Source organism: Hypanus sabinus, chromosome 5 (assembly GCF_030144855.1).
Source record: "Hypanus sabinus isolate sHypSab1 chromosome 5, sHypSab1.hap1, whole genome shotgun sequence".
NCBI lineage: Eukaryota > Metazoa > Chordata > Chondrichthyes > Myliobatiformes > Dasyatidae > Hypanus > Hypanus sabinus.
In genome coordinates, this window is record NC_082710.1 from 152,133,611 (window position 1) to 152,205,699 (window position 72,089).

Genomic DNA, 72,089 nt, shown 5'->3' on the forward strand with positions numbered 1-72,089 from the left:
GTATCCAGTACAATGAACTTTATCACTAGGGTGAAAAGTGAGAACCAATTCCTTGCCAATTTTGATTCTTATAAATTTCAATCCTGCAAATAACAAAATGCTTATAGGCATGAAATCATTGATAGATTTTACTATTTTATCAGCATTAAGTCTCTAACAATCTGGCATACTCAAGACTTTGGCTACACTGGAGCAACTGATTTTCAAGACTACTGGATGCAACTTCAAACCCACATTTAATTCACATTTTTTAACATTGCGTGTGTTGGTCAACGAACCCAGCAGTTCAAAAGGGAGTAGGAAATATCAGAAAATTCCTAACTCCTGACTAGTGTGAAAAATTTATGAGTGAGCCAAATTACGGGCTAGCAAGATTTCTGAACAACCATATGCCAAACTTTCAGAGCTTTAATACAAAACTTTTCAGAGCCAACATACGACTTGGCTCTCAGTCCAAGCTGCCATGAGTACAAATCATAGTAGAACTGTATCATAGATTACACTAAATTAATTTCAGTCAGTAATAAAATTGCTGGTGGATTAAGGTCTTTGTAGTTTTAAATTCCATTGTCTTCTTGTACGTGTTATAATCCTGTTTGTTGTAAACCTCTAGTAAATTGTAGTATATTCTTCTGTAGCACCTGTCTCCAATCAACACCTGCAAAAGCAGTTTTCTTATCTAAACTGGCCCAAAGCAGTCGCAGAATTAAAAAAAAGTTCATGTGCTCATGCCCCTTTATTGCAGTTGGATGGAATTACAGTGAAATGAGTTTTAAACCAGGCAGCTACAGCTAAATTCACCTTATTACAATTACAATTCCTTTGTAATTTAGCTACCTTGTTTAATACAGTTTGACTCTATCTGACCTGCACCATAATGAACATTTAATAAGCCAGTTACAACCATATGATTTACATCTCACTCCTGATTTGAAGGAACTTTCCAGATTCAACAATGCCAAATTGCATCTCTCAAATAAATTAGGAGACACAAAGGTTATAATTCTGCAACTAAGGAGACTGATCTTTGATTAAGATTTAATACTCCTACAATCTGCATAGCATCCTCTTCGCATATCCCAACTTTTTATTCTGAAGCCTCCCCCTTCTTTCAAGTCCAGGAGATAGGTCTCTGCCCAAAATATTGACTATTTATTCACTTCCATAGACGCTACCTGACTTGCTGAGTTTCTGCAGAATTTTGTGTGTTGTCTTCGTTTTCCAGCAGCTGCAGAATTCTTGTGCTTATGATTTGCTGATTCAGTGCAAAGTCTCAATGGATGCCTATCCTGACAACGTTTAAATCTACCATTCAATAGGAGTTCAGAGAGACCCTCTCTTGCTACTTCCATGCTGTGATGTCTGCTCTCTGATTCTTTGACCATGTCATCATCCAAACTTGCTAGCAGAGTCACAGATCCTTCCTAACCAGATTCCTTAATCTCCAGCCCTTATCTTTCCCACCCATCTGACTTCACCTATCAAGTTATAGCTAGCCTACTTTCACTCCCCCAACCTTTTTATTCTGGCATTTTCCCCTTTCCTTTCCAGTCACATCTGATCTCCAAGCTGGGCTCAGCAAAGCCTATTACATATAGTAAGCTGTTCATGTTACCACATACAACCCTGTTCAGTATTTCTCTGTGGACATACTGAACAAATCCATGAAACAGTAACTGTAAACATGCTGGCCTGTAAACTGTTGAAGGACCCTAATGGCAGTTGTATACAGGCCTCCAAACAGCAGCCAGGATGTGGATTACAAATTACAACAAGATATAGAAAAGGCATGTCAAGAGAGAGAATTTGTAGATGTCTAAATGATGGCTTTTTAAGAACAGCTTGTAGTTGAGCCCACTAGGGCTGTGCTGTGCTGGATTGGGTGTTGTGCAATGGTCTGGAGGTGATAAAAGAGCTTTAAGGTTAAGGAACCCTTAGGGAACAGTGATCACTTTGAAACTTAAGGAGAAACAAAATTCCAATGTGTCAGTATTTCAGTGGAATAAAAGAAATTACAATATCATGAGAGGGGACTAGGCAAAAGTTGACTGGAAAGGGACACTAGAAGGAAGGACAGCAGAGCAGCAATGGCTGGAGTTTCTGTGAGAAATGAAGGGAATGCAAGACAGATATATTCAAAATAATAAGAAATTTTAAAAATGGAACAAGGACACTGCCGTAGCTGACAAGTGACATCAGAGCCAAAGTAAAAGCAAAAGAGAAGGCATACAATGAAGCCAAAGCTAGTGGGAAGATAGAGGATTGGGAATCTTTTAAAAACTTGCAGAAAGAAACTAAGGAAGTCATTAGGAAGGAAAAGATGAATTATGAAAGGAAGCTAATAACTAATATCAAAGAAGATACTAAAAGCTTTTTTTAAGTATATAAAGGGTAAAAGAGAGTTGAGGGTAAATTTAGGACCAATAACAAATGACACTAGAGTTATTGTAATAAGAGACACAGAGATGGCAGAAGAAATGATTGGGTATTTTGCAATAGTGTGAAGTCTGCAATATACCGAACATACACTAGCCTGACATCAGTGGTTGGGAAGTTGTTGGAATCGATTGTTTAGGGATGAGTTTATGGAGTAGCTGGAGGCGCATGACAAGATAGGCCCAAACCAGTATGGTTTCCTGAAAAGAAAATCCTGACTTACTAATCTACAGCAATTTTTTGAGGAAATTACAAGCAGGGTAGACAAAGGAAATATATTTGATTTGGTGTACTTGGATTTTCAAATGGCCTTTGAAAAGGTGCTGCACATGAGGCTGCTTAGCAAGATAAGCTCACATAGAATTACAAGGCATTGGTGGAGTATTGGCCGATTGGTAGAAAACAGAGTGGGAATTAAAGGATGCTATTTTGGCTGGCTGCCGGCTACCAGTGGAGTTCCAAGGGTGTCAGTTTTGGGACCATTGCTTTTTATGATGCATGTCGATGATTTCGACCATGAGATTAATGGATTTGTGGCTAAATTTTTGAATTTCACAGACAGGTGGAGAAGCTGGTAGCATTGAGGAAACAGAGCCTGCAGGGAGACTTTGATAGTTTAGCGAAATGGACAGAAGTGGCAAATGAAGTACAATGTATGGTCCTGCAATTTGGTGGAAGAAATAAACGGGCTGACCATTATTTAGATGGGGAAAGAATTCAAAATGCAGAGACTTTGCTGGTGAAAGCAAATGCAATATTTGATGTTGAGGCTCTATGGGGCACTCATGAGACCACACTTGGAGTATCATGTGCCGATTTGGGCACCTTATTTTAGAAAGGAAGTACTGACATTGGAGAAGTTTCAGAGATGATTCACAAGAATGATTCCAGGAATGAAAGGGTTACCATATGAGGAACATATGGCAGCTCATGGGCTGTACTCCCTGGAGTTCAGGGGAATGGGCATGGGAATCTCATAGGGGAATCTAGGGCAAGCAGGCATGACTTTAGGATTGAAGGGCAGCCATTTCAAATACAGATGCAGAGAAATCACTTTAGTCAGAAGGTAGTAAATCTGTGGAATTTGTTGCCATGACCATCTGTAAAGGCACTATTGGGTGCACTTAAGGCAGAGATAGAGAGGTTCATGATTAGCCAGGGCATCAAAGGGTATGAAAAGGCAGGGGAGTGGGGGTGACTGGAAGAATTGGGTCAGCCCATGATTCAGTGGTGTAGCAGACTCAATGGGCTGAATGGCCAACTGCTGCTCCTATATCTTATGGTCTAAACTGTGCAAATGCAGATATGAATGAATAGCAATATATAACAAAACATGAAATAACAATATAACCTCCATCAATATAACAAAGTAACAGTGTCCTTAAATGAGTGTAGTTATCCACTTTTGTTCAAGAGCCTGGTGGTTGAGGTAAGTAACTGTTCTTGAACCTGGGTGGTACGTGTGCTGAGGCACCTGTATCTTCTACCTGATGGGAGCAACAAGAAAAGAGCATGACTTGCAAGGCGAGAATCATTGACAATGGATGCTGTTTTTCCATGGTAATGTTTCATGCAGTTATGCTGAATGGTAGGGAGGTATATATCCATGATGTACTGGGCCAAATCCATTACCTTTTGTAGGATATTCTGCTCAAGAGCATTTGTGCTCCCAGACAGGGTCATAACACAGCCAATCAGCACACTTTCCACCACACATCTATACAAGTTTACCAATGACATTCCAAACCTCCACAGACTCCTATGGATGTACAAGTGCTGTTGTCCTTTCTTGACAATAATAGTTATATGATAGGTCCAGGGCAGATCATCTGAGATAGTAACAACCCGGAATTTAAAGTTACTGATCTTCCAATGATTACTGGTTCATGGACCTCTTGTTTCCCTCTCCTGGAGTCCACAATCAGTGCCTTGGTCTTAGTGACATTGAATGTGAGGTTGTTGTTATTACATCACTCAGCCAAGTTTTCAATCTCTCTATCCTGTATGCTGATTCTCAACACCCTTTGATACTATGGTAAGACTGTAAGATATAGGAACAGAATTAGGCATTTGGCCCATTGAGTCTGCTCCACCGATTCATCATGGCCAATCCATTTTTCTCTCAGCCCCAATCTCCAGCCTTCTCCCATAACCCTTCATGCCCTGACCACTCAGCATCTGTCTCAAATATACATAATGCCTTGGTCTCAACAGCACCTGTGGCAACAAATTCAACACATTCAGCAGTCTGGCGAAAGAATTCCCTCCTCATCTCCATTCTAAAAGGACACCTCTCCACTTTGAGGCAGTTTCATCTGGTCTTAATCACTCCCACCACAGGAAACAGTCTTTCCATATCCATGCTATCAAGGCTTTTCCTCATTCAGTTTTTGATTAGGTCACCCCTCATTATTCTAAATTCCAGTGAATAGAGGTCCCAATCCATCAATGCTCTTCATATGACAAACCATTTATTCCTTGAATCATTTTCATTTAATCCAGTTTCAGCACATCCTTTCCAAGATAATAGGGTCCGAAACTGCAAACAGTGCTGCAGCTGAGGCCTCACCAGTGTTTTATAGTCTCAAGATTACATCCTTGCTTTTATATTCTAAAATAAATGATAAAATTAAAGAGACTATCTTGCACTTTGGAACACGAAAATACTTCAGAGTGGTGTGATAAATTTCAAAGGAATTCAGGCATATCAGACTATGCTCTATGTACAAGTAATTAATAAACTTAAATCTGAAATCTGCTCTATAGATCCTTGTGCTGAGAAAGAATGATTTGGCTCAACACTGCAGATCTTTCTATGAAAGTTACTTCCTGACAATATAATCAGACATAGATAATATGCAATTACTGGTCATGGCACTATTGTGGAGAATCTCAGTTAGAAACAAGGAGACAGAGGAGTGAGATGGATTGTCTAGTTGAGTGGTTTTGCAACATCCTCTCAATCAGCAACAGAAAGACCAAAGAACTGATTGCAGACTTCAGAAAGTGAAAGTCAGGTACATATACTCTAGCCCTTACATCACCCTTTCATTGATGGAAAGGGTGAGCAACAGCTCCTCAGTGTCAATATCTTAGTGGATCTATCCTTCACTGAATATATTGATGCCGTCTTGAAGAAAGCATGCAGCAGCTCCAGCTCATTGGCAATCTGAAGAGTTTTGCCATGCTGCTAAAACCTTGTGTAACTTACTGCACATTTATAATGGATAGCACACCGGGTGATCCTCCTCACTGGCGATCAACACTGGCACACCACAGGGGTGTGTGCTTAGCCCACTGCTCTACTCTCAGTATACACATGACTGTGTCTAGGCATAGCTCAAATACCATCTATAAATTTGCTAATTATAGAACCATTTTTGGTAGGATCTCAGGTGGTAACAAGAGGGTGTACAGGAGTGAGATATGCCAACTAGTAGAATGGTGCCACAGCAACAACCTGACATTCAAAGTCAGTAAGACGAAAGAGCACATACCAGTCCTCAAAGGGATCAGAAGTGAAGAGAGTGAGCAGCTTCAAGTTCTTGGGTGTCAAGATCTGAGGGTTTAACCTGGTCCCAACATAGTGATGTAGTTATAAAGAAGCCGACAGCAGCTATACTTTATTAGGAGTTTGAACAAATTTGACATGTCCACAAGTACACTCAAAAACTTCTATAGTTGCACCATGGAGAGCATTCTGACAGGCTGCATCACTAACTGGTATGGAAGGGTTACTGCACAGGACCAGAAGAAGGTGCAGAAGGTTGTAAATCTAGTCAGCTCCATCTTGGACACTAGTCTACAAAGTACCCAGGACATCTTTAGGGAGTGGTGTCTGAGAAAGGCAGTTTCCATTATTAAGGACCTGCAGCACCCAGGACATGCCCTTTATGCATTTTACTATCAGGTAGAGACACAGAAGCCTGATGGCACACACTCAGCGATAGCTTCTTCCCCTCTGCCATCCAATTCCTATATGGACATTGAGGCTATGGACACTACACTTCTTTTTAAATACACAGCATTTCTGCTTTTGCAGATACTTTAAAATTTATTCTCTATATATATATATATATATATATTTATGATTTACTTGTTTATTTATGTTTTATTTTATTAATTATTTTTTCTCTCTCTACTAGAATATGTATTGCATTGAGCTGCTGCTGCTAAGTTAACAAATTTCACATTGTATGCTGGTGATAAAATTGTTATTCTGATTATGATCTATCATTAAGGAAACTCACCACCCAGACTTGCTCTATTCATATTATTATCACTGAAAGGAGGTGCAATAGCCTGAAGACTCACACTCAAAATTTAAGGAAAAGCTTCTACATCCCACCAGATGTATGAATGGTCCACAAAGCTATGAATGCTGCCTCATTGTTTGTCTCTTGTAGTACTTGCTTTTGCATTTAAAGGCTCATGTCTTACACAGCACCGTACCTGCAAAATGACAAATTTCACAATATGTGCAAGTGATAATAAACATTCAGATTCTGCAAGGCTTTTTTGAATCCTCTGACAAACTGGTATCATTCATAAGTAAAAACACTTTTATTTGACTTTCACTGTGATTGGCAACATCCTTATCAGCACAGAATTCAGATTTATGTCAAATGGAATTCCTACTGAAAACAAAACCCTAAACTTACTTATGTATTCATAAAATCAGTTGGTATCTTTATGGTAATACTTTACTGTAATTTTCCTTCTTAAATTATAACATTGGGCCCTCTCTATTTGTACAGTAAGCATCCTCTAAACAAAACCACAAACTTCTGAAAAGTATGCAAGTCTCCAGCACTTATTCTGTTATGTTAACCAGCGACTATTTTAAGCTAATCGTCCTGCTGTGAAACCTTTTGGTAAGAGCATGCAAGAGGCAGTCTGGTGGAGCACCTTGTCAGTCCAGATGTAGAGTACAAGTCCAAATTCCCTGTTCTAATGGTGTCATAGACCTTCAGCAGAGAAACATGTGTCCTCTATCCATCTACCATGTAGATATCATTTGTGGTCTTGGATACCTCTGATGGTAATGGGCTCATAATATTTGCTTTGTCTTTGAGCCTTATAAGTTTGTACATCCATCCATCCATCCATCCATCCATCCCCTATCCTCCAAGCAAAATGAAGTTCAGTCTGTCCTCATAACTGAGACAGTCCATGTCCAACAACTTCCTTTGGAATCTCCTCAGCACAATCTAGAATACCAGTAACCAATAGGGTAAACCTTTACTGTACATTCCCTAACAAGCACACCTTTCCAGCATAGATAGTTCAGTAGTAAACCTCAATATTCCATCTTTACACTCTTAGCACTGAATTAGTGTCTTGACTGTAAATGTGAACTAAATTATACTAAATGTGAACCACCACTTTGCCTCCACAGATGCCACCTAACTCAGCATTCCCACAGCAATTTGTTTCATGCACCTTTCTTTACAGAATTATGTAGTTTCAAAAATACTTTTGGGATATCATGCAAATTAATTCATTATGTCTCTAGAATTGTGCAGAACAGTATGGGTCCTAGAACACAATATAAATATGAAAATCTACTCTACATCAATACAGCTCATTCCTCCTACAAAACCTCCAGACATCCATTTTATATCATTTTCATATCCAACGATCCTTTAAATATATTAATATTCTGCATTATTTTCTAAAACTCTACCTCTACATAAATAGCTTTCAAATATCTGATTACGGGAAAAATATACAAACAGTACAAAGGCTGCATGATAGCAGTGTGCAGATTGGGCATTTCACTAACAGGGTCTCACCATCTACTCCCTTATTCTACTCAGGATTGTTCATTTTATTCAAAGGCAATATATTAATTAGCAATTTCATCTTACCTCTTCTTTTTCCAGCAATAAATTCCTACAATGGTAGCAATCAGCAATATAATTACAACTGCAGTAATCAGCCCGATGTGTCTGCCTTTCTTCCCACTGTCTTCTGAAAAATAATACAGTTTTGCAATTATACTAATATACTGATAAGCTTTGCAGATATGGCATTGTTCCAAATATGTAGGTTATATGTTGTTTTACAAGCCTGGCATTCCCTTGAGCTATGTATACAGTGCATTATTTTATAAATTGAATTGAATTGATTTTTATTGTCATTATAGATATATATATATATAATGAAACTCTGTTTGGCTTCCTTTCAGGCAATCAAACAAAGCGGTGGATAAAAACAAGACTGTAATAGAAAAATAGTATTACATAGATAAGTAGAAGAAAATAAGTTGCAGCAGCACCAGAGGGTAACTTCTATACTCCATAGACTTTGCAGAACAGGTCTTTGTGAACATTTCATTGCAGAACAAAGCATGAAGCAGACAGCAAAGGGTTAGGTGTTTATAATCTGAGAGGATCCATTAACTGCTCGATATGGAAGTATCATTTGAAGAACAATTATCAGAAACTCAATTTCGTGAACAGTTTGAAAGGAATCTGGGTCTGAAACAATGTGTTAAAGTAATACAGTAGATATGGTGCATTTTGGCAAGTTGAAGTAAAATAAAATCAACTTCATAATAAAATGCAAAAATTAAGATGTAAAATTAGAATGAATTTTCAGCATGTTGTGCTGACATGGACTTCGTTTTTATTTGTTTTATTGCATTTCTCCTTACAAATATGTATAAATTATGATCAATGTATTTTTGTGCAGGAGGTTTTTAATGAATTTTTTGCTTTGCATTCACCAGTGAGAGGCAACTTGATTGTCAGAGCAGTGCAAGGACATGATGATATATCTGACCATATTCATATTAAGAGAAATCACTGGAACGTCTGAAGAACATTGGGATAGATCAGTCCCTGGGGCTGGATGGCATTATACACTACTGTGGGAAATGAAGGAGGAGATGAATGCTTTTGTGATGTTCTTTGCATCCTCACTGGATGCCATAATATTACTAGATGACTGAAGCTTGACAAACATTATTTTGTTCAAGAACGCGAGTACAGATAACCCTGGAAATTATAGACTAGTGAGTTTGATATCTGTTGTGGACAGATCTTTGGAAAATATTCTGAGATATCGGATGAGTATTTAGGGACACACTGGTTTACGTGGAGCAGGTCTTGCCTCACAAAATTGATTGAACTTTTTTGAAAATGTGACAAAGCACATTGAGAAGGCAGGGCAGTAGACAGGATACATATGGATTTTAGTAAGGCATTTGATAAGGTTCCAAATTGTAGGTTTGTTCAGAAAATCAGGAGTCATGGGATACAGGGAAGCTTGTCTGCTTGGATAAAAAATTGGCTTGCCATTAGAAGGCAATAGATCACTATAGATGAAGCATATTCTGTTCAGAGTTTGGTGACCAATGATTTCCTGCAAGAATCTGTTTTAGGGTCCGTGCTCTTTGTGATATTTATAAAAGAACTGTTGATTACATGGAATATGCTGTCATGAGTGGTGCTAGACGTAGATACATTTAGGATAATAGTAGATCTCCTAGATAGGTACATGTGATAGGAAAATAAGGGGTTATGTTGGACGGAAGGGCAAGGTTGATCATGGAGTAGGTTAAAAATGGGCACAGCATCATGTGCTGTAGGGCCTGTACTCTACTGTAACATGCTACATTCTATGCCTTCTTTATTCTTGGTTGTACTACTCATATATTTGCTAGTGTAGCCTAGGCACATAACAACAGTGTATTTTACAGACAATGCACACTACATATGTGGAAGCAACAAGTTTGTGGCTTCACACACACAGTAAAATTCAGGCCTCCTGATTTGTGCTGCTTGAACCGTGGAGACAGTAGAGAAGCTTTTGCACATCAGGTGTAAGTTATTGGTCACTGACTGGGTAAGATAACCACAGCTTTAAACATTTAATCTAATTGAGGTTTTGCACCATGATTAATGCAAGAGTCTGACTGTGGGCAATGTTTAATGGCCATGGCATTTTATATGAAAAGGCAGGCAGATTACCAATTTTTGGGCATGGTCATACCCAGCATTTGTGATAAAAATATTATTAGCCACTTAACAATCCAGTTGAACATTTTATTCAGGGCTTCATACATACACAAGTCAATTACCCTTCAGTGGCTAAATTAGTTGATTAAAGACTGTTTATTTTCTAACATTTAATTAAAACCCCAATACAAAATATAACAGGGCTTCTCTCTCCATTCTCACAGCATACTTGGTTCAATACATTTTATAATATTTTTTTCAATTTCAAGTTAGTAACAACTGGAACAAGTTGCATTTGTGGTATCAATGTTGGATGTATAAATATAAATGTAAATTATGTGTAAAGCAATGGACAGAAATTTACACAGAAATGAATATTAGAAGATGGGATTTATAAATTGCTACAGTTTTTGCTTTCATTCATCAGCAACATGGAAGACTACACAATATATTATTATAAACAAGGTTCAAAGGAATTAGAATACAGGATGCAATCTGAGGGATTAAAAGGAAACAGGAAATGATAATGACAATCTGTTATTAATAGTTCCAAAACTTACTCCATCTGCACAAATTTGAATGTCCTTACCCCAGATGACTGTCTTCCCATCCGGCATGCTGCTATGATTAATATGGCAGGAATACTCTTTGCCATCAGATGGTTCAAAATCAAGGACAGACCGCAGTTGATATGTTCCATCTTCATTTGGTAATACTCCAGTAGATTTTGTCTCAGAGACATGTTGCCGATTCTAGAACCAGCTCACACTGATGGCCATCGGATAAAATCCAAACATGCTGCATTTCAGAAACCAGTAATTGCCCTTGTGGGCATCAAGAAAAACCTCAGGAACAATTACATGATAGAACATAGAACACAGAAAAATAGTATACAGTATATGCCCCTTTGTCCATAATGTTACTTTAATATTTTAATCTACCCAAGATCAATCTAATTGTTCTCACCAATATAGCCCTCGATTTGTCTTTTTGTGCCTATAAGCATCTTAAATGACCCAAATGCATCTGTATCTACTGCAGTTTCTGGCAACACATACAATGCACCCACTGCTCCCAGTGTAAAAAAAAACTACCTCTGACCTCCTCACTATACTTTCCTCCAATCATCTTAAAATTATAAGCACCCATATTAACAATTACCCCCTAGGAAAAAGGGGCTGGTTTCCCACTCTGTCATTCCATCAAGACACCTTTCATTCTCCCTTGCTCCAAAGTGAAAAGATCAAACAACATTTTTCATGAGACATTATCTGTAATCCAGGCAGCATCCTAGTAAATATCCTGTTTGAAATCAGTTCCTCAACCAATTAAGACCAGCAAACTACATGTCTTCATATACACCCCATCAAATTCCATGGTGAATTTGGGTGATCTATGGTTGTAGATTCCAAGATTCCTCTGTTGCTTCAACAAGTGAAAAGTCCTGCCATTAACCCTGTAGTCTGCATTCAAGTCTGTCCTTTCAAAGTGCATCGCCTCATACTTTTCCATGTTGAATTCCATCTACCACTTCTCAGCACAGTCTGCATCTTATCAATGTACAGCTGCAAAATGTTGGTTATTTTTAACTTCAGTAGGATTTGTACTGCGACCATCAAGCATCCATTCCCATTAATCCCATTTCTCCTCTTTCATTTCCATCATCCAATCAGTCCTTAATTCTTCTCCCATATTCATATACATTATTAACAACATGCAACAACCAGCATGGTAGCAGTGCTTAACAGTGCAAACAACCTGGGCTCAATTCCCGTTGCTGCCTGTAAAGAATTTGCACATTCTCCCTGTGACCACATGGGTTTCTTCCCACAGTCCAAAGACCTACTGGTTAGGTATAGATTAATTGGTCATTGTAAATAGTCCCATGATTAGCCTAGGATTAAATGGGGGGGGGGGTAATTGCTGGGTGGTGTGGCTTGAAGGGCTGGCAGGGCCTGTTCTGCACTATAGGTGAGGATAGTGCAGTGGATGTGATCTACATGGATTTTAGTAAGGCATTTGACAAGGTTCCACATGGTAGGCTTATTCAGAAGGTCAGAAGGCATGGGATCCAAGGAAGTTTGGCCAGGTGTATTCAGAATTGGCTTGCCTGCAGAAGGCAGAGGGTCATGGTGGAGGGAGTACATTCAGATTGGAGGGTTGTGACTAGTGGTGTCCCACAAGGATCTGTTCTGGGACCTCTACTTTTTCTGATTTTTATTAACAACCTGGATGTGGGGGTAGAAGGGTAGGTTGGCAAGTTTGCAAATAACACAACGGTTGGTGGTATTGTAGATAGTGTAGAGGATTGTCGAAGATTGCAGGGAGACATTGATAGGATGCAGAAGTGGACTGAGAAATGGCAGGTGGAGTTCAACCTGGAGAAGTGTGAGGTGGTACACTTTGGAAGGACAAACTCCAAGGCAGAGTACAAAGTAAATGGCAGGATACTTGGCAGTGTGGAGGGGCAGAGGGATCTGGGGGTACATGTCCACAGATCCCTGAAAGTTGCCTCACAGGTAGATAGGGTATTTAGGAAAGCTTATGGAGTGTTAGCTTACGTAAGTCCAGGGATGGAGTTTAAGAGACGTGATGTAATGATGCAGCTCTACAAAACTCTAGTTAGGCCACACTTGAAGTATTGTGTCCAGTTCTGGTCGCCTCACTATGGGAAGGATGTCGAAGCATTGGAATAGGTACAGAAGAGATTTACCAGGATGCTGCCTGGTTTAGAGAGTATGGATTATGATCAGAGATTAAGGAAGCTCGGGCTTTACTCTTTGGAGAGAAGGAGGATGTTAGTAGACATGATAAATGTGTACAAGATATTAAAAGGAATAGACAGAGTGGATAGCCAGCACCTCCTCCCCAGGGCACCACTGCTCAGTACAAGAGGACATGGCTTTAAAGTAAGGGGAGGGAAGTTCAAGGGGAATATTAGAGGAAGGTATTTTTTTTTAACTCAGGGAGTGGTTGGTGCGTGGAATGCACTGCCTGAGTCAGTGGTGGAGGCAGATACACTAGTGGAGTTTAAGAGTCTACTAGCCAGGTACATGGAGGAATTTAAGGTGGGGGGTTTATATGGGAGACAGGGTTTGAGGGTCAGCACAACATTGTGGGCTGAAGGGCCTGTAATGTGCTGTTCTTTTCAAATGTTCTATGTTCTATATCTCAATAAGTAAAACATAAATCAACAAGTAAATAACATCTCAATCAACTCAAAGGCAACACAAGTGAATCTGCAGATGCTGGAAATAAATAAAAACACAAAATGCTGGCAGAACTCAGCAGGCCAGACAGCATCTATGGGACGAGGTAGTGATGACACCTCTATCATGTCTCCTCAGCCTGAAACGTCATCACTACCTCCTCCCATAGATGCTGTCTGGCCTGCTGAGCTCTGCCAGCATTTTGTTTTTATCTCAATCAACTCATCTTTGTCATATACAGGAAGTGATAGCACACCATCAAAACAGACATGATTTCAGGCAGAAAATAAAATCTCCAAACAGTCAGCACATAAAATGCTTTCACTAGGCGCATGTAATTGACTATAGTAAATAAATGACAAGTTGTTAAATGAAGTGCATGATTGGAAAATAGAAACATTTTGGAGAGTATTTGCATTGGTTGGGGGGGAAGGGATGGAACAACTTTACAAGCAAAGGGGAAGATTATTTACAAGCAAAGTGTATAAGTATTTCTATTCACAGAAGGTGATCAATCTCAGGCACTCTCTGTGCCTGACATTTGTGGAAGCTAGGCCTCTTAATACATGAAAAACAAATGAGGTTGCATTGCTGAAATATGGAGTAATTGAGATTCTTAGGAAACTGGCAAAGAAGCCTAGTTAAGGATTTGGGCAGATCAGCCATAATGACACTAAATGGTTTGATGACCAAATGGATGACACCTGCTCCTATATTTTTGCATCCTTAAATCCAGGCCTCTGGAACTGAGACATGATTACCTGTTCTATTTCTATGTTGGATGTTTCATGCAAAGAAAAAATATCAAAGGAATTAAAAAATAAACAATTCCACCATGTCATACTTAGAAAAAAGTACAGTGTCTGATACACAGTGGAGTGACACTGTAGCACAGCAGGTAGAGCCAGTCTCATTTCCTGTAACCAAGATTCAATCTTCCACAAGAAATCTGAAAATACTTGAGAACTTAATGAATCATGCAGAATTGATGAAAATGGAAACAATTTTAACTTTTCAGACTGCAAAGCTTTTACCAAAACAGAGAAGAAGAAAATAGTTTTCAGTTGTAAGAGAGGAAGAGGAGAGATTACAGGATAGAGTGAAAACAGCTTCCTCTTTGGAAAAAGATATCAAAGTCTTCCATTAATCTACTCCAATCTCTTTAACTTCCTGCATTAATCCATTGATTGGGCAAAGTTATAGAGGAGGTCACTCATTCACGGGGTTTGAGAGAGTGAGAGCAAGAGAAATAAAGGAACCAGAATTGTAAAGCCCATAAGATAGAGGATCAGAGGTAGGTCATTTGGCACATCGAGTCTGCTCCACCATTCAGTCATGGACAGATCCAATTCTTCCAGTCATCCCCACTCCCCTGCCTTCACTCCATTCCCTTTGATGCCCTGGCTAATCAAGAATCTATTTATCTCTGCCTTAAATACACCCAATGACTTGACCTCCAAAGCCGCACATGGAAACAAATCCCACAGATTTACCACCCTTTGACTGCAGTAATTTCTCTGCATCTCAGTTCTAAAAGGACATCCTCCAATCCTGAAGTCATGCCCTCTTGTCCTAGCATCTCCTACCATAGGAAATAACTTTGCTATGTTTAATCTGTTCAGGCCTTTTAACATTTGGAATGTTTCTATGAGATCCCCCCTCATTCTCCTGAACTCCAGGGAATACAGCCCAAGAGCTGCCAGATGTTCCTCATACAGTAACCCTTTCACTCCTGGAATCATTCCTGTGAATCTTCTCTGAACCCTCTCCAGTGTCAGTATATCCTCCAGGTACTCCATAATCTCAGCCCTAACAATCGATTCCAACACTTCCCAACCACTGATGTCAGGCTAGCAGGTATATAGTTTCATTTCTGCTGCCTGCCACCCTTGTTAAACAGCAAATGTTAAAATTTGCAATTTTCCAGTCATCTTGTACAATGCCAGAATCCATCACATCTTGAAAGATCTTCATTAAATGCCTCCACATTCTCTTCAGCTACTTCCTTTGGAACCCAAGGGAACATTCTACCAGATCTAAGAGGTTCAACCACCCTCCCATTAAGTTCCCTGAGCACATTCTTAGCCATAATTTTCACTGCACAGACTTCAGTTCCCTGACACTCTTGAATGTCCAGTATACTACGGGATGTCTTCCATTGTGAAGACTGATGTAAAATATGCATTCAGTTCCTCTGCCATCTTTGTATCTCTCATTACAATAGCTCCAGTGTCATTTTGTATTGGGCTTAAATCTTCCCTCAATTCTCTTTTACCCTTTATATAGTTAAAAAAGTTCTTAACATCTTTGTTGACTATCAGTCTTGCTTTTACTTCGGCTCTGACTTCACCTGTCAGCGATAGGGTTGTCCTTCTTCCCCTTTGAAATTTCTTCTTTTATTTGGAATATATCTGTCTTGCACTTCCATCATTTTTCCACAGAAATTCCAGTCATTGCTGCTCTGCTGTCTTTCCTGCAAATGTCCCTTTCCAGTCAACTTCGGTCAGTTCCCCTCTCATGCCATTGTAATTTCCTTTATTCCACTGGGATACTGACACATTGAAATTTGAGAGAGAAAAAAAATAAAATCCAGAATGAACTCGATCATATTGTGATCACTATTCCCCAAGTGTTCCATGCTGCTGTATAGGACTTGTACAGGTCAATAACTTTCAGTAGGAATGGCCAATTTGGATACAGGCAGAGAAAGTAAACTATCTAAAAATTGAGAATCTAATATTGAGTTTGAAAGTCTGCAACATGCACAGAAGAAAAATTAGCAGCTGCTCCACAGTTTACATTGTCCTTGCAGTCACAGTGCAAGAGGTCATATATCGGAACATTATAGAATGGAGAGTCTCAATGTAGGTGCAAAGCAGAAACAGGAAAGTAGCAATAACCCTAATAGGAGTAGTCTATAATTACCCAATAAAAACATCAGAATCAGAATTTATGTTGTGAAATTTGATAACTATATGACAGCAGTACAAAATATATGATAAACAGAAAAACCTGAGATACATAAATTATATATATATATATACATGCATATACATATATACACACACATATACATATAGTGCCTATAAAGGGTATTCACACCCCTTGGAAGTTTTCTTGTTTTATAGAATTGAATCACAGTGGATTTAATTTGGCTTTTTTACCCGCCCCCCCCCCCCACACTGAACAACAGAAAAGACTTTCCTGTGAAAGTGAAACAAATTTCTACAAGTTGGTCTAAATGTATTGCAATTATTAAACATTAAATAATTGATTCTATAATTATTTACACTCTTTAAGTCAGTATTTAGCAGATGCACCTTTGGCACCAATTACTGCTTTGATTCTGTGTGGATCGGTGTATCAGCTTTATACATATGGACACTGCAATTTTTCCCCATCCTTAACAAAATACTCAAGCTCTGTCAGATTACATGGGGATCATGAGTGAACAGCCACCAAGTTCAGCCACAAATTTTCCAATTGGATTGAGATCTGGACAGGTTTGGCCACTGCAGTTCATGGTTTCTGAGCTACTCCTGTGTAGCTTTGGCTTTATGTTTTGGGTTATTGTTTTGCTGGGAAAAAAATCTTTTCCCAAGTCACAGTTCTGTTACAGCATTTGCTATGTTAAACATAGTATTTAATCTGATGGCCAAAAAGCTCAATTTTGCTTTCATCAAAGCATAGAAACTGTTTTTCTGGCTGACTTCAGAGTCTTACATATGCCTTCTGGCAAACTGTAGCCAAGATTTCATGTGAGTTTCTTCCCCTCATTGTGGCTTTCCCTTGGGCCACTCTCCTATAAAGCTGTGACTGGTGAAGTACAGTTGAGGGCAACTGTTGATGTATGTGCAGGCTCTCCCATCTCAGGCACTGAATCTTGCAACAACTCCAGAGCTTGGATGTCTTCCTCACTTTTCCCCCTTTTGCACGAGCGCTGATTTTTTGAGGATGTCCTGCTCTAGACAGATTTACTGCTGTGCCAAATTCTTGATGATGACTTAACTGTACTCCAACAGATTTGGGAAATTTTCTTGAATCAATCTCCTGGCTTGTGCTTTTCAGTATCCTTTTTGTGGAGTTGCTTGGAGCGTTAATCTGTCTTCATGGTGCAGAGTTTGCCAGGATACTGACTCTCTAGTAGCTGAACATAGAACATAGAAATTTACAGCACATAACAGGCCCTTCAGCCCACAATGTTGTGCTGACTATGTAACCTAATTTAGAGATTGCCTAGAATTACCCTAGCACATAGCCTTCTATTTTACTAAGCTCAATGTACCTATCTAAGGGGCTCTTAATAGACCCTATTGTATCCACCTCCACTACCGCTGCTGACAGTGCTTTCCACATATGACTACTGTCTGTGTGGAAAAACTTACCCTGACATTCCCCGGTACCCATTTCCAAACACCTTAAAACTATGCCCCCTCTTGTTAGCTATTTCAGTCCTAGGGGAAAAAAAAACCTCTGGCTATCCATACAAACAATGTCCCTCTACATCTTGTACACCTTTATCAAGTCACCTCTCATCCTCCATAACTCCAAGGAGAAAGGGCCAACTACATTCAACCTATTCTCATAAGGTACGCCCTCCAATCCAGTCAACATCCTTGTAAATCTCCTCTTCACTCTTTCTATAATATCCACATGCTTTCTGTAGTGAGGTGACCAGAATGGAACACAGAGCTCCAAGTGGAGTCCTTCCAGATACAGGCATATTTTTACTGCAATCAATTTAAACTCTTTGACTACACACAAGTTTATATATAGCTAGGACAGCAAATTAATGATGTGACTTCTAAAACCAATTGGCTGCAGAAGTGATGCATTGCATTAAGTGCACAAAAACAATGCAGGCATTACAATAAATAACAAACAGGACAATAGGGCAAGGTGTCAGTCCAGGCTTCAGGTATTGAGGAGTCTGATAGCTTGGGGGAAGAAACTGTTACATAGTCTGGTCGTGAGAACGAAATGCTTCGGAGCCTTTTCCCAGATGGCAGGAGGGAGATGAGATAGTATGAGGGGTGCATGGGGTCCTTAATAATGCTGTTTCCTTTGCGGATGCAGCGTGTAATGTAAATGTCCATGATGGCAGGAAGAGAGACCCCAATGATCTTCTCAGCTGACCTCACTATCCACTGCAGGGTCTTGCAATCCGAGATGGTACAATTTCCGAACCAGGCAGTGATGCAGCTGCTCAGGATGTTCACAATACAACACCTGTAGAATGTATTGAGGATGGGGGTGTGAGATGGACTTTCCTCAGCCTTTGCAAGAAGTAGAGACACTGCTTGACTTTCTTTGTGATGGAACTCGTGTTGAGGGACCAGGTGAGATTCTCCGTCAGCTGAACACCAAGAAATTTGGTGCTCTTTACGATCTCTACTGAGGAGCCGTCAATGGTCAGTGGGTAGTGATTGCTCTGTGCCCTCCTGAAGTCAACAACCATCTCTTTTGTTTTGGTTACATTAAGAGACAGGTTGTTTGCTCTACACCAGATTTTACTATAGATGTCCAGACCCTATACACCTCCATACTGCACCAGGAATGCCTGAAAACTCTGTTTCTATCTTGACATCAGACCCAACCATTTCCCCTCCACAATCACTGTCCTCCCATCTAAAATATTCTGATTAGGGATAGTCAGTACAGCTATCCAGAAGTCAGTTAGTTGCCAGAAGTCATGGTACAAACAGATACCAATTACATAGGCAGAAAAAAGGGAGGGAATCCTGATAAAAGAACAGAGTGAGATAGGGATAAAACTGAGAAGCAGGAACTCAAGAGTAGTAATCTTGGCATTGTTGCCTGTACCATGCATCAATGATGATAGGAGTAGAATGAGGTGGTAGGTAAATGTGTGGCTGAAGAATTGGAGTGGAGGCAGGGATTCAGATTTCTGGAAAACTGGGACTACTTCTGTTCAATGTCTATGAAATGGTTTGTTAAAGCAGCTTGGGCTTGCACCTACTCAGGGAAGACCATTGTAGATTGGCTGTTGTGCAATAACCCAGATTTATTAGGGAGCTTAAAGTAAAGGAACACGTAGGAGGCACTGATCACTTGTTCTGCTTGCAATGATAAGTGCCAGGAGGGAGATCAGTGGGGAGAAATGAATGTTTGTTGTCCCCTATAATCTCATTTTTACTATGGAGGTCCAGTCCCTATACACATCCATACTGCACCAGGAATGCCTCAAAACTGTTTCTATCTGGACATCAGACCCAACCATTTCCCCTCCACCATCACTGTCCTCCCATCTAGAATCTCTCCTAGTACTTATCCTTGTAAGCTGAACAAGTGCTACACCTGCCCCAACAACTCCTCCCTCACTACCATTCAGGGCCCCAAACAGTCCTTTCAGGTGAGTTAACTCTTCATCTGCGAGCCTGTTGAGGTCATATAGTGTAATTCAGTGTTCCTGGGGTGGCCTCCTGTATATCAATGCAACCCAATGAAGATAGAAAGCACCTGTACTCCATGCAACAGAAGAAGCAGGACTTCTCAGTGATCATCTTTTTTCATTTCACTTCCCATTCCAGTATGTCAATCCATGGCTACCTGCACTGTCACGATGAGCACACACTCAGGTTGGAGGAGCAACACATCATATACCATCTGGGTAGCCCCCAAACTAATGGTATGAACATCTATTTCTTGAACTTCTGGTGATGCACTCCTCTCTCCATTCCCCAAGCTCGTTTCCCTCTCACCTCATCTTCTTGCTTGCCCATGACCCCCTCTGATGCTCCTTCCTACTTTATTTTCTTCCATGGTCTTCTGTTCTCCCCATCCGGCTCCTCCTTCTGCAGACCTCTATCTTGTTCACCAATCAACTTCGCAGCTCTTTACTTCATCACTTCACCTCCCAGTTTCACCTTGTTTCTTTCTTCCCCTCCCCCACCTATTACATCTACTCCTCATCTATTTTTCTCTAGTACTGCTGAAGAGTCTCAACCCAAGGTGTCAACTGCACTTTTTTTTTTAAAATATATATTCCATAGATGCTGGCTGCCTGCCTGCTGAGTTCCTCCTGCATTGTGTGTGTTCTTTGGATTTCCAGCATTTGCAGATTTTTGTTAATGATGCTGGTGAGGTAGTAATTGGTGATAAAGAAATGACAGACAAACTTAATGAATACTTTGCATGTGTCTTCACTGTGGAAGACACTAGCAGTTTGCCCATGGTCCAGGGTGCAGAAGTGAGTGCCATTGCTGTTACAAAGAAAAAAGCGCGAGCAAACTCAAAGCTCTTAAGTGGATAAGTCACTTGGACCTGATGGACTACATCCCAGAGATCTGCGAGAAGTTGATGAAGAGGTAACAGATGCATTGATCATGATCTTTTAAGAATCACTTCATTCTGGTTTGGCCCTGGAGGGCAGGAAGATTGCAAATGTCATTCCATTCTAAGAACGGAGGAAGGCAAAAGAAAGATAATTATAGGCCAGTTAGCCTAACCTCAGTGGATGGAAAAGTGTTGGAGTCTGTTACCAAGGGTGAGGTTTCAGAGAACTTGGAGAGTGACGCTAAAATAAGTTGAAGTCAGTATCATTTCTGTGAAGGGAAACCTTGCCTGACAAATCTGTTAGACTCTGAGGAAGCAACAAGCAGGTGGTCAAATGAGAGGCAGTGGGTGTCACTTAGATTTTCAGAAGGAACTTGATGAGATATCATAAGATAAAATCCTATGGCATTGCAGGGAAGTTACTGGCATGGACACACGAATGGTTAATAGGCAGGGGGTGTTGAGCGGGAGTAAAAGGGAATTTTTCTGGTTGGCTGCTAGTGTTAGTAGGGTTTCTCAGGGACCCATATCAGGACTTACTTATCACATTGTCATTGATTTGGATAATGGAATTGATGGCTTTTTGGCAAAGTTTGCACATGATACAAAGGAAGGTGGAAGTATAGGTAGTGCTGAGGAAGCAATGCGACTGTAGCAGGACTCAGACAAGTTGGAAGAACGGGTTAAAAAGTTGCAGATGGTATACAGTGTTGGGAGATGTATGATACTGTATTTTAGTAAAAGGAGCAATAGTGCAGGCTATTATCTAAATGGGGAGAATGTTCGAACATCAGAGGTGCAGAAGAACTTGGGAGTCCTCATCCAAGACTCCCAGAAGGTTAACTTACAGGTTGAGTCTTCAGTAAAGAAGGCAAATGCAATGTTGACATTTATTTCCAAGGGGAATAGAATATGAAAGCAAGGAGATAAATCTGAACCTTAATAAGACACTAGTCAGGCTGCACTTGGATTATTGTCAACAGTTTTGGTCCCCATCTCTCAGAAAGGATGTGTTGTCATTGGAGAAAGTCCAGAGGAGGTCACAAAGATGGTTCAATGAATGAATTGGTTAACATTTGTCTATAGCAGCTTTAGGTCTATACTTACTGGAATTTAGAAGAATGCATAGATAACTCATTGTAACCTATCGAAAGTTGAAAGGTTTACATAGGATGGATAAAGAGGATGTTTACAATGGTGGGGGCATCCAGAACTAGAGAACACAGCCTCAAATTAATGGGCAATGCTTTGAACAGAGTTAAGGAGGAAGGTTTTTTTTTAAGCCAGAGTAGTGAATCTGTAGAATGCTCTGTCTCCACAGTCATGGAGGCCAAACCCATGGGTATATTTAAAGCTGAAGCTGATTATTTCTTGATTGGTCAGGGCATCAAAGAATATGGTGAGAAGGCAGGTGTCTGGGTTTGAGTGGGATCTGGGATCAGCCACCAGCCACGATGGAATAGTGGAGCAAACATGATAAGCTGAATGACTTTATTCTGCTCCTGTATCTTATGGCCTTATAGCTTTGTGAGCGCAAGCCTCATCTCATATGCCTTATTGAATTGATTAAGGATATGACAAAGCATTGATAAAAGTAATGTAGCGGAAGTGGTGTATATAGAATGTATTAATGTATTTGATAAGGCTTCAGAAAGGTCACTCAGAAATTCGGGAGGCCTTGGATGTTGTAAAACTTGTCGTGGATTCAGAAATGGCTTGCCACACCCCTGTTCTTTGTGATTGTTATAAATGAATTGGATGAAGAGAAAAGCTTGGTTAGTAGATTTGCAGATAACACAGAAGTCGGAGTTGTGGATAGTACATAAAATTGACGTAATGCATGTTACAATGGGACATTAACAGGATGCACAGCTGTGTTCAGAAGTGCAGATGGAGTTCAACCCAAAATAGTGCAAAGTGATTCATTTTGGAAATTCGAATTGGAGGCAAATACAGTTGCAACGTGTTTACCAGTATGGAGAAGTGAAGGAATCTTGGTGTCCATGCCTATTGATCCCTCAAAGATCTCACAAAATTTGATAGGGTAAAAAGGTGTACAAGTGCATTGGAGTTTATCAGTGAGGGAAATAGGTTCAAGAGACATGAAGCAACTTTGCAGTTCTATAAAACCCTGATTATTAGACAACAGTTGGATTTTTCTTTTTAATTCTGGCCAACTCATTACAGGAAGGATATGTAAGTGTTAGGGAGATTCACCAAGATGCTGCCAGAATTAGAGCACTTGTCTTATAGTGATAGTTTGAGTGAACCAGGGTTTTTCTCTTGGAACAAAGCTGGATGAGAGGCAACTTGTTAGAGGTATACATGAGGAAGAGGGAGGTACAGATCAAAGGAATATGCAGAGATTTTTCCCTTAGGGTGGAAATGGCTATAAGGGGCCATAACTTTAAGGCAATTGGAGGAATGTACAGGATGGATGTCAGTGGAAAGAAATGAGAGAGTGGTGAGTGCATGAAACATGGTGGTAGAGGCAGACATATTAGATATAATTTCTTAGGTAGCTACATCGATGATAGAAAATGGAGAGCTGTGTGGGGGGGGGACAAGTTAGATTCATCTTAGAGTTGTTTAAAAGGTCAGCACAACATTGTGTGTCAAAGGGTTGGTACTTTGGTGTAGGTTTCTTGGCTTTATGTCCTATATCCATTACATGATTGGAAGTGCATTAATCCTTCTAGCCTCTGTCCATTGGCAGTGAGAAGGAAAGATTTAAGATATGTGCTGCATGTGCCCTGATGAGTTGAGTGATTGTGGGGTCAATGCAGCAGACCACAGACTTGCACGTGGAATAAACACTGTAAAAGACTGAATGGGGAATGGAAGGAGAAAGGATAGTGGTAGAATCCTGTTGAATATGACAGAAAGTGTTGAAAGACTAGAGGAGTTGTAGGCAAGTTCCAGGGCAAGCTATGCCAAAGAGGAGATGTGGTTAGAATGGAAGAGCATGATGTAGATATAATATCATCAGCTGTTCTTTCAGCTACCATCAACGGAAGCCACAGTTCATGAAGGACAACAGCCTTTGCTATTCATATGGAGTTTCCACACACTTTCTGTCACTGAGTGGGTTTCCTCCAGATGATCCAATTTCAGCCCACATTGCAAAGGTATGCCAGATCTCCTTCTCACTCATAAGGAAATAGTTAATGGGTGTGTGCAGGTTATAAGTAATAAAGAAACATGACTCGATGCATACTATGACAAAACAATGCATTCTGCCCTGAACTCACCTTTTCGGGTCAGGTATGCTTTTCCAACTGCATAATAGTTCTTGCATAGTTGCACACAGTCCTTTTCTAAAAAGCTCTTGAAATATTGGTTCATTTTCACATTTTTATCCCATTTCTTTTTGAAGGACTGAAATACTGGATCATGTACAATCCACTCCAGTTTCTCTTTATCAAAGCTAAGTATGTATCTTCCATCATAAGCCAACTTCAGTATCCCTATATTGGGACTGTTTTCGTTCAGCTGACAACCAAACTGCCCTTGTAAGTAGTGATAACCTGAAAGAAAATTAAGTATTCATTTACTATTACATCTGGACAATATATGAGCACCCAAGTCAAAACACTATCATCCCCCTTCCAGCCCCATGGAGAATGCTCAACTCCAGAGGTAATCCTTTCATATTAAGACTGGGAACAGACTCAAGTACATGAAATAAACTTTGTTACATGGGAGATAGTGAAAAGCAGGCACCAAGGTCAGTCAGGAATAAATGCTGCAATCCTATATCAATGCCAATACAATTTTCTTTAATGACTGAAATATCATTTGTCACTGTTCCCTCCATAATCAACAAAGATGATGCAATATGGATTGTTAATTCACTGAGCTTAACCAGTGTGAAAACTGTGCCAATAAGACACATAATTTAACAGTGTCACAGTAAGTTTTATTGATTCCCTCATGTGCATAATTTACAGAATAGAGCAGACAACTTAAAAGTCTTTCTTCTGAATGGCATCTTCTTAAAGAAAGCAAAGCTCATGCATTTCCTCAAGCAGAGGGAGTCAATGCAATCATAGGTTCATCAGGTCATAAAGCACTTAAAAAGACTTTCCTGCAAAAAACAATGATACAAGAAAGCAAAGATGTTCATCTAGGATGTTCATCTCATGCTTCAAAGATGTTCATCTAAGATGTTCATCTCATGCTTCAAGTTGAAGCTGGCTCAAAGCAATGATATTATCCCACCTATTTCACTCATATGCCTGCCAACTCTGTACATCAACAGTGCTCATTTAACCTGGTAAAATGGACATCAGAATCAGAAGGCAGAGTTAGCCTCAGGTTTTTGGAATATGAAGCAGCATCATCATTAATAACTGCTACTCCACATCTGTGGTTTATTTTCAGAATAATTCATACATGGGAATGTGTTTTGCTACCCAAAGCATAAATTACCTGACTTTCACACTTAAAACAAAGTGATTGGGTAATGAAATTAATTTTGTACTGCTGCCCAAACTAAAAAAAAATCCTCAAGGATAACAGTCTGTCCATGTTTTATATGATATAGTCTGAGGCCATTCAACCCACTGGATCCAAGCTATCTGATTGAACAATTCCATTCCTCCAATAATATGTCCTTTAGCCTGTCAGACTACACTAGAGGAAATTTAGTCATTAATTAACCTACTGACCTGCAGCAAAATAAAGAAAATGCTGGAGTAATTCAGATGGTCAGGCAGCATCTATGAAAATGAATCAACAGTCAGCCTATCCAGCCAAGATCCTTCATTCAGACTGGAAACGAAGGGGGGAAAATGCCAGAATAAGGTTTGGGAAAGGGAAGGAGAATAAGCTAGATAGTGAAGCCGGGAGGATTAGGGAGAGGGATGAAGAAAGAAGTTGGGAAGGTGATGGGTGGAAAAGGTAAAGGACTAGAGAAGACCGAATTTGATAGGAGAGGAGAGTGGACCATGAGAGAAAGGGAAGAAGGAAACCAGAGGGAGGTGATAGGCAGGTGTGGAGAATAGATAAGAGGCCAGTGTGTGGAAAAGAAGAGGGAAGGGGAGGGGGGGGAATTAACTACCAGGTTAATGAAATCAATGTTCATGACATCAGGTTTGCAGCTACTCAGAAGGAATATGAGGTGCTGCTCCTCCTACCTGAGAGTGGCCACCTCACTCAAGCCTCCACATTAATCTGTTTACTGGCACATATCCCTACAAGGGCAGAAGTGCTAAACATGCCTATTGACATACTCACTCTCCTCCATTCAGGGCAGCAAACAGTCCGTCCAGATGAGACCGCACATCACCTGAACCTTTTGGGATTATCTACTGTATCAGATGCTCCCAATGTGTCCTCCTCTACACTAGCGAGACTCCAAATAGCTGGGGACTGCTTTCTCAAGCACCTCTGCTCCATCTGCAAAATGCATGATTTCCTGGTAAATAACTATTTTCATTTCTATATCCATTCTCATATGTCAGTCCATGCCTTCCGTTTCTGCCATGATGAGGCTACTCAGGTTGAGGAGCAACACCTCATTTTCCCTATATATGCTTGCAGTTTTAAGTGGCGCTGTAGGGTAATGTATTCAGTGAAACATGCATAATTAACCACCAACATTGAGCTGGCATTCTATCTAAAAGGATGGTCTGACATGATAACCCAATTACATCAAGTTTTTTGCTGCGCAGTATGTTCAGTGCTTGGAGGACAATAATGAGTTGATTCAGTTTTCCTTCAAATTTAAACCCCTCTGCTGTTTTATTTCTGAAAACCTAAACTGGTGACCCCAATGCTGTTGGACTATTCCAGAGTTATTGAACACACATCAGCACATGCATCACATCAGCTAATGTTTTGGGAGTGAAATGCTGCTGCCTAGTTTGTGCAAGCTGAAGCCTGACCTCTGTGTTGACACCAGACGTTGCTAACATACTGTAATAGCATCACTTAGTAGTTCCACAGCTGTGAGAATAGTGAGCTTAATTGAATACCAGCCTGAAAGCTCACCCTTTACAAACTTGGGACTTATTGGACTCGAGCATACCAAACAGATGCCTGGGGGATGCTCAGCCTTCAGAACTAATGGACCACCTGCAATCTCTTCTGGGAAATCACCATCCTTGTTTAATATTTAAAGAGCCCTTCATGCCGTAAATGTTTGATCAAGTTCACATTACCCCCACTAATGCATGTATGAAGGACTATAGCGAGCTGGCTAAAATGTCTGATAGTCCAAATTCATCCAGGCAGAGGTGCACAATTCCTCCTCGTTTCCCTGCCTCACTAAGCCTGGTCAGCAGGACCTCCAACACATGCACACCCCTGGCCATGAATCAGAAAACTCCAGGTCTGTGCTTTTGGCATGCTTACTCTGGTATGATCTCTAGGATGTGTCAACTGCCTTGCAGCTTCAACAGTGCCAGTGCATTGGGATATCAGAGGTCTGTGAACACTGCATTCCAGCTGCCAGTGTCATTTACTGTTTAGTACAGAAAACCTTTCAGGGCAATGCTTCAATATGACACAGGTGCTCAAGTGAGCATGCTGCCACAATTGATCAGAAGGCAAAAATGATAAAACATCAGTGGAGGTCACCAAACACAGCTGGATTCAGTCTTTCAGTTTAGACATTTACTCTGTGACATTTGCTTTACTGTCCTCAGCACTGAGGCAGTGCCCTTCTCCGGACTTCATGTCTGAGCTTTGTGACAATTTGCCCCACTGTGTGATGATTTGAGAATAAGTCTATGAACCTACTCCAGGCATCAAACCTATGGGCTAATTTTAATACTGAATGCTGTTGAGAGTTTTATTGTTTGCCTGATTTGTGTGTTTTCTTTCTTCCTCTGCATATTGGGTGTTGGTTTTTTTAAAATTGGGTTCTTTCTGGTTTTGTGTTCTGTGGCTGCCTGTAAACAGACAAACAACAAGGTTATGTAATTTATAATTTTTTTATCATAAATATGCTTTCAATTTTGATATCATGGTCTTCTTCCCCCAAGGACCACTCTTCTGTCTTTTCAGATTCCTTCTTCTCCAGCCCTGTACCTCTTCCATCTATCATCTCCCAGTTTCTTACTGTACTTCACTTCCACTCTCCAACCCACCTGTCTTCATCTACAACTTTCTAAGCTTGTACTCCTTGCCCCCACCTTCTTATTCTGGCATCTTTCCTCTCTAGCCCTGATGATGGGCCTCAGCCCTTAAGGTTAACTGCTATATATTTCCATAAAAGCTTCCGGGCCTGCAGAGTTTCTCCAGAATGTCCTGTGTGCTGCTCTAGATTTCCAGCATCTGGAAAATCTTGTACTTATAACCTACTCTCCTGCATGCTTTTGGGGACCTGTAGGAAAGCAAGGCAGCGACATGGTCACATGAAGAAAATGCAAACTCCAGAGGTAGCATTAGAGGGCAGCATTGAGCTTTTGTAACTGGAGCTATAAACTAATAGCTCTACAAGCCATCAGATGTAATTTTGCTGTAGATTAAATGTCTACCGTGAATAGAACATAAAAATGGTACATTTGATAAAGGAAACATGATTGATATTGTTCCTGATAATAATTCAATGAATATCTTATTGACATTAAAATTATATTAATATAGATCTGAAGGTTGACAGAACTTGTGACCATGCAATAATAATTTGCTGCAGATATGAATCTTTTTCAATATGTCCAGAGTTAATTACTATTTCAGTAAAAATTTACTAAATACACAAATATCATACGATAAAAGCAACATTATGAAAAATAATCAGTTAGACAACACCACTGTCAATGCCAGCTGTGGCAGAATGAATTTCACAACTTACAGTCGGAGTTATTGGTAAACCAATTGCCCAAGCTATGTTATGTCTGACCTTCAAAATCCTAGTGCACCATAGCGCAGCCATACAACTATTATTTCATGACATTTCATATTTCCAGCATCTGTATTTTTCTTAATATTCATTTGCATTGACCTACACCACCTTCCAAGTTCATTCAATTGACTGAACTAACCTGTAGTTGTGTTATGCTGTTGCAGCCATTCTGTAGCCTGCCCCTTTAAGATTCCATGGAAACCCTGTTCAGTCATGGTATCGTTTGCCCAATAAGACTTGTCAAATGCAGCTGCCATCCATCTTTGTCTTGGGACTGTCATTTCCATAGTTTTGTCATAGTACTGGATCTCACAGCCATCCAGGACACCAACAATGCTATACTCAGGTAGATCAGCATTCCCATGATTCAGAGTGTAGTAATAGATCAGTGAGTGAGACTCTAGAGAGAACAAAACAATAGAAATATGTTAGTGAACAGTGACTGGAAATAGCTTAAAATAATATATTCAGAGAATAAGACATCCCAAATTCAGATGGGTTGGTTAAATGGCCATGGTATCCTGCCCATAGTGTGGAACTGAGTGGTGAAATCTGGGTGTAGTACTTGGGAATATCAAGAGAAAAATGAGTTATTGCAGGATATGTGCAAATGGTCAGCACAGATTTCCATATCAACCTCCGCTGATTAAGTTAGATCACATTATGCTTAAGTGAGACCTACCATTTTTATTATACATTATTTATTCAATTACAGTATTTTATTTTATTTAGCAATACAGCATGGAGTAGGCCCTTAAAGCCATGCTGCCCCAGCAACACCTGACAAATATGATCAACTCTAAACGAATCACAGGACAATTTGCAACAACAAATTAACATACCCAATATATCATTAGACTGTGGGAAGAAATCAGAACACCCAGGAAAACCCACACATTCCATAAGGAGGACATACAGACTTCTTATAGGTGGTGCTAGAATTGAACTCCAAAACACCAGGTTGTAATAGCATTGAGCTAACAGCCACATTATGTGAGAGTGTTATCTGCCACTGACACTCTCCTCCACCCAGCAGAACATGTTTTTAAAAATTAAGACAAACTTTTTTTTAAACATTCTTCTCACTTTATACAAAAATAACTGAAGCCATGAGCACCAGCTATGTATCCCTTTTTGATAGCAACTTGGTAGAGTGCTTATTGCTAGCTCCACTCCCTTTTTTTCCGGTAGAGCATTAATAACTGCATTGGTACTATCTTGGTATGGAGCACACCTGTTTTGTCAATTTTCCTACTAACCCTCTCAGTACTCAAATTCACAAAGAACATTTCTGATACATTTCCCCTCCATCCAGATCATCTCAGAAGATGAACATAAAGCTAACATTTACTATAAACACAAAGGATCCATCATCTACCTAGACTACACCCTCTCCCACCATCTTGTGTAGTGATACCATGGCTTTCTTGGTTTCTCAGTCTCTAACACATCTATTCTAAGAGATGGTTTTCTATTCCAGAAGTGTGGCTTCCAATGGTCTGACATTAGTGACTCCTCAGTGACATCTCCTTCCACCCACCCCCCCACACTTCCCTGCACAGCCTCGTCACAGACAAGCAAAGTTCTTCTGTTCCTCATCTTTCATATCGGCCCATGCATCTAGAATATCATTCATCATATCCATCCATCACAACCACACAACCTATCACATTTCCCTGATCTCACATCACTCTGCTTTTAATAGAGATCACTTTCTGCATGGCCACCTACTTTATCCAATTCCTCCATATTCCAGAAATACAACTCTTGCTCCTACAACACTTCCATCATCCACTGACCTAAACTGGCCTTCCTGATGAGGCAGAGATCCTCTGTCAATGTGGCCCACTCTATATTGGAGAAACCAGGCACAGATTGGGCAACTACCTCACTGACCATCTGTGCTCCATCCACAATGGCCATCTCAAACTTCCATTCACAAGTCAATTCATATCTCCTTGCATTCCCACTGGGATGCATTTGCCCTTGGTCTTCTGCACTGCCAGCATGCGGCTAAGTTCAAGCTACAAGATTGGAAGCTCATAAACTACCATCAGACATAGGAGCAGACTAAGACCATTTGTCCCATTGGGTTTGCATCACCATTTCATCCTAACTGATACATGTCCCTCCCAGCCCCAATCTCCTGTCTTCTCACCATACCCACACATGCCCTGACTAAACAAAATCCTATCAACCTCTGCCATAAATATGTCCAATAACTTGGCTGGCACAATCACCTATGGCAATGAATTCCATGAGATTCATCAGTCCCAGAAGAATGTAATTGATCTTCCTTTGCTCCTGCTCTAATATCAGCACATCCTTTCTTAGATAAAAGGGCCAAAACTGTTCACAATACTCCACCTGAGGCCTCACCAGTGGGTTATAAAGCTTCAATTGTTGCAAGGACGTGGCAGTGGAATGAACCCAAATGCAGAAAACAGCGTGTAGGCAGAGTCAGGAGGCATTATTAACGTACCAAGCATGGAGTCAGTATCCAGGAGCAATGCTTGACCTAGAACTGGTAGTCCTAAGAACCATGAGACAAGGTTACTCACATTGGAGTCAACCAACAAACTGGCAGCTCCTTGTTGTGCTCACAGGGTTTTTATACTGCATTTGCTGATGGAAAGCAGCTGCTTGTAGTTAGTGGAACCTGGGAATAATTGAAACTAGCCGAGGTTGTTGAGGCCCAATTCCTGAGGTAAATAGCTAGGTGGGCGATTGCCAGAAGGGACCATGACAATACCCCTCCCTCAACAGGAGCCTCCAGGTCTGTCTGGATGGTCCCAATGAAAATCTTGGATGAGGAAGGGTCTAGGACAGGGGTCAGCAACCTTTACCACTGAAAGAGCCATTTGGACCTGTTTCCCACAGAAAAGAAATCACTGGGAACCACAAAACCCGTTTGACATTTAAAATGAAATAACACTGCATACAACGCTTTTTTGCCATTATGCTATGTATAAACAAACTAATGTGTTGCATTTATGAAATCGATTAACTCCTGCAGAGAAAACTAAATTGCATTTCTACATGCAACAAAAACATTTTGAACTCCGAAAAAAAGACGTTGGGTTGAAGGATACTTTTAAGTAAAATACTGAATGCCTATTTGAGTCCTTCTTGTATTTATCAAAAATGCCGAACTTAAATTGACCGCCAGCAGCAAACCAAACATAACGTCAGCCAGCTGTCAACCTGAAAAATAAAAGGACTATTTAACTGAACAATGAAAAAAATATGAATATACGTAAAATAATAGGCAATTAAAATATTTATCATACTTTGTTAATGGGTTTTCTGCTCCTGGATCTCAGCGCACAGCATCTGCACATCAGGGCTGTATGACGTCACCTTCATCTTTACACAGGATCGCAAGCTGTCATCTGTGAGGCATGCACGATGTTTGTTTTTAATAAAGTTCATGTTGGAGAAAACCTGCTCACAGACATATGTGGATCCAAAGATTGACAGGACTCCAAGTGCATACTTTTTAATGTTTACATAAATGTCGGGGATAGTATTCCATGTTTCGAACACGTTTGTCCGATTTGGGGAGGTTTTCAATATCACTCTATTTGTGATTCTGAGCAAGAACGGCCTTCTGACAGGCAACATCTTCAAGGTCTGCGTCAAGCGTCTAAACTTGGACACCCATATGTCTTTGTCAGCTATGTCGGCCAGTTCCACCTCAAGATCAGGTTGACTCACACCTGCCAATGCAGTCGTATTCAGTAGGGATGGATCAATGCTGAGGGGAGTGACCGGGAAACAGTAATGTGTTTTTTTTTTCCTCTCTGAACTCACCGAAGCGTTTCCCAAACGATGTTTGCATTGCGATGATTGCAGAATGTAAATACTCCGAAGTTATCATGTCATGAGCTTGTTTGAACTCTCTCAAATTAGGGAAGTGAGACAATGTGCCTTTCGGTAAATCTCTGGCAAGCATGGTCATCTTGCGCTCGAATGCCAAAACATCCTCCAACATGTGCAGGGCTGGGTGTCCTTTCCCCTGAGGAGCTGTGTTCAGCGTGTTTCAGGTGCGCTGTCATGTCTACCATGAAGTGTAGCTTTTCCAGCCACTCTGGCTGTTCTAGCTCAGGAAAGGTGAGCCTTTGCTGCCCAGGAAAGTTTTCACTTCTTCCAGACACGCGACAAAGCGTTTCAGCACCTCCCCTCTGGACAGCCACCGGACTTTGTTGTGCAGCAAGAGATCAGAATCTGCGCTTTCCAGCACATCATCAACGGAATTGATGGTGATTTAAACTTTTTGCCATTATTTTATTGAAATTCTGAATGACAACATCGATTACTTCTGTGCATTCCGGAGGAAATGTTTGAGCGCACAGTGCCTCTTGGTGCAAGATGCTGTGAAAAGTCAGCAGCTTTCTGTCCAGCGATTTCTGCAGTAAAGCCACAAATCCCCTGTGCACTCCTGTCATACTTGGTGCCCCATCAGTAGCTACTGACACCAGGTGCGTTGTCTTTGTTTCGTTGGCTCTTAAACAATTCAGGACAGCCTCACAGATGTCCTACCCATGTGTTTGGCCTATTAGAGGTATCAACTCAATCATTTCTTCCTGTGGCCCGGCAGAGTTTACATACCGGCAGAACAGCACTATTTGTTCAATATCACCTTTGTCTTTAGACTCAGCACAGGCAATCGAGTAGGCCACTGCTGAATTTATGTCTTTAATTTACTGTCTTATGATGTCTTCTGCCATTTTTATGGTTTTGTCTTTGACAGTCTTTGCAGAGAGGGGCATATCCCTGATTTTCTGCACAATTTCACTCTTGTTTTTAAAGTCCGTGAATAGATGTTCTGAAATCTTAATGAAAGATTCTTTTATATATTCACCATCTGTAAACTGCTTCCCGTGCCTGACTATTTCCTGAGCGGCAACAAAACTAGCATATGTAGTTGATTTTCCAGACTTCATTAACTTCTTGAAATGATTTTTGCTCAGATCAACCTTCCGCATCAGTTCCGAAACAGTTTTTTTTCTCTCATCTCCATCCAGATATTTTTGAGCAAAGGCTGCGTGTTTATTCTGGAAGTGTCTTGCGGCATTTAACTTTTTGTTGTTTGCTAGTTTCTCATTGCATATTAAGCATACCGGTAAACCAGTCTCGTCAGCAGTGGAAGCAAATGAATCTGCCCACGTATCATTAAACATTCTGTTTTCTTCAGTCACTTTTCTTTTTTTAGAATTGTCCATAGTTAGCCTACCTTGGATCGAAAAATTTTAAAAATTGCACACTGGCGGCTGTCAGGCATTGGCAGTGGTGACGTATATTAATAGCGACAAAAAACAAGTTTTATTTAGATTGTACAAGATCACCATGATCTTCAAATTTAGAATTACATTTCAAAAACTAACAAACTAACATAAAATACATTTTAATTAAATACTCATCATTTATTTTCCAAAGCCACAGGGAGCCGCAGCACAGAGATGAAAGAGTCGCATGCGGCTCTGGAGCCGTGGGTTGCTGACCCCTGGTCTAGGATGAAGGAGCTGGTGACCCAGGAACGCTCTTCCGTACCTTACCCTTCCAGTCTACAGGGTATTGGAGACTCCTGCCCCTACGGCGTACATCCAGTAGTCTTCGGACGGTATATGCCGGATGGTTTTCGATGATACAGGCAGGTAGGGGAGTGTCAGCCGGGGGACACAAAGGGCTGACGGAGACTAGCTTTAACGGAGACACATGAAAATTTCAGTGGATGCGAATGGACCTTGGCAGCTTTAGGCAGACCGCTGTGGGATTGATAACCCTTTCAACCTTGAATGGTCCCAGGAAGGGAGGGGCGAGTGTCCTATGTTCGTTTTTGAGTGGGATATCCTTGGAGGAAAGCCACACCATCTACCCAGGTTGGTACTCCAACTCCAAAGTCCGGTGTCGGTCAGCTGTCTTCTTATTTCGATTTGTTGATCGGAGTAGGGCCGTGCATATTTCCTCCCACATCTTAAGGCACCGATCAATATGGTCCCGAACCGACGGTACTGCAATCTCCTCTTCCTGTGTGAGGAACAGTGGAGGTTGGTACCCAAGGGAGCACTCGAACAGAGCCGTCCCAATGCTAGAGCTCACCAGAGAGTTGTGGGCGTACTCAGCTCATGGGAGGTGGTCGCTCCAGGTCGACGGGTTGTTTGCCATTTCACAATGTAGCGTCGCCTCCAGGTCTTGGTTGACCCATTCCATCTGCCCGTTTGTCTGGGGGTGGAAGCCGGATGACAGGCTGACAGATGCACCCAAGGCTTAACAGAAGGCCTTCCACACCTGTGAGATAAACTGGGGACCTCGATCGGAGACAACGTCCGCGGGGATTCAGTGGAGGTGGAAGACAAGGCGGACGAGAGGATATGCGGTTTCTTGAGGAAGGGAGTTTAGGGAGGGCCACAATGTGCACCGCCTTAGAGAATCGGTCTGCCACGGTGAGGACAGTGTTTTTCTGCGGGATGGTGGGGGTGGGATTGACGAAATCTCGGGCGATGTGTGACCAGGGACAGGTAGAGGACGAAGTAGACTTGCAGATGATCGATGAGGGAGACCTGGGCACAGATGGAACATGCCAAGACACCAGAATGTCCCTCTCCATGGATGGCCACCAAAAGTGCTTTCTCAGGACAGCCAGGGTATGATCACTCCCTAGGTGGCAGGCGAACTGGTATGTGTACCCCCATTGGAGAATGAGAGACCTGACAGAGACGGGCACATGCAGGCAATCGCTGGGTCCGTTGCCAGTGTCGGGGTCGTCCCACTGAGTTTCCTTTACATTAGCCTCGATCTCCCAAGTGAGGGTGGCCACTACGCAGAATGGTGGGAGAATAGTCTTTGGCCTGGAGGCGTCATCCGTGGAGTCATGCTGGAGGGATAGCGCACCGGGCTTCCCGTTCATGGATCCCGTACGGTACATGAGGGTGAACTTGAACTGACCAAAAACAATGCCCAACGGGCCTGGTGGGAGTTCAATCGCCTGGTGGTCTGAATATACCAAAGGCGTCCACCTCAACGATTAATTGATGGGATGGGTCCAGAAGGACCTGGATGGGGGCAGAGGTGAATCGCCTTTTCAGGTCGGTGAATGCAGATATCGCTTCAGAGTCCCAGCAAAAAGGTGTGGTAGTTGAGGTAAGCCAGATAACGGGGGCCAGCAGAGACTCTAGTCTCTGATGAATCTGCGGTAGGAGTTTGCAAATCCCAGGAATTGTTGAAGTTATTTGCGTGTTGTGGGTCTGGGCCATTCCTCCACTGCCCGGATCTTCTCGTGGTCTGCTTTTAGCAGCCCACTTTCAATGATACAGCCTCAGAAACTCACTGAAGGGACAAGGAACTCACATTTTTCCACCTTTGCAAATAACTGGTTTTCCCACAGTCTCTGGAGGACTTGCCAGACATGGTGTACATGCTCTTGGGAGCTGCTAGAAAGTATCAGGATATCATCAAGGTAAACAAATATGAACCGATTGATTAAGTCCCTCAGTACGTTATTGATCAGGGTTTGGAAAACAGCGGGAGTATTGGTGAGGCCAAATGGCATGACCAAATATTCAAAGTGGCCCAGAGGTATATGAAGGCCGTCTTCCATTCATCCCCCTCCCTCATCCTGACTAAATGGTAGGCATTGCGAAGGTCCAGCTTTGAGAAGATGGTGGCTCCATATAGTGGTTCAAATGCCAAACTAATGAGGGATAGAGGGTACTTGTTCTTAACGGTTATATTATTTAGGCCTCTGTAATCGATACAAGAGCGAAGCGTCCTGCCCTTCTTTTCTACAAAGAAACCGGCGCCTACTGGGGAGGATGAAGGCCTGAATGCCCCCCGCGAGGGACTTGCTAATGTATTTCTCCATGGCCTCTCTCTCTGGTCGGGATAGGTTAAAAATGCGACTGGTGGGTAGCGAGGCCCCGGGGAAAAGGGTGATGACACAATCATATGAGGCAGGGGAAGGGCCCATTGTTCACTGAACACCTATCCCCAGACATTGTACTCTGTGGGGTCGCGGCACAAGTCGAGGGATTCCAAAACAGGTGGGGTCGTGGTAGCTTCCCTGGGAGACGGGGCCGACCGCAGACAGTTAGCATGACAAGACGGGCTCCATTCAGCTATCCTCCCGATAGGGCAGTCGAAATGGGGATTGTGTTGAGTCTGTCATGGATACCCTAGTACTACCAGAGCTTGAGGTGAATGAATGAGACCCAATCGCACCTCCTCCCGATGGTTGCCGGATAAGATCAAGGTCAAGGGTGGTGTATAGTGGGTCACCCGAGCCAGCAGTTTTCTATCCAAGGCCCGGGCCTCCAGGGGGGTGGTTAGCGGCTCACGAGGTATTCCGGCCTGGGTGGCTACCTCTTCGTCCAGCAGATTGTCCTCAGCACCAAAATTCACCAAAGCGGATAGGGACGGGGATTTTTGTTGGTAATTCACGTTTGCCCGGATCTGTATCCGAGTCTGGGGTGATGAAGGAATTATCATTCGGCTCACTGGAGCTCCCTTTTTCACCAGTGAGCCCTCCCTTTTGGCCCACTGAAGGCAGGTATCCCGGAAATGTCCTGGCTAGCCTCAACAGTAGCAATCCCCAGCACTCCACCTCCGAATTCGTTCGGTCGGGGCGAGACGGTTCCGTCCCAGCTGCATCGGTTCCTCCCCCGGGGGGGGGGGGGGGAAACGGTCTTAGTAGGAGAACACACTGGGAGCAGCTGGCTGAGATTGGTAAGGTGGACCGTGGGCTTCCGAGGAGCAGGGCGACTGGTTCTCTCTCTGACGCTCCTGAAGTCAATCATCTAATCGAATGGCTAGCGAGATCAGAGAGTCCAGACAGTCCATGTCGTCCCCTGTGGCCAACTCATCCTTTATCTTGTCTGAGAGGCCCTGTCAAAACACCTCCCATAGGGCCTGAACATTCCACCCGGAGTCTGCGGCTAAGGTCCAGAACTCAATGGAATACCTGACCATATTTCGCAAAGCCTGATGAGAGTAAGCAACCGTTTTGTGGTGTCCTTCTTTTTTGTATTAACCCTCCCCCTCCCTTAACCCTTATCTAAAGAAAGAAAAAAGAAAGAGAAAGATTGCCTGGATATCGGAGGATCCCCACATGTTCCATGGAGTTCAAAATAATTTTGATGTTTATTTTTTACTTTCCCCAATTACTATAATTTTATCTTCAAAGGACCTATGTATTTAATCCTATCTTTTGTAACCCAATCTCTCTTTAATATCTTATGTTCTGTTTCTGTTAAATGTATTTCTTGCATAAAAAAGCTATATCTCCTTTCATTTTCTTAATATATGTTAAAACTCTTTTTCTTTTCACAGGTCCATTGATTCCATTAACACTAAAACTTAAAAAATTAAGTAAATTAATCATTCATATTACCTTGGGAATTCTTTAAAATTACCCAGGTTGCTATGAGTGTCTCCCCAATCATCCAGGCAAAGAAGAAAACTAGAAAAAAGATAACTAATATAAGAAAAAAACAAAATACCCCCCCACTAATGTTGCAAATAAAAAGAACACAACATTACCCCCCCCCCCCGCATTTTATGGGTCATGGCAATCGCCGTGATTGTACACGTGAAATTCGCAGCTATCGATCAGGAGATCCCCCAGCTCCCCCGCAAAATAAAAAAAGAAAAATATATCAATAAGAAAAAAAAAGATTAATGTCTCTACTCTCAATTAATACTCCTCGACCATTTTTTTTTCTTATAAATGTCCATCAGGTCCAACCTTATTTCAGTCTTCATCATTAGTCCATTTCATTTCTATAATTATTTAGTCCTCTTCACGGGCATCAGGTAATTCTTGTACAAATTCCTCCACTTTCCGGTAGTCAACAAAGAATCTTCTTCCTCCATTATCCAGGAAAATTATCAATTTTGCTGGATAGCTCAATAAAAATTTGTAGCCCTTTTCCCATAAAGATTTTTTCACTGGATTAAATTCCTTCTGTCTCTTCAACAGATCGTGGCTTATGTCTGGATAAAAAAAAAACTCTTTTCCCTTCTACTATCAATGGCCCATTTCTCTTTTTAGCACCTTGAGTAGCTGCCTTCTAGATCATTTCTTTATCTTGATACCTTAAACATTTTATCAAAATTGATTTCGGATTTTGATCTTGTTGAGGTCGTGGTCTTAAAGCTCTATGTGCTCTTTCAATTTCAATTACTTGACTTCCTTCTTTCAATTCCAAAATTTCCGGAATCCATTTTTGAAAGAATTTTATTGGATTTTTTTCCCTCTGTACCTTCCATAAGACCAACAATTTTAATATTATTTTGTCTACTAGAGTTCTCAAGCACATCCATTTTTTCCATCATCCGTTTTCTTTCTGCTGTCCAGGCAAGCTCATCATATTCTATCTTTTCTATTCTTTCTGTGTTTTCTTCTATTTTTACTTCCATCTCTAACTTTATTATCCATCTTCTTTTATTCTTCCACCACATTGTCAAGTGTATTCTGTATGCTTCTTATATCTGTTCTTATAGCTTTAAATTCATTCACCATATCTGTTCTTATAGCTTTAAATTCATTCACCATATCTGTTCTTATAGCTTTAAATTTGTTGATTATAAGTATCAGGATATCTTTTATGTCTCCTTCAATCTCTTCCTTCTATTCTTCTTTTTCTTCTGGATTTCCCAAAGAGTCTGTTTCAACTTCTGACTCACTTTCAATTTCACTTCCAACCATAGTTAAAGCTTGTATTTTTGTTAACATCTGTTCATGCATACTTACGCGCATGCATTGTTCTTGCCGTTTCTTCTTAGAGACCGCCGACATTGCTGCAATTTCTTTTCCCGCAACATCAGAAGTGCCATGCACTTCGTAGGGAGAAGATCCAACTTGAGTCCGAGGCTTCGCCAAGACGGCTAGGCCTTTTTCCCCGCTGATTTGCACAGTCTTCGAAGTAGTAGCTTTCTTCTGTTTCAGTTTAGGAGCCATATCAAAAGATAATCCTGAGTTGCTTGTAAGTAGTTTCTACTAGATATTTGTTAACTCTTCTTCATTTAAACCTTATTTCATTACTTTTTGCAAGGGAGCTGGAATCCCAACGTCTTGACCCTACGTCATCACGTGATGCCCCGTTTCGTGGCGTCCTAACCGCGAATGGATTGTTCGAAGACTTTCCTCGTTTCAGCGACAAAGGTGGGGTGGGGGAACAAACCTCTAGTCGGTTATCCTATATCGCGGTTCCCCAAGCCAAGGCACCCCTTCGTAACAGCCCCATGATATGCACAATCTTTGATTTATCCAAAGTGTAGGTATGAGGCTGCAGCTCAAAGACTAAGGAACATCATAACAGGAAGGCCCAGCACCTACCTAGGTTCCCAGCGTAGGGTTCAGACTCGGGTACATACAGCTCTCGAATGGATGGTGTTGCTGATTCCAAGGGTGAAGTCATCCCGAGCAGTGCGGTTAGGGTCGCTGGAGTTCTTGGAGGGGACGGAGAAAAGGAAGCGGAGACCCGGTCTGCTTATTCACTGACCTTCTGCACCTTTGTGGTTAGTGTCCGAAGGTTTTCCATGATCTCCCGAAGTATTTGGTCATGGGCGCCCAATAGGTAGCCATGGCTGGCCTGGGCCTGTTGTATGGGATCTGTCTCCGCTGGGTTCATCGTGGCCAGTTCGTTCTGTTGCAAGGACGTGGCAGTGGAATGAATCCAAGTGCAGAACACAGGCGTGGAGGCAGAGTTGGGAGGTGTTATTAACGTAGCGAGCGTGGATTTGGTATCCAGGAGCAATGCCTGATCCAGAACTGGTAGCCCTAAGAACCATGTAACAAGGTTACTCGCACCAGAGTCAACCAACAAACTGGCAGCTCCTTGTTGTGCTTACATGGTTTTTATACTGCATTTGCTGATGGCAGGCAGGTGTTTGTAGTGAGTGGAACCTGGGAATGATTGCAACCAAACGAGGTGGTTGAGTCCCAATTCCTGAGGTAAATAGCCAGATGGGTGATTGCCAGAAGGGACTGTGACATCAATATTACATTCTTACTTTTATCTTCTCAAAATAAATGCTAACATCACATTTGCCATCCTCACCACTGACACAACCTGCAAATTAAACTTTGGTGAACCCTACATGAAGACCCAAAATCCCTTTGCACCTTAGATTTTTTTTAAATTGTTTCTCCTTTTAGAAAATAGTCAATGCTTTTATTTCTTCTCCCAAAGTGCATGACTATGCACTTCTGAACACTGTATTGTATTTGCCATCTCTTTGCCCATTTTCTTAATCTTTAAGTCTGTCTGTAGCCTCCATTCTTCCTCAAAACAACCTGCCCCTCCACCAATGTTCAGATCATCAGCAAATCTAGTCTCAAAGCCATCAATTCTGTCATCCAAACCATTGACATATCACATAGAAAAACAGTCTCAAAACAGACTAGACACTGGTAGCCAACCTAAAATGGTTTCCATTATCCCCACTCTTTTCCTGTTGTCAAGCAGGCAATGCTCTGTCTATGCTGGTATCTTTCATACAATACCATGGATTTGTTAAAAGCCTCATGTGTGGCACCTTGTCAAAGGCATGCTGAACAATCCAAGCACCCTGAAGGGAACCATATTGACTGTGGCTCACCAAGTACTCCAAAATCACATCCTTAACAATCAACTTCAACATCTTCCCATCCACTGAGGTCAGACTAACTGACCTATAATTTTATTTCTTCTGTCCCTCTCCCTCCTTGAAGAGTGAACTGAGATTAGTAATTCTCCACGCATCCAGATGCAAGCCGGAATCTATTAATTCTTGAAAAGTCATTACTGATATCTCCACAATCTCTTCAGCCACTTATTTCAATACACTAGAGTGTAGTCCATCTGGTCCAAGTAATTTATCTACCTTCAGACTATACAGTTTTCCGAATTCACACCCTTCTGGTCCCAGACACTTTCAAACTTCCACCATAGAGCTGGTGTCTTCCACAGTGAAGACTTATGCAAAATATATGTTCAGTTCATCCACTATTTCTGTGCACCCTCCCCCATTACTACCTTCCCAGCAGTCTGATATATACTCTTTCCTCTCTTTTGCACTTAGCATATCTGAAGCAGCTTTTGGTATCCCCTAGTATTATTGGTTAGCTTGTGCTTGTGTTCCATTTTTCAATCTTAATGATATTTTAATTGTCTTGTGTTGGTTTTAAAAGCTGCCCATTCCTCTAACTTCCCATTAATTTTTGTTCTATAATATGCTATTTCTTTGACTTACATATTGGATTTGATTTCTCTTGCCAGCCCTGGTTGCATCATCCTGTCTTAGGCATATCTTCTTTGAGGTATATCTCCTGCACCTTCTGAAGTGCTCCTGAAAATTCCAGTGGTTGCTGTTCTGCCATCATCCCTGCTAGTGTTCCTTTACATTCAATTTTGGAATTTCTTTTCTTGCTTCTGTAATTTCCTTTACTCCACTATAATACTGATACATCTGTCTTCGGCTCTTCTTTTCAAGTTGCAGAATGAATCCTATCATACTATGATTGCTGGCCCTAAAGGTTTGCTTTAATTTAAGCTCTCTAATCAATTCTATTTCATTGGAGAACCCCAGTCCACAATAGTGGATCCCCTAGTAAGCTCAACAATGAGCTGCTCTAAAACACACTTTATAAGAATTCTAAAAATTTCTCACTTGGGATCCAGCACTAACCCATTTTCCCCCCAGTCTCTCTGCATATGGGGATACCCCATAACTGTCACAATATTGCCCTTTTGACATGCATTTTCTATCTCCCATTGTAATTTGTAGGCCACCTTGTTGCTACTGTTCAGAGGTCTGAAACCTTGCAGTTTCTTTGCTCTGCCTACAATGATTCTACACCTTCCGATCCTATGTCACCTCATTCTAATGATTTTATTTATTTATTAGTTTATTTTTATTTTTTAAACAAACAGAAATACCCAAACCCCTTCTGCCTACCTGCCTGTCCTTTTGGTACGATGTTTATGCTTAGACGTTAAGCTCCTAGCTATAATCTTTTTTCAGGCATGACTCAGCGATGCCTAGACATCATAACCCCAACCTCTAACTGCATTACAAGTTCTTTATTCCATAAAACTATGTGCATTCAAATATAGCACCTTCTGTTCTGTATTCAGACTTTTCGTATTTTCTCTGCTAATTACATTGCAATTCATCCCATTGACTGAAAATTTTGCCCTAACATCAGCCTCCCCTTGCTTGCAGATTCATTGCACACTGCCTCTAATTGCAAACCAGGAACCCCACTCTCAGCACTATCACTCAGGTTCCCATCCTCCTGTCAAATTAGCTCAAACTCTCCTGAAGAGATCCAGCAAACCTGCCCACAAAAATAGTGATTGCTCCTTAGGATTCAGGTGTAATCTATCCCTTAAGTACAGTTAGTACCTTCCCCAGAGGAGATCCCAATGATCCATAAATCTGACACCCCTGCCCCCTGCACTAGATCCTCAGTCACATATTCATCTCCTGAAACATCCTACTCTTGCCCTCATGGATATGTGGCCTAGGCAGCAGTCCAGATATTACTATCCTGTAATGTTTTACCTAAAATAATTTCCCTCAAGTCTCTCTCCAGGACCCCCTCACCTTTCCTACCCATGCAATTAGTGCAAATATATACCAAGAGTTCCAGCTGAGCACCACCCTGCAGCCCCACTCCTTTAAAATGCCATGGACCCAAGCCAAGTCATCCCTGTCCCTGACAGCTGGGAGACAACATGCCATCCAGGTGTCTCTGTCACTCCCACAGAATCTCATCTCTGTTCCTCTGACTATAGAATCTCTTCACCATGCAGTCCTCTTCACCCCTGTTCTCTTCTGAACCACAGTGCTGCAGAATCAATTGCTGCACTTTCCTCCTGGTAGGTCATCCCTCTCAAAAGTTTCCAAAGTGGTATACTTAATATTGAGGGAAACAACACAGAGATACACCATACTGGCTGCACATTCACCGTCCTTCTCCTGACAGTCACCCAATTACACGCCTCCTTCAACCTAGGGGTGAGTACCTCTTATTAGCTCCCATCTATGACTTCATCAGTCTCCCGTATGAACCAAGGTTCACCGATCTGCACCTCAGGTTGCTTAACACATTCCGAGGAGTTGCAGCTTGGTGCACCTGGTGCAGATGTGGTTATCTGGGAGGCTGGAGGTTTCCCAGAATTTACACATCTCATCCACAAAACAAAACATTTCCCTTGAGTCATTCTCACTGCACTAACTGTGCCCTAGCAGTAATGGAATGAAAAAATAAAGTAGCCCAAGACTGATCTTGCCTAAGCCTGCTAAGTCAAATCCACTCTACTGCTGGCTCACTCACTCAATGCTCAATATGCACCTGCCTTATTTTTATTCATTCTTTCTAAATTAATCCATTTCACTGATTGGTTGCAGTCCAACTCTCTCCTATGTAGCCTACAACCCAAAGTTACAAAACAGGAAATATACCAGATCCTAGCAAACAGCATTCTGTGATCTGTTCTCCCCTCTTCTGCTTGACCTAGGTCTTCTCAACAGTATTCCTTCCAAATTACCTCACTAGCTGTCTGCCACCCAGATCCTTTCTCCTTTCTGACCTGCTCCCATCTGCCCAACATCTTTCCTTTATCTTGTGCCACTCATCCGCTTCTTTTATCAGAATTCATATTTTGCAGCCTGCTGTTGTTTGCACATCACCTTTCAGTCTGTCACTACCTCAACCTTTCCTACCCCACTTATCTCTTCCTGCCCATCACTTTCCAGATCCTGTCTCACCCTCCTGCTTTCTTCTCAATAATGGCTATCTCTCCTCAAAGCCCTCAGTACCACTGCAAAATATAGATCATAAGGTGGGAATAGATGAAGGCAAGAGCAGAGTGCACATTGGTGTCTGACACTGTATGCCTGTATTTGACCAGTCTTCCTCTCCCTTTGTCTAGCTGCTGTCAGAGGAAAGCACCGGAACCTTGATCTCCATGATGCAAGGATTGATCAGCAAGGCTCGAGGCCATGGCCTAATCTTGGGGGATTTTGAGGTTCATGTTGCATGTACACTCTTTTGCTGTTTCTGAGTAGTTTGTTCAGGGCAATCATAGCAGACAGGGGCACCTCAGTGAAGTCTGGCTCTGCGGCCTACAGTCAGCTAGCAACACAGAACTGCACTTATCCTAGTAAATTGAATACTTCGAGTTTGATGAGATTCTTAGTGTAGCGTGATCACTTTCTGCAACTTGTATAAATAGTTCTTTTATTCATTCATTGGATGTATCATGTGTTCTTTGAATAAATTCCATGGTGTTTCTTTGTTTTGTGGCTGTTGTGGGAGGATGAATCTCAGAGGTGTATTCAGTATACATACTTAGATCATGAATATAGATTGATTCTTTGAAATTGTCAAAAGTATCCTCCCTTGAGAGGTGCTGTCTCATCCACTACATTTCTATAGTAACAAACGAGAAAAATCAGCAGATGTTGGAAAAGCTTACATCTTTTTCACCCGTCAACTTCCCAGCGCTTCCCATTGTTTCAGCTTGCTCCTGCCTCACTGAACTCATTTTTGCATACCCCAACACTGTTTTATCCTCCCGTTGTTCAATCCTTTCCTATCTATGTGCATGACACTTCTCATGCTTTGGAGTTTTTCAATGATTTCAAGTTCCCTCGCCCCCATCATCTTATTTTTACCATGGATGTCCAGTTTCACTATACCTCCATCCCCCACCAGCAAGGTCTCAAAGCCCTCCATTTCATTTTGCATTCCAGATCTAACCAGCACTCCACTCCCTCTGCACCAATCCCAACCTCACTATAAAACCTACTGATAAGGGGGGAGCTGTTGTTGTCTGGTGTGCTGACCTCTAACTGGCTGAGGCACAGCGACAACTCTCTGATACCTCCTCTTATTTACCCCTTGATCATGATCCCACTAAGGAGAACCAGGCCATTGTCTCCAATACCATCACCAACCTTATTAGCTCTGGGGATCTCCCACCCACTGCCACAAACCTCATAGTTCCCACACCCCGCACTTCCCGTTTCTACCTCCAACCCAAGATCCACAAACCTGCCTGTCCAGGTAGACCTATTGTCTCAGCTTGCTACTGCCCCACTGAACTCATTTCTACATAACTTGACACTGTCTTATCCCCCCTTGTTCAATCTCTTCCCACCTATGTTTGTGACACTTCTCATGCTTTGAATTTTTTCAATGATTTTAAGTTCCCTGGCCCCCTCCGTGTTATTTTCACCATGGATGTCTAGTCCCTGTATACCTCCATCCCTCACCGAGATGGTCACAAAGCTCTTCAGTTTTTTTTTTGGATTCCAGACCTAACCAAATCCCGTCTACCACCACTCTCCTCCGTCTAGCAGAATTGGTCCTTACTCTGAATAATTTCTCCTTTGGCTCCTCCCACTTCCTTCAAACTAAAAGTGTAGCCATGGGCACCTTTATGGGTCCCTGCTATGCCTACCTTTTTGTTAGCTATGTGGAACAGTCCATGTACCAAGCTTCTACTGGTATCCGTCCCCCACTTTTTCTTCATTCACTACATCGATAACTGCATTGGTGCTGCTTCCTGCATGTATGCTGAGATTGACTTCATCAACTTTGCCTCCGGCTTCCCACCCTGCCCTCAAATTTACCTGGTCAATTTCTGATACATCCCTCCCCTTCCTGATCTCCGTCTCTATCTCTGGTGACAGCTTAGCTATTGATGTCTACTTTCAGCCAATGGATTCTCACAGCTACCTAGACAATTCCTCTTCCCACCTTGTCCCTTGTAAAAATCCATCCCCTTCTCTCAATTCCTCCCGCTCTGCCACTTCTGCTCTCAGAATAAGGCTTTTCATTCCAGGGTGAAGGAGATGTCTTCCTTTTTTTAAGGAAAGGAGCTTCCCTTCCTTCACCATCATCTTTGCCCTCAAACACATCTCTCCCATTTCACGCACATCTGCTCTCACCCCATCTGCCTGCCACCCCACTAGGGATAGGGTTCCTCTTGTCTTCACCTATCATCCCAGCAGCATCTGTGACCAACATGTAATACTCCTTAACTTCTGCCATCTCCAACAGGATCCCACCATCAAGCACATCTTTCCCTCTCCCGCAGATTCTGCTTTCCATAGGGATTGCTCCCTACACGACTCCCTTGTCCATTCATCCTCCCCAACCCTTCCCACCAATCTCCCACCTGGTACTTACTCTTGTAAGTTGAACAAGTGCTACGTCTGCCCTTACACTTCCTCCTTCATCACCATTCAGGGCCCCAGACAGTCCCTTCAGGTGAGGCAACACTTCACCTATAAGTCTGCTGGTGTGATATACTGTGTCTGGTGCACCCAGTGTGACCTTCTATATATTGGTGAGACCTGATGGAGACTGGAAGACCATTTCACTGAACATCTACGCTGTGTCCACCAGAGGAAGCAGGATCTCCCAGTGGCCACACTTTTTAATTCCACGTCCCATTCCCATTCCGATATGTCAGTCCATGGCCTCCTCTACTGTCGAGATAAAGCCACACTCAGGTTAGAGGAACAACAGCTTATATTTTGTCTGGGTAGCCTCCAAACTGATGGCATGAACTTTGATTTCTCTAATTTCTGTTAAGGCCCCTCCTCACCTTCTTACCCTATCCCTAATTTTTTAATTTTTAAAAAGAATATATATATATATATATTTTTTTTTTCTCTTTCCCTCTCAAAAACTCCTTGCCTGTTCTCCATCTTCCTCAGGTGCTCCCTTCCCCTTTTCTTTCTTCCAAGGCCTTCCATCCTATGATACTCCCTGTTCTCCAGCTCTATATCACTTTTGCCAATCAACTTCACAGCTCTTAGCTTCATCCTTCCCCCTCCTGTCCTCTCCTCTCATTTCAAGTCTCCCCTCCCCCTCCCATTTTCAAATCTCTGACTATCTCTTTTTTCCGTCAGTCTGAAGAAAGGTCTCAACTCAAAATGTTGACTGTACTTCCTATAGATGCTGCCTGGCCTGCTGCATTCCACCAGCAGTTTGTGTCTGTTCCCAGATCTTTACTTCTTCCATCCTGCTCAAGTTTCATCTCTTACCATGTCTTTCTGTCTCCCATCCCCCACTTTTTAAACCTTTTTCTCTCTCCAGTCCTTCTGAAGGTTTTCTTACCTGAAATGTCATCTTTTTTCTATAGATGCGGCCTGCCTGCTGATTTCCTCCAGCATTTTATGTACATTACCTTCCTATAGCAGTTTGTTTATTTTTGCTTAACCATGTGAAGTCTAGGAAGCTAAAATGAGATGGGGCTCATGAGGGAAATAAAAAAAAAGGCAGGATACATACAGAAATCTGGAGGCATTAAAGTGGCCATCAAATCTGTGGCAAAGAGGATTAAGGAAGATCCAGCTATTTTATTCATGTATTACAAGCAAAATGATAACAATGTAGGATGTAGGTGCACACAGTGACAAAAAAGGTAATTAATGCTTGAAGCCAGTGGAAAATGTGGGGTTTCTATGGGTATATTATATCAGTATTCACCAAGGAGAAGTATTCACCATGCAGATATTCTAGGGCATGCTTCAATCTTTCCCAAGTTATTGAGACAGGGTCTGCTCTGGGGCTTTACTAGAGATTCATAGCTACAAATAAAGCTCCAGGGAACTGAAGAATAGCCTTTCTTTTGTTTAAGAAGAGCAATAGGGACAAAGCAGAATATTGTGTACCAGTAAGCCATGAAAAAATTTGAAGAGGTGTCTTGGAATAGGATCTATTCACATCTGAAAAAACTGATTTGTAAGGGTGGTGTGGGTTTGTGTGAGAGAGGTCATATATTGCAAATGATCAAGTTTCATGAGAGGTGGTGGGGGTAAAGATTGGGCTGAGTGGATGGATGCAGATAGTTGGGAAGGAGACAGAAGGAGGGGAGAGACACAGGGGAACATGTAACTCAAGAGGATGGCAAATGTGTGATGTGACAACTCTTGTAGTTGTTCAAATTGACTGCTGAACTTCTTTACCTCAGAGATCTGGAAAAAAGTCATCAAATACATACTAAATATACTAATATGGAATCTGCAGTAAGGCAAGGATAGCAAGAGGCAGTTGTAATCAAGGGAGCTCATTGAAGTGAGAATGCCAGAGTCACCTCTGCTTGCTACAGATGAGATAGACTTGGGTAACTGTGGCAATATGTACTCAAGCCAAATGAGTGATGCCTCTGTGGTGATACTACAGAAAGGTCAACCTAAAAAAAAAGTGTCCCTTTACACGATAGGGAGTGCGAAAGTCAGATGAGATAACTAAAGGTTATTAAGTATACCCAACGACTAAGGCTCTATTGTCCTTCCTAACTTTTAAATATCATTGCTGTTTACCTGAAGCTTCAGTTGACTCCAACATCTCTATTGTGAGTGGTGTTTTAAATTGGGAGTAAGGAATTCAAACATGTATGGTTAACAACAATCAATATCCATAACTGATATGCCAATTCTTCATTGAAATTGCAGTTTTCTGTTCATATGTCATAACAAGTGGATGTAAGTGGCCCATGCTGTTTTTCTTGGGCACATGCAAAATAAATGGAATGCTTGAGTCCTGAGAACGTGTGTGGTCTGGCCCAGTTATTTTATTCTATTTTCTTCTCAGTGGCTACAGTTACTTTGACAATGATGACAAAGCTTAAATAATGCTGGTGTCTAGAGATATAGGAGGACTGTTGGAAAGTTAATTTGAATCTATAAATGTGTTAGAGATTTTCTTTCATTACAATGGTCTACCAGAGATTCAGCTCAAACAATTCCTGCTTCTAGGCTCCCCCTATGTTTCCCAATGTCGTCAAATTCATCTGTTATTTATACAGTATCTGCATTTGCAGTTTGTGTACAGTTGCTGATGTTTACAGTTTCTGGTCTATAGATTTGCTAAGTATGCCGGCAGAAAAAATGTCAGGGTTGTATGTGGTAACAAGTATGTACTCTAATAATAAATATTACTTTGTACTTTGAATGTGCACAAGTACATGCAAGCAGGTGCTATAAAAAAGCTTGCAGCATCATAAATATAGCATTGAATATGCAGCATTTAAGAAAAAAAATAAAAATTAATTATGCATTATTTTACAAGAAAACAAAACAAAAACAGACTTACAGTTCTATGACAATAGTGGTCTGTATTGCCTCTCTAGTTGTCTATCTTTTTCCTTTACATTTGCTAGCAGTACCCTATAGCCACTTCTCCATTTTTGAAGTATACTTCCCTTGCTGTTTGCTCAAAAGCTGAGGTCAGGTATTACATAAGCTAAATATAGTTTCCATGGCCAACTGTTGCTCTCACTAATGAACTTTCAATGACCTTCTGACAGCTCACTGCATTGTCTTTTGTCAGGCAATTCTCATCTCATTTCTTTGAGAGGCCCCAGTTAACACAATTGTTTATTTGCACTGAGATTTTGCAAGACAGATACTTCAACTATGTACTCTTACTAAAAGTCCTCAAAAATACAGTACAAAAAGATAAGTTTCACACAAAAAAATTGACTAACTTGGTTCTGATCAAACTTTTGAACAAGTGTGACTTCACATTGCCAATTAACCTGACACTTTCTCATTGTGCTTTCTAATTGTAGTGTCTTCTACCTTAACAAACAAGATGATAAGAAAAAAGTTAGCAACAAATTTTGGTATTCCAGAGCTTGGTCTTCAATTCCAGCACAGTTTTATAAGGAGTCTCTGTACATTCTCCTCGTGGAACACATTGGCTTTCTCTGGGCCTTCTGGTTTCCTCCCAATGTCCAAAGCCATACAGGGTAGATTGTTCATTGTAAATTGTGCTGTGATTAAGTTAGAGTTAATCAGTGTAATAGGGTGGCTGGTTGGTTCAACATACTGTTAGGGCCTACTCCACATAGTATCGCTAAATAAAATTAACAGATTGTTTGAATATTACAAGTCACACCACTTCCTCTTTTCCACAGTGTACTGTATGGTAAACAGTATCAGTGCTTCGATTGAATTAGAAAATAATCAAATGAAAACAACAGAAACTATCTTAAGATTCAGCTTCAAATGAGACCAAATTGACCCCTTCAGCACAGCTTATCCATTCCAATTGCGATGCCATTTGCCTACATTAAATCCTCTTTCCCCTCTATACCTTTCCTATTGAATCCTTGCACAAATAACTTTAAAGCATTGAATTGTATCTGCCTCTGCCACTTCCTTTGGCAGCTCATTTGAAATAAACACAACACTCGGATCTGTTACAATTCAGATCTCTTATATCTCTCTTCACTGTCCTTGAGTCTCTGGTTCCCTTTCCCCTGGGAAAACAAAGTCCTAAATTATATGAGCCCCTGGACAGTTCATCACATTTTACAACTTCAGCATCCTATGTTCCATTGGGAATAGACAAAGCCAATGCAAATTTTGTTGCAACTATAGCATGGCACTACAGAAAGCAGACTGCTAGATCTCTTACAAGAAAAATCTGCAGATGCTGGAAATCTAAGCAACACACACAAAATGTTGGAGGAACTCAGCAGGGCAGGCAGCATCTATGGCAAAAAGGACAGTCAATGTTTCAAGCCAAAACCGTTCAGCTGTCCCAAAATGATGACGGTACATTTTCCCCCACAAATGCTGCCTGGCCTGCTGAGTTCCTCCAGAATTTTGTGTGTGTTGATGAATCAGTTCTTCACTTTTTAATACCACCACATCTTTCCTGCAGGGTGACTCTATACAGTTCAAGTGTGGACTAGTTAATGTTTTGTACAGCTACATCATGAAACCCCAGATCTTTTATTCAATATCTCAGACTATTGATGCAAGGGTACCATATAATGTCTTCACTAGCCTCTTCACTGATGTTTCCATTTTCAGGGAGCAAAGGACTTGTACTTCAAGATCTTTCTGTATGTTAATGTTGTGTGGTGAGCATTTGCTCCATAAAGACAGATGAGGAAGCTTGTAAAATTCTACAAGCATTTTTTGTGATAAACACAAAAACAGACCAAGCACCATGACCCAAAGAAAGAACAGCTCTGCCTCACACAGACAGGGAAGAATGAGCACCACACACCACAGTTACAGTTAAGGTGACCCACAAATACACAAATGTACAATCCAAGATAAAATGTAACAATAAATGAACTGGCGCTTCGCACCATAATTCCACAAAATCATTTTAACACAAGAATAATGAACTGTGCTGATCATTAGAAAAGCAGGGGCGAGCTGTCGACCATCCCCACCCCCCAGCAACACAGTTGCTGAGGTTCTTAGTAATCAATATGTCCAGAAGACCATGAGACATAGAACAGAATTAAACTATTTGGCCAATTATCTGCTCTGCCATTTGATCTTTACTGATTCATTTCCTGCACAATGCCATTATACTGAATTCTTCCTTTAACCTTTCACACCCTGACTTATGAAGAACCTATCAACCTCTGCCTTAAATATACCCAAATCACCCACACTCCAGGCCAACTCGGACAACAAATTCCACAGATTCACACCCTCTGCCTAAAGAAATTCCTGCTCATCTTCATTCTAAAATTATGTCCCTCAATTCTTTGGTTCTGACCTCAGGTCCCAGACTCCCTTCCTACAGGAAACATCCACTCCACTGAGGCATTTCATCACTCAATAGGTTTCAATAAAGTCTGCCATTAATCTTATAATTTCCAGCAAGTACAGGGCCAGAGCCATCAAACTCTCCTCATATGATGAACCTTTCTTTCCAGGAATAATTTTCATGAACCTCCTTTGAATCTTCTCCCATATCAGCATGTTTTCTTAGATAAGGGACACATAATTGCTCACAATGCATGAAGTGAGGCCTCACCAGTGCCTTATAAAACATCAGCATTACATCTTTGCTTTTCTATTTGAACTGGAAGTCACACTTCAGGGAATCCTGCACAAGGACCCCCAAGTCACTTTGCACATCAGATTCTTGAATTTCTTCCCCATTTAGAAAATAGTCTACACTTGCATTCCTTCTAGCAAAGTTCAGGACCATATACTTCCTGATATTATATTCCATCTGCCTCTTCTTTGACCATTCTCCCAATATGTCCAAGTTCTTCTGCACCCTTCTTGCTTCTTCAACATGACCTATCCTGCCACCTATATTTGTATCATTCACAAACTTAGCCACAAAGTCATCAATTCCATCATTCAAATCATAGATGTGCACTGTAAAAAGAAGCAGTCCCGACACTGACCCCTGCAGAACAACAATAGTAACCAGCAGCCAATAAGAAATGCTCACTTTATTTTCCCTCTTTGCCTCCTGCAAATCAGCCAACGTTCTATTCACAGTAATATCTGCCCTGTAATACCATGGGTTATTAACTTGTTAAGTGTCTAATGTGCAGTGCCTAGTCGAAGAGCTTCTGAAAATCTAAGTACACAACATCGTCTGATTCTCCTTTGTATATTCTGCTTGTTATTTCCTCAAAGAATTGCAAAAGTTTGTCAGGCAAAGTTTTCCCATGCTGCCCTTGGCCTATTTTATCATGTGCCTGCAAGTACCATTTGGATTAAGTACACTTGCCCTGAAACATACTCCATAAAAATTGGCTCCAACATCTTCCCAAAGAAGTCAGTCAGGATAACTGCATTAAAATGTCCTTTCTTCTGACTCCTTTGTTTTTTGAAGAGTGTAGCAACATTTGTAATATCCCACTCCTCTAAAATCTTGCCAGACTGTGATTCTTGAAAAATCATTACTAATGCATCCACGGTCTCTTCAGGTACCTCTTTCAGTACCCTAGGGTGTAGTCCATCTCGTCCAAGTGGCTTATCTTACCTTCAGACCTTTCAGCTTCCCAAGCACCTTCTTTCTAGTAAGTTGCATGCACATCTGTCCCATGCCACTCTCAAACTTCAGGCATTATGCTTGTGTCTTCCAGTGAAGAATGATACAAAATATGTAATCCATTCATCCATCATTTCCTTGCCCCTTTGCAAACTTTATACTGTCTTTTTCCAGCAATATGGTATCAACTTCCGCTCTCATTTGCTCTTTATATATTTGAAAAATTTTTGGTATCCTCTTTGATATTATATGCTCATTTAACATTTTATCTTTTCCCTCCTCTGGTTTTTTAGTTGTGTTCTGTTGGTTTTTAAAATTCTCCCAACCCTCTAACATCCCATTAATTTTTGCTCTATGATGTGCTTTCTCTTTTCTTTACAGGTTTGGTTTGACTTCCCTTATCAGCCACAGTTGCATCATTTTGCCTTTAGAATACTTCCTCTTTGGGAAATATCTTTCCTGTGAATTGCATCCAGAAGGTCCAGCCATTGCTTCTCTGCCATCACACTGATAGTTCACTCATCCAAGCAACTTTGGCCACCTCTGTAATTCCCTTTACTGTACTGCAGTACAAATACATTTGACTTTTGCTCTTTCCTTCTCAAATTGAAGGGTGAATTCTATCATATTATGATTAGAGGTTACCAAAGGTGACTTTAACTCAAGCTTCCTAATAAAATCTGGTTCATTACACAACATCCAATCCAGAACATCTAATCCCTTAGTGGGCTTAACCACAAACTGTTCTAAAAAACTATTTCATAGGCATTCTATAAATTTTCTCTTGGAATCCAAAATCAACATAAACTTAATTTTACAAATCCACCTATGACTAACATTCCCCAGGACTACTACAGCATTAGCCTTTAGATATTCTTCATCTATCTCCTGTTGCAATTTGCAACCTACATCCTGGCTACTGTTGAGGAATCTCTCATCAGGGTTTTCTTACCCTTGAAGTTTTTTTACCCCCAAGGATTCTATATCTTCTGATCTGATGTCACCTCTAATGATTCAATTTCATTTTTTTTTAAATCAACAGAGGCACGTCATCCACTCTGCCTGCCTGTGTGTCCCATCAATACAATGTGTATCCTTGGATGTCACTTCCAAAGAAATTATTCATGCAGCCACAATTCAGTGATGCCCACAATGTTATACCAGACAATTTCTAATTGTGCTACAAGATCATTTACCTTAATCCATATACTGTGTGCATTCAAATATAACACCTTCAATCCTGTATTCATCAGCCTTTCACAGTTTGGTCTCCATTACACAGTAACTCATCTCTCTAACTGCAACTTTGCCCTATCATTTGCCTGTCTTTCCTGACAGTCTCACTACAAAGTGACTCACCTAGTAAATCAACTGCCCTATCCTCAGCCCTATGACTCCCACCCCCCCCCCCCCCCACCCACCACCATGATTGTTTAAAATCTCCCCAACAGTTCCAGAAGATCTGCCCATAAGATAATGGTCTCCCTCAGGTTCAGTTATAACTCATGGCTTTTGTATAGGTTATACATTCCACAGTAGAGATCCTAATGATCCAGTAATCTGAAACACCGCCCATGCACTAGTTCCTCAGCCATGTGCCATCTGCCAGATCATCCTATCTTGCCCTCACTAGCGTGTGGCACAGGCAGTCATCCAGAGATTACTATCACTGAGGTACTGTTTAATGTTTCTACCCGTGGCCCTATATTCTTTCTTAAAAACCTGCTCCTTTTGCTGCCCATGTCTTTGATGCCAATATGTACCAAAATATCTGACTGATCACCCTCCTCGTTCAGAATGCCATGGACCCAATTTAATACATCCCTGATCTTGGCACATGAGAGGCAACATGCCACCTAGGTGTCTCTGTTGTTTCCACAGCATCTTGGATCTACTGCTATGACTATGGAATCCCTTATCACTACTGCAGTTTTCCTCTTCCCAATTCCCTTCTGAGCCACAGTGCAAGATTCAGCACTGAAGACCGGGACACTGCAACTTCCCACTGGTATGTCATGCCCCCTCCCAACAAAGCCCAAAGTTGCTTACCTATCATTAAGGGAAACAGTCACAGGAGTACTCTGCATTGGCTGCATATTTCTTTGCCACTTTCAACGCAAGGGTGACTACCTCCCTTCAGATCCTATTTATCACCTCATTTCCCCATATGACCTGACGGTAATCAAGCTGCAGCTCCGGTTTCATAACATATTCTCTGAGAAGCAACAGCTCAGTGTACCTGGTGCAGTAATGGTTGTCCAGGAGACTGGATGCCTCTCAGCATTCCCACATCTCATTCAAAGAACATAACACAACCTCTGAGGTTATTCTCACTGCTCCAACTATACACCCTCACTGAAGAATGATGAAGAATCTTAGCAGATGTGTACCTCACTAAGCCTGCCCTCACATAAGTCCAATGAGCCAAAACCTCCCTACTCTAACACTAGCAACACACACAAAATGCTGGTGGAACACAGCAGGCCAGGAAGCATCTATAGGAAGTATAGTTGAAGTTTCTGGCCGAGACCCTTCTTCAGGACTAACTGAAAGAAAAGATAGTAAGAGATTTGAAAGGGTCGTAATATCTTTTCTTTCAGTAATCCTGACAAAGGATCTTGGTCCGAAATGTTGACTGTACTTCTTCCTACAGATGCTGCCAGACCTGCTCTGTTCCACCAGCATTTTGTGTGTGTTGCTTGAATTTCCAGCATCTGCAGATTTCCTTGTGTTTGCACTCTAACACTACTCCACTTCACTTGAACCCCACCTTCCATTTAGTTGCCCTTGCTAGTGATTGGGGTAAAATAATTTGACTTTCAAAGTACTTCATCACAGCAGATGTGAGTGTTACTGTGTGATAGTTATTAAGGGAACTCACTCTGCTCCTCTTGGGCACAGGTATGATTGTTGAAGTTTTGAAGCAGATGGGAACTTCTGACTGCAGCAGTGAGAAATTAAAAATATCCTTGAACATCCTCACCAGTTGGTTGGCACAGGTTCTTAGTGCCCTAACAAGCATACCACCAGGACATTACACCTTTTGAAAGATGTTCTGATGTTGGCCTCCAAGACACAGACCACATGCTCAATAGATTCTACAGGGATTCAGAGAGGTGTAATTTTGTAATCCCTTTCAAAATTTTATACTTCCTTTAAAAGCTATTCATGATGTTAGGTCTTACCTTGTAGGAAGTCTCATTTACTACCCATTTAATTCTGAAACAGAGTCATGGAAGCAGGCCTTTCTGCTCACTGTGTCCATGGCAACCATGAAGAACCCAGTTTTACACTAATCCAAACTTAACCCATTTTTATTTTCCCTACAATCCAACATCTCCCTCCAGATTCTTCCAAATACATCATAACCAGTCAATTTACTGTGAGTGACTTACATGTACCTTGGAAGTAACATAGAGCATATTGAGGAAAAACTTTTAAGTTTCAAATAGACTGCCTGGTGGTCAATTGCATTAAACTAGCCTGCTGGAACAATAAAGAAGCAATTATGCTGGATGTGCCTCTGTTAATGCTTAGTGTAAATTATTCCAGCATCATTTTATCTCCCTTACCCTGCAGAACCTTGTTACCAATAAGGCTAAGAATGAAGACTATAATTGGGCCACTCAGCCCATCAAGTTTGCTCCATATTCAATTATATGAACATTTTCTTTCTTTCTGCTAGCCATGCCCACTGTAACCCTTACAGATCAAGAAATTATTAATCTCTGCCTTGAATATACCAACCACTTAACATCAGCTACTCTTTGAGACAATGAATTCCACAGATTTATCAATCTGGCTGAAGTAATTCCTCTTCATCTCAGTTTCCAATGTCTTTTATTTATTCTAAGTCTGTCCACTCAGATCATAGATTCTCTTACCAATAGCCAAATTTTCTCCCGTTGTACCCTATCCAGACCTTGCAGTATTTAGTGGCTTTCAGTCAGGACCCCACCCCCAACTCATCCTTCTGAACTGCATCGAGTAAAGACTCAGAGATGTCAAGCATTCATCATATGTTAATGTTTTTTTTTTCCTGGGATAAATCTTGTGAACTTCCTTTGGATCCTCTCCGGTCTAACATATTTTTCATTAGATACATGGCCAACAATGACTCATAATATTCCAAATATAGTTAGTAATTCTGTTAAATTTACTCCTTTTCTACTTAAAAAGTCAGTACAATCAGATTATAGGTTTAAAATCACTAATGTCATGGTGGTCCTTCCTGTGTTGATCCAAGTATTCAACCAAACTATCAGTTCTGATTTACTGATTCTCCAGAATTTATATTCTTTGTTCAGATCTAGAAAGGAGAAACACATCCCTATCTCCACCTCTAATCCTTCCTTTAAGTTACTTCTTAAAATATTGATTTGGTTACATGTCATAATATTGCATTTAATATGAGGGAACAGACACCAAACTTCATTGGTTGTTCAGAAATAGGGGGAGCAGCTTCAAATTCCTGGCTTCAATATCTCTGAAGATCTATCCTGGGCCCCAGCATATTGATGCAATTGCAAGGAAAGTACATTAGGAGCTTGAGGAGAATAGGTAAGGCACAAAAGACACTTGCAGATTTCCACAGGTGCACCATGGAGAGCATTCTAACTGGATGCATCACCATCTAGTATGGAGGCACCATAATACAGGATTAGAAAAAGCCGTATAAAGTTATAAACTCCACCATCTCCATCATGGGCACTAAACTCCCCAGTAACAAGGACACCTTCAAAAGGTGATATCTCAAAAAGGTGGCATCTGTCATTAAGGACCCACATCACCCAGGACATGACCTCTTCTCAATGTGACATCAGAGAGATGGTACAGGAGCCTAACAACATGGACTCAACATTCCAGGCACAGTTTCTCACCCTCCACTGTCAGATTTCTGAATAGTTGGTGAACCCATGAACATTTCTTCAGTAATTTCCCTCTTTTTTGCACTGCTTAAATTACTTGTACTTTTTGAAATTTATAGTTTTTTTATTATTATTATTATTATTATTATTATGTATTGCAATGTTCTTCTGCCACAAAACAACAAATTTCAAAACAAATGTTTGATATTTTAAACCTGATTCTGATTTCTTTCATGACAGGAAGTAAAATTGAGTTTGGTAACATTCTCAAAAGCTCTTTAACTTAACTTCATTAACAATGATTCCAATAACTATGTTGCTGTTTACTTCCCCCAAATTAGTTTGTCAAGGAGAATATAAGTGTTTCATATGTAGCTGTCACTTCTGGCATCAATACTGATGTTTATTGCCAAGTTTATTGAACTTATCCTGTAGTTTGGGTTTATAATGTAGAGTATTCATTCCACAAACACAACATGATCAGGATGATATCATTTCACTCTGTTCTTGTTTACTACTCTATAAGATCATAGCCAACCTTTGCAACACTTTTATATCTAATCCAAATCTCCATCTTTTTCTAAAGCTGTATCTATCTATCATTGTATTGATTAATTGAATGATAAGAGCTCCCCTCAAATTCCTGGGAGAACACATCCCTCACAAATTTTCATGGTCCCAGAATGCATCCTGCACAGTCAAGACAGCTCACCAATGCCTCAAATTTCTGAGTAGGCTGAATAGAGATAGACCTTGCACAGACATGCTCATCATTCTACAGATATACAATAGAGAACATCTTAACAGGCTGCATCACTGCATGGTATGGAAACTGAACTGCACCAAACAGAAAGGAAATGCAATCTGCAACCAATACTTCCAAATGAATCACTGGCACCAGCCTACTCAACATCAGAGAAGTGTATGCTGAAAAGTGCCAGAAAGTGGCCAGTAACAACATACAAGATCCCACAAATGCTGTTCATGGATTGTTCATCATATTCATATCAGGAGTGATTTTTGGGTTTTATCAGATTGAGAGTAGTAATTATTTCATTCTCCTTATACTTGTGTACAGGAAATAACATAAAACAATATTGAATCTTGTATCTTGCATCAGTTAGGGATTGGCAAGTATGACATTGTGGGCATCACTGTGTCTTAGCTGACAGATTATTACATTTAGGAGCTCAATATCCAAGTATACATTTGTACTGAAAGAACAGGCAGTTAAGCATGAGGGGATGGGTTTGCTCGGTTTAGTAAGAAATTAAATCAAATCCTTAGAAAGAGGTAACAGAGGATCAGAAAATGCAGAACACTTCTGGTGAAAGTTAAGTAACTTCAAGGATGAAAGAGCATGATGGGAATTATATACAGACCTCAATGTTGACTAGGATGTGGAATATAAATTACAATGCAAGAAAGAGAAGGCATGTAATAAGGGCAATGTTATGATCATCATGGGTGATTTCAACATGCAGACAGATTGAGAAATTTAGGTTGCTACTGGATCCCAAGAGAGGGAATTTGTAGAATACCAAGAAGACGACTTTTTAGCTTGTTTTGACCCACTAGGGGAAATGCAATTTTGGATTGTGTGTTGTGTAATTAGCCAGATTTGATTAGGGAGTTTAAGTTAAAGGAACCCAATGGATTAGTGATCATAATATTATAGAATTCACCCTGCAGTTTGAGAGGGAGAAAATTGAGTCAGATATATCAGTATTACAGTAGAAAAAAGGGAATTCCAGAAAGGAATTGAGAGAGAAGTGGGTTAAAGTTGATTGCTTATGAAAAACTTGCAGTGACGATGGCAGAACAGCAATAACTGGAGTTTCTGGGGACAAGACACAGGATAGTTACAAACCAAAGATGAACAATAAATATTCTAAAGGGGGATGAGGCTCATAACAGAAGACCAAGAGAGGGCATATAAATATAGGAAAACTTACTAGGAAGTGGGAAGGTTGGAAAACATAAAAAACTGAAGTCAGTTAAAAGGCCATAAAGAGAAAAAGATGGAATATGAATGTAAGCTAGCCAATAACATGAAAGCTACCAAACATTTTTTTCAGTTATATAAAGAGTAAAAGGGAGGTGAGTGAACAGTAATAGGAAACAATGAAATAGTGAATGAAAATAATGAGTATTTTGCATCAGGTTCACTGTGGAATACACCAATGGTACATCATAAAATCAAATGCCGGAAACAGAAGTGACTTATAGTTCCTATTAATAAGGAGATGCAGATGCTGCTAAGGAAGCTGAAAGGTATGAAAGTGGATAGGTCACCAGATGGAGTATATCACAGGGTTCAGAAAGTGATAAATGAAGAGATTGTGGAGATATTACTAATGATCTTTCAAGAATCACTAGATTCTGGAATGGTTCCTGAGGACTTGAAAATTGCAACTGTCACTCCACTTTCAGGAGGGAGGGAGCAGTAGAAAGGAATTAAAAGCTCAGTTAGCCTGACCTCAGTGGTTAAAAAGAATTTGGACTCTATTATCAAGGATGATGTTTCACGATACTGGAAGGCACATGATAAAATAGGCCAAAGTCATCATGGTTTTTTTTTAAAGGGAACGTTTTATGAGGAAAACCCCAAGCAAGATAGATAAAGAAGAGTCAGTGGATGTTGTCAACTTGGATTTTCCAAAGGCCTTTGCCAAGGTGCCACACACGAGGTTGCTTAACAAGAGTCCATGGTATTACATGAAAGGTATTAGCATGTATAGAAAAGTGGCTGGCTGGCAGGAGGCAAAAAGTGTAAATAAATGGTTCCTATTTAGGTTAGCTGCCAGTGACTAGTGCGTATTGTGACTGATTATTTTCATGTATTATCTGAATGATTTGGTCGATGCAATTGACAGCTTTGTGGCTAAATTTGTAGGCAGCATAGAGATAAATAAGGGGGAATGTAGTGTTGTTGAAGCAAGGAGTCTGCAGAAGGACTTTGACAGATTAGGAGAATGGGCAAAGAAATGGAAGATGGAATACAGCAAAGTGTTGTTTCCAATGAAGCAACAGACATTGAGGGAAGATCTGATAGATGTTTATACAACTATGGGAGGCACAGACAGAGAGGGAAGCTAATAAACGTTTTCCAGGGTCATGCTTTCTAATATTGCCACCAAATACCACACAATAAACCATCTCTCTATATTCTAGACCACTCAAAATGAATGCCAACATCGCATTTGTCTTCCCTACAACTGATGAAACTTTTAGGGAATTCAGCACAGGAACTTCCAAATCATCTTGTACTTCTGATTTATAAATTTTCTAGCCATTTAGAAACTAGCCTATGCCTTTATTCCTTCCACCAAAGTCTACCCCTCCCCCAAGATTCACCTATCGCCCAACATTCCTCATTCCCCACACCATTCAAATCTACTCCTCAGCTTTTGTTTCCCCTCCAGTGCTGCCAAAGGGTTTCAGCCTGAAACTTTGACTTCACTTTTTTTCTGATAGATGCTGCTTGGCCTGCTGAGTTCCTCCATTATTTTGGGTGTGTTGCTCAGATTTCAAGCATCTGCAGACATTCTCTTGTAAATAATTGAGTGTATTTGAAGTTCAGTTTGATAGGTTCTTGATTAGTCAGAGCATCAAACTTTAAGGGAAGTTGGAGGAGAATGTGGTTGAGAGGGATAACAAATTGGTATGGTGGAACATCAGTGTCTGAGTGGCCTCCTTCTGCTCCTATGTCTTATGGTCTTTTTAACTTCTGTTGCTTTTTGTTGTTTCCAAAGAAGGAACAGAAACTAAGGGAAGATCTGGTAGATGTTTCTATACTAATGAGAGGTACAGACAGAGAGAGCAGTTGATATCCTTTTCCCAGGGTCATGCTGTTTAATATTGACCCCCTTCCCCCCCCCACACACACACACAATAGACCCTCTCTCATGCATCTCCTTTAAAATTATCTCTGCTCATACAGCTAACAGCTAAGTTGAAATGAAAGTTGTGTGGGGTGCAGGATTTTATTTTTAAAAGAGAATGGAGGGTGCCTGGAATTTGCTGCCAGGATAACATTTGGTGGAGAAATTATAGAAATATTTAAAACTCTATTGGATGGGCACATTAATTACATAGAATTACAGCGGAGTCCATGGAAGCAGAGTCCTGGGCTTTGGATAAGTGGGCTTCGGCGTAAGGGGACTTCGGTAAGCTTGTGTGATTGCTCGCTGAGGGGAAGAAGGTAAGGTCGCTAGGTGCTTTTTAGACTTATTCTATTAATCCAGTTCAGGTATGGGGGAGACAGTCAGAGCAGTGGTGTGCTCCGTATGCAGTATGTGGGAGGTCAGGGTCAACACAGTTGTCCCTGATGACCACACCTGCAAAAGGTGCGTCCAGCTGCAGCTCCTATCAGCCCGAGTTAGGGAGTTGGAGCAGGAGCTGGATGAACTACGGATCATTCGGGAGGTGGAGGCAGAGATAGATAGGAGTTATCAGGAGGTTGTCACACCAAAAAACCAAGAAGTAGGCAGATGGGTGATGGTCCAGAGAGGCAGGGGGAGCATGCAGAGAGAACAATGCACCCCTGCGGCCATTCCAATTAACAATAAGTATACCGTACTGGATACTGTTGATAGGGATGACCTACCAGGAATGAGTTGTAGTGGTCCTGCCTCTGGCACAGAGATTGAACCCTCAACTAGAAAGGGGAGGAGGGATGAGAAGAGAGCGATAGTTTTAGGGGACTCTATAATTAGGGGGGCAGATAGGAGATTTTGTGGGGCAGATTGGGAGTCTCGGATGGTATGTTGCCTCCCTGGTGCCAGGGTCTGGGACATCTCAGATCGGGTGCAGGCTATTCTTGAGAGTGAGGGCATGAACCCAGATGTAGTGGTCCATGTAGGGACCAATGATGTAGGTAAGGTGAGTGAGGGGGTCCTGCTTAGAGAGTTCACAGAGTTAGGAGTGAAGCTGAAAGGGAGGACCTCCAGGGTGACAATCTCGAGATTGCTACCTGTGCCACATGCGAGTGAGGTGAAGAATAGAATGATTATGCACATTAATAAGAGGCTGAGAGCATGGTGCAGGAAGGAAGGGTTCAGGTTTTTGGATAATTGGTCTTTGTTCCAGGGACATTGGGATCTGTTTCGAAGGGATGGTCTACATCTGAACCGGAGGGGTACTAACACTCTTGCAGGAGTATTTGCCAGTGCTGCTCGGGGGGGGTTTAAACTAGATGTGCAGGGGGCAGGGATCCAGATCCAGAGGGTTGTTCAGAAGGTGCATGGGGTTAAATGTGTACAAGGTTTGGGTGATCTTGAGAAGGTCATCAAAATTCAGGGTGCAATTTGCCCGATGGAAGTTCAAGGAGCTGGGTTAGGTACAGTAGACAGTGTTTTAAGCAAAGAGAGGAGGAATGGGCTAAGAATTCTATACTTGAATGCACGTAGTGTCAGAAATAAGAAAGATGAGCTTGAAGCTCAGATGAAAATGGGGAACTACGATATTGTTGGGATAATGGAGACATGGCTGCAAGGGGATCAGGCCTGGGAATTGAGTGTACCAGGGTATATGTGCTATCGTAGAGACAGAAATATGGGAAGAGGGGGTGGGGTGGCCCTGTTGGTGAGAAATGAGATTCAGGCCTTAGCAAGAGGTGACTTGGGAACAGGGGAAGTAGAGTCTGTGTGGATTGAGCTGAGGAACAGTAAGGGTAAAAAGACCCTAATGGGTGTTGTGTACAGTCCCCCAAACAGTAGCGTGGATATTGGGTACAAGTTGATTAGGGAGTTCACATTGGCATGTGCTAAAGGTAATGCAGTCGTTATGGGAGAATTCAACATGCAGGTGGACTGGGAGAATCAGGTAGGAACTGGACCCCAGGATAGGGAGTTTGTGGAGTGTCTAAGGGATGTATTTTTGGAACAGCTTGTGCTTGAGCCAACCAGGAACGAGGCTATTTTGGACTTGGTGATGTGTAATGAACAGGAATTTATAAGTGATCTTGAAGTAAAGGAGCCATTAGGAAGTAGTGATCATAACATGATAAGTTTTTATCTACAATTTGAGAGGGATAGGGGCAGATCAGAGGTGTCAGTGTTGCAATTAAATGAAGGAGACTATGGAGCCATGAGGGATGAGCTGGCCAAAGTTAAATGGGCGGATGCCCTGGCAGGAAAGACAGTGGATCAGCAGTGGAAGATATTCTTGGGCATAATACAAAAGATGCAAAAGCAGTTCATTCCAATGAGAAGGAAGGATTCAAAGAGGGGGAAGAGGCCACAGTGGTTGACAAAGGAAGTCAGAGATTGTATAGCATTAAAGAAAAAGAAGTATGACAGGGCTAAGATGAGTGGGAATACAGATGATTGGGAAAGTTTTAAGGAACAGCAGATCTTAACTAAAAAAGCATTACGGAGAGAAAAAATCAGGTATGAGCTCAGTCTAGCCAGGAATATAAAAGGGGATAGCAAAAGCTTTTTTAGCTATGTGAAGAGAAAGAAGATAGTTAAGAACAATGTTGGCCCCTTGAAGAATGAATTGGGAGAAATTGCTATGGAAAACAGGGAAATGGCAACAGAATTTAATGCATACTTTAGATCTGTCTTCACCAGGGAGGACACAAGCAATCTCCCAGATGTATGGATGGGCCAGGGTCATAAGATATCAGAGGAATTGAGACAGATTGACATTAGGAAAGAAACTGTGATTAGTAGACTGGTAGGACTGAAGGCTAATAAATCCCCGGGTCCAGATGGTCTGCATCCGAGGGTTCTAAAAGAGGTGGCTCAGGAAATTGTGGATGCATTGGTAATCAGTTTCCAATGTTCCTTAGATTCAGGATCAGTTCCTGAAGATTGGAGAGTGGCTAATGTTGTCCCACTTTTCAAGAAGGGAGGGAAGGAGAAAACGGAGAACTATGGCCCTGTTAGCCTAACGTCAGTCGTGGGGAAGATGCTTGAGTCCATTATTAAGGACGAAATAGTGGCACATCTAGATGGCTGAAATAGGATTAGGCTGAGCCAGCATGGATTTACCAAGGGCAAATCATGCTTGACTAATCTGTTGGAGTTTTTTGAGGGTGTAACAAGGATGTTAGACGAGGGTAAGCCAGTAGATGTTGTGTACCTAGATTTTCAGAAGGCATTCGATAAGGTGCCACATAGGAGATTGGTGAGTAAAATCAGAGCTCATGGCATTGGGGGCAGGGTTTCAACATGGATAGAAAACTGGTTGGCAGATAGAAAGCAAAGGGTAGCAGTGAATGGGTGTTTCTCAGACTGGCTGGAGGTGACTAATGGGGTACCACAGGACTCTGTATTGGGACGACAGCTCTTTACAATTTATGTCAATGATTTAGATGAGGGCATTGAAAACTATATCAGCAAGTTTGCTGACGATACTAAACTGGGTGGCAGTGTGACATGCGAAGAGGACGTTAGGAGAATACAGGGAGACTTGGATAGGCTGAGTGAGTGGGCAGATACTTGGCAGTTGTCATTCAATGTGAATAAATGTGAAGTTATCCACTTTGGAAGCTGGAACAAGAGGGCAGAGTATTGTCTGAACGGTGTAGAGTTAGGTAACGGAGAAATGCAAAGAGACCTAGGAGTCCTAGTTCACCAGTCAATGAAGGTGAATGAGCAAGTGCAACAGGCAGTGAAGAGGGCAAATGGAATGTTGGCCTTTGTTACAAGGGGAATTGAATACAAGAGCAAGGATGTTCTTTTGCATTTGTACAGGGCCCTGGTGAGACCACACCTGGAATATTGTGTACAGTTTTGGTCTCCAGGTTTAAGGAAGGACATTCTGGCAATTGAGGAAGTGCAGAGTAGGTTCACTAGGTTGATTCCTGGGATGGCAGGGCTGTCTTACGCAGAGAGATTGGAGAGATTGGGCTTGTACACACTGGAATTGAGGAGATTGAGAGGGGATCTGATTGAAACGTTTAAGATAATTAAAGGATTTGATAGGATTGAGGCAGGAAATATGTTCCAGATGTTGGGAGAGTCCAGTACCAGAGGTCAGTTATTTAAAACAGAGTTGAGGAAGAGCTTCTTCTCCCAGAGGTGTGGAATGCACTGCCTCAGAAGACGGTGGTGGCCAATTCTCTGGATGCTTTCAAGAAGGAGCTGGATAGATATCTGATGGATAGGGGAATCAAGGGATATGGGGACAAGGCAGGGACTGGGTATTGATAGTGAATGATCAGCCGTGATCTCAGAATGGCAGTGCAGACTCGAGGGGCTGAATGGTCTACTTCTGCACCTATTGTCTATTGTCTATAGAATGGATGGCTACAGTCAATATTCTGGTAGAAGGTATTAGATGTCCTACTTAATTACTTCCTCACGAGATTTCAGGGGAAAGGGCTTTTTCCTGCACTATCCTGAATTATTCTCAAATGCTCATGGCTTTTATATTGCTCTTCCCTAACAAGAGAAAATCTGCTGATGCTGAAAACCCGAGCAGCACACACAACATGCTGAAGGAACTCAGCAGACCAGGCAGCATGTATGGAAAAGTGTACAGTCGTCATTTCAGGATAAAACCCTTCAGCAACGCCTGCCTCAGCAATGGCATGGGCCTTCCACAATTTCCCTATTGTCACCACAGGCCTACTGCAGATGGAATGTCTCTGGCTTTCCAATTGGATCACCTGGGCGCTAACAATACCTTTATCAGGGTGTATTGATTGTCTATTTATTACAGTTCAGCATACTCAATTATTTTATACAAGTAGTTCTGAAAGAGAGAAAAAGAACAAAAGAATAGTGAAAATGAGCAAAGGTATCTACAGAGAGGGAAAGACCGATAAATATGGATAGAAAGCTAGAAGTTTATAGCTTTTATAGTTTCTTATATAATGTACTGTGTCTTGCTGTCACAAAACAACATATTTCTCAACATATGCAAGTGACATTAAAACTGATTCAGGGATCATAACACTTCTCGCATACTTGTCCGGCTAATCAATATCTCTCTCTAATCCTCACTGTATATGACCACTAGTGTCACCTGCAAACTAAGCAAACATTAAGTAAATGGGGGTGGGGGGAGGGAAGTAGTTTTAAGTTAAAGATTTCACTTCTCTTTTTGATAACATTTTGCCAACAAACATCGTTCTGTAAGTGATGAAGATGCAAAGTATGGCTCTTCATCTCTTCCACGTCGTACCCCTATTTACATGAATAGAAACTAATATCGAGCACAGTTTTTGTTTTAGTGTTAGGCACTGGTAAAATGAAGCCTAATGAAACCCGAAATGTTGTAAAACCAAAACAGAAGCTCCATTCTGGTGATAGATCGGTTTTAAGAGATTAAACACTACACTTACACAAAAACATCAGCGCACTTTGCAGAACACAAGCTGTTTTGACTACTAGCTCACTTCTGTTCAGTGGTGGCCCTTCGTTCAGTATAATTAAAACTAGAAAAGTGTACTTACTGGATAAAACTACTTGTAAGTGGAAGAAACCCAGGACCACACACAGGAACATGCTGAACTGTGCACTACGACTCACCAAGACAGGAGCGGAACTGAGTCGGACTTCTCCTTCAAATTTTCACCAGAAAATCCAGGATCTCCCAGTGGCCTCCCATTTTAATTCCACTTTCCACTCACATTCTGACATGTCCATCCGTGGCCTCCTCTGCTGTTGTGTTGACACCATACTCAGGTTAGAGGAGAAAACCCTTGTATTCCGTCTGGGCAGTCTCCACCCTGATGGCATGAACATCAATTTCTCTAACTTCTGATAATGTCCAAACCCCTCACCCCCGTCACCATTCTCCTTCCCCTTATTCCTCTCTGCACATACCTCCTCACCAGCCTGTTGCCTCATTCCGGTGCATCTCCCCCTTTTCTTTCACACATACCCTTCTAACCTCTCCTATTAGGTTCCCCTTCTCCAGCGCCGTTATCTCTTTCACCAATAAACTTCTCAGCTCTTTACTTCACCCCACCCCTCCCAGTTTCACCTAACACCTTGTGTTTCTCCCTCCCCTCCCCCACTTTTCAACTCTAATTCCTCACCTTTTTTCGCCTGGTCCTTCTGAATGTTCTCAGCCTGAAGCATCAACTGTACTCTTTTCCATAGATGTGGCCTAGCCTACTGAGTTTTGCCAGCATTTTGTGTGTACTGTTTGGATTTCCAACATCTGTAGATTTTCTCTTGTTCTCTTGGAACTACTTGATTGAGCAAAGCATGACTGATCTGCCCCAGATCTCAGTTATTCTTTGTTACCTCCACAAATGCTCAACTGCTGAATTGCTGACTATTCTTGCATTTTATCCTACCTTTAAAAATGTCAAATGGTCTGGGCTTTACACTCACAAGTGCAGAGAGTTCCAGAGAAGTCATTACACTTCAAGAAGAAATACCATTGTGCCTCATTTTTAAATTACTGGCCTCTAATCTTGTGACATTCTCTCCTCATTTAAAATTCTCCCAAGAGTGGAAACTACTCAACATATAATTATTTACAGATAAACCATATATATCACTACATTCACTGGTGATGCAGCTTGTTATAGTAACTGCTCTGTTCATCAATGCAAGAAGTTTCAGATAACCTTATGAAAATCAACCTGCCTTCCATGCACAGTCAAATATCAAAGTCACCCCCTCATCATTTTCTCTTCTCCCCACTTCTTCAGGCAGAAGATAACAGCTACCATGCTCAAGGACAACATCTATCTTACTCTTAATATGGTCTTCAATGGACCAATAAAGAAAAATCTTGACCTGACCATTTACCTCACAATAGTCCTTCCATCTTATGGTTTGGCTGAACTGCACTTTCAATGTAACTATAACATTACATTCTGAATTATGTTATTGTATTTCCCTTTGTTATAATGCAATCTAATAATGTTCTGAAATAATCAAAATGAAAAGCATGCAAAATCAGTGTTTAAATGCACTGAATCTCAGTACATGTGAAAATAATAAACTGATTACACCTTGCTGTATACCCATGGATTTATTGTTTCAAAAAATTCACTCCTCATTCTTCTGAATTCCAGTGAGTACCCATCTGCTATTGTTAGCCACTTATGGTTTGACAGCCTTCTATTCCCAGGGATTAGTAGATGCTTCTCTTCCACATCGCCCCTAATGCTAGCACATACAGAAGCAAATGCAAGTTCACTTTAAATTTAGTGACATTTTTCAAGCAAGTTATTACTATTAGTGGCAAAACAGAACAGATTGGGAAGGCACAGCATTGCAAGTCATAGAGGTAGAGCCATACCTGGTTCTAGTTCTGAATGTATGGAGTTTGTTCTCTCTGCGACCTTGTGAGTGTCCCGGTTTCCTCGCACATCTGAATGATAATTTGGTTTGGTAGGATAATTGGCTAATGTAAATTTGCCCAAATGTTTGGTAAGTAATAAAAAAGGTGGAAGAGTATGGAAAAAATAAAATTGGATTAGAGCAGGACTATTGTCATCCTGTTGAAGGGTCTCAGCCAAAAACATCGATTGTACTTTGCTCTGGCAAATCTCATAACCTGTTCGGCAATTACAGTTGCTAAAGTGAAGGGATGTTGACAGTACTCTTTTCCATAGATGCTGCCTGGCCTGCTGAGTTCCCCCAGTATTTTGTATGTGTTACTTGTGTTACGTACCCCGTAACTGGGTCAATTACCAGCAAACATAGAGAGGTCTGTTGAAGACTGATGGTACTATTTTAACAGTATTTATTGATAAAAATACAAAAAATAATATCAATGCAAACATACAGATAATATACGTCATCAATACTAAATCTAAAAGCGCGGGCATAATAATAATCCATAAGAAATAGCTCTATCGTTGTCTAGGGGTTAATGTATTGTCCGATGGAAATATAAACGTCACTTTAGTTCATTCAAGCTGCAGCTATTTGGTTTGAGAGACAGACGGGTTAAAACTTGCCCAGTCCTTTTATGACGTCAATCCTTCGAGAGTCGTTGGGAGTTGATTTCCCCGTTGTTAGCTATAAACTGTTCTTCCGTGGTCAAGGCACACTGATTCCGCGGCAAATGGAAACGGACGCACGTGGGCTTCCCACCGGCTTTTGCTATTACGGGATCGCTAGCGTTTCTTCTGGTGCGTCTGAGGGGCTGTTCCTACAGACCCTCTTTTATCCTGACTCACAAGGTCTCAGTTGTCAATCAGGTTGGGATGATGCAATCCCTCCACAAACCAGCCCGCTTTGCCTGAGGGCTTCCACGAAGCACAGTATTTTAATACACAATACTGTCTCCAAGAGACAATGCCCGGTTCCCGTAGCTTTATCTCGCCGGAGGGGGCGGGGGTGTCAAGACATTCCAAACGTCTCTCTCTCATTTCCTGGGTCTCCTGACCTTAATCCACAGCGATCCTGCGATTCTCAAAACGGAGGGAGCTGCAGGCGTAACACTTGGATTTGTAGCATTTGCAGATTCTCTTTTGTTTGCTATTGCTGTTGATGAACAGCGAGCTGAAGTGGCAGTTTCCATGCTGTATGACCTGATGGCTCCAGGTTTATGTATGGCAGACATGGACTACCCACAATTATTGAGTGCCATACTTGGACAATAAATAATAATTCATTAGTTAGGGGGACAGATAGGAGGTTCTGTGGAAGAGATCGAGAATCCCGGATGGTCTGTTGCCTCCCTGGTGCCAAGGTCCGCGATATCTCGGATCGAGTTCTCGGTAATCTCAAGCGGGAGGGTAAGCAGCCGGATGTCGTGGTCCATGTAGGAACCAATGACGTGGGTAGGAAGAGTGAGGAGGTCCTGAAAGGTGAGTTTAGACAACTAGGTGCCAAATTAAAGTTCAGGACCTCCAGGATAGTAATCTCAGGATTGCTACCAGTGCCACGGGAAAGTGGGTTTAGGAATAGTCAGAGAGTACAGATCAATACGTGGCTGAAGACATGGTGCAGGAGGGAAGGCTTCAGATTTATAGACAATTGGGCAGTTTTCCAGGGAAGGTGGGACCTGTTCCGGAGGGACGGTTTACATCTGAACTGGAGGTGGACAAGTATTCTTGCAGGTAGGTTTGCTAGAGAGGCTCCAGTGGATTTAAACTAGATATGAGGGGGGAGGGGAACCAGAGTATAGGAGCAGATGTATGGGAGAAGGAAGGAAAAGAAGACAGTAAAGTTCTTTTTACTCTTAGAGATAAATGGAGAGGAAGAGGTGGAAAATTTCTTAAATATATTTATTTTAATACTAGGAGCATTGTAAGAAAGGTGGATGAGCTTTGAGCATGGATTGATATATGTAAATGCGATGCTGCAGCTATTAGTGAAACATGGTTGCAGGAGGGCTGTGATTGGCAACTAAATATTCCTGGATTTTTTTGCTTCAGGTGTGATAGAATCGGAGGGACAAGAGGGGGAGGGTTGCTTGTCAAAGAAAATATTACAGTGGTGCTCTGGCAGGATAGATTACAGGGCTAGTCTAAGCAGTCTATTTGGGTGGAATTGAGGAATGGGAAAGGAGTAGTAACACTTATAGGGGTGTATTATAATCCACCTAATGGGGAGCGAGAATTGGAGGAGCAAATGTGCAAGGAGATAGCAGATATTTGTAGTAAGCACAGGGTTGTAATTGTGAAAGATTTTAATTTTCCACACATAGACTGGAAAGCCCATACTGTAAAAGGGATGGATGGTACGGAGTTTGTAAAATGAGTGTAGGATAGTTTTTGCAGCAATACATAGAGGTACCAACTAGAGAAGGAATAGTGTT

The 72,089-nt window shown here is 41.5% G+C and overlaps 1 protein-coding gene across 1 annotated transcript; it reads right to left on the minus strand.

Moving 5' to 3' along the window:
* Nucleotides 1-4,643: 4,643 nt before the first annotated feature.
* Nucleotides 4,644-35,667, minus strand: LOC132394788 (major histocompatibility complex class I-related gene protein-like). The gene is given in 7 exon segments (XM_059971195.1): nucleotides 4,644-4,653; nucleotides 8,307-8,409; nucleotides 10,990-11,256; nucleotides 24,157-24,432; nucleotides 28,897-29,157; nucleotides 31,240-31,290; nucleotides 35,049-35,667. Coding segments are annotated over 7 exon segments (1,587 nt in total).
* Between the last annotated feature and the right edge of the window lie 36,422 nt (nucleotides 35,668-72,089).